The sequence below is a fragment of the Eurytemora carolleeae genome, unplaced genomic scaffold, assembly GCF_000591075.1.
Source record: "Eurytemora carolleeae unplaced genomic scaffold, Eaff_2.0 scaffold379, whole genome shotgun sequence".
In the NCBI taxonomy this organism is placed as follows: Eukaryota; Metazoa; Arthropoda; class Copepoda; order Calanoida; family Temoridae; genus Eurytemora; species Eurytemora carolleeae.
In genome coordinates, this window is record NW_019396286.1 from 206,245 (window position 1) to 278,333 (window position 72,089).

Sequence of the window (72,089 nt, forward strand, 5' to 3'; positions counted from 1 at the left end):
TCACACCGTACACGGTTAGGTCGCCCATTCTTTGTATGCCATCTTCACTTTCTAAAGTCGTGTTATATTTACGCGTTCTACTTTCAAAAATAGGAAAGAACGCAGAATTGGTTTTTTTTTGCAAAAAGATTTAGTGTAGAATTCAATTCCATGCGGAATATCAAATAAAAAGCAAAGTATGCATACAACATAAAAGTTGAAAATAAAATTAAGAAATTATATAACAACTCTAGCACCTCTTAGTGGTTTTATGTACTCTAGCTCCCCAGCAGTATTGAGAAGTGCATGGCAAACTTGATTAGTCGTGAGAAAACATTGCTGGATAGATAGATAGCTTATTAAGTGGATACATAGAGATGTACCCACATGCGTCCCTTTCCAATTTTTATATAAGGGTATAATATGTACGACGTAAGTGAGGGTTATCGACGATATATTCCCTTGTGTATGTATCTGCATGTGATGAAACCTACCCCCCCCCCCCCCCCCCCCCCCCCCCCCCCCCCCCCCCCCCCCCCCCCCCCCCCCCCCGGCCCTCACTCCTCCCTCCCGACTTTAAAGCTGGAGGCAGGCCCTCTTATTTTCAATCCCTATCCCCTTTTCTATTTTTAGTATTGCATATCTTGAACGATTGGTTTCGATATCTAATGTGGACACTTTTAAAATGGCTATGCAATCCCTAAGTTATCCAAGCAGGTCATGCCCGTTGCCCATAACGGGATATCGAAGAGGAAATAAAATATTTCGCAAGTCTGCATGAGATGGAGATCAATGCTTAATCCAGAGAATCCCAAAACAAAGTTCTGACTTAAGTACAAAATGGATCGAGAAAAAAGACAAGGGAAAGAAACCATTAAGAACACCAAATAGATAAAGTGAAATACAAATATAAAAAAACGAAATAAGTAAGAAAAGAAAAAATAAGGCACGCACAAATGCAAAGAACACGAAGAAGGATGAAATCGATTCAAGGAGATTAAAAAATCTATAAATTACATCAACGGAAATAGCCACCATGACAGCTGAAGTCCTAATTAGCCAGAGGATCATCTTGGAGTAAAATTACGGAAATAGTTTGCTAGTGTTTAGGAACTAGAATTAGGGATAATCCGAAATTCAACGAGTGTTCTTCATTCCGAAACAACACTTTTCAATCTATTTTTTATGAAAAAAAGTGTATCAGCATTATACGTTGATTGTTTTTAGCTTGGGGAAAATATTGATTATGAGTATTCATATTCTCTAATATATTACTAAACCCTAGTACACCTAATGATAGCATCCCCCCCGGATATATTCTTACATTATTCAATTCAGTTCACTAATTGTTTTGTTCATACCCCCTTACCGCGCCCCAGTACACGTGCCTTTACCCCCAGAAAGGGGTATAATGTGAAGGGGCGAAATCTTCCACAACCCTTCCCATCCTCAAAACTGAAATCTAGGTGTTGAAATCTTTACTAAGAGAGTTTCCGGTTCCTTGGTTCAGATTCATATCCGGGTTTCCGGTGAGCAATGGACATCTTCACAAATCCAACATGGAGTATTTCAAATGTTAGAGAAACTTCCCCATTCCAGGAGGTTTATGGAGAAACTTCACAATTCCAGAAGGTTTTAGAAGAAACTTTACAATTCGAGGAGGTTATGTAGAAACTTCAAAATTGCAGGAGGTTTATGGACAAACTTCACAATTCCAGGTGGTTTATGGAGAAACTTTACAATTCGAGGAGGTTATGTAGAAACTTCAAAATTTCAGGAGGTTTATGAACAAACTTCACAATTCCAGGAGGTTTATGGAGAAACTATACAATTCCAGGAAGTTTATGGAGAAAACTTCACAATTCCAGGAGGTTTTAGGAGAAACTTTACAATTCCAGGAGGTCTATGGAGAAACTTCACAATTCCAGTAGGTTTATGGAGAAACTTTACAATTCCGGGAGGTTTATGGAGAAACTTACAATTCCAGGAGGTTTAGTAGAAACTTTGCAATTCCAGGAGGTTTATGGAGAAACTTCACAATTGCAGGAGGTTTATGGAGAAACTTCACAATTGCAGAAGGTTTATGGAGAAACTTTACAATTTCAGGAGGTTTATGAAAAACAATTCCAGGAGGTTTTAGGAGAAACTTTACAATTCCAGGAGGTTTACTTTTGGATCCTGTTTTCTGAAATTCTGGTTTCCTATTTTACTGCTTTTTTTCCATCCTGGTTTCCTTGCATCCTGGTTCTCTTGCATCCGGGTTTCCTTGCATCCTGGTTTCTTTGCATCCTTGTTTCCATGCATCCTGGTTTCTTTGCATCGTGTTTACTTTGCATCATGGTTTCCTTGCATCCTGGTTTCCTTGCATCCTGGTTTCCTTGGATCCTGGTTTCTTTGCATACTGGTTTCTTTGCATCCTGGCTTCTTTGCATCCTGGTTTCTTTGCATCCTGGCTTCTTTGCATCCTGGTTTCTTTGCATCCTGGCTTCTTTGCATCCTGGTTTCCTTGCATCCTGGTTTCCTTGTTGCCAGTTTCTAGAGTAGAACTAGAACTAATGTAGGATAGATTAACTCCCAGGGATAAAAACAATTGACTCACCAAGACTAATCTACATAATCATTTTATAATCCTTCTTTCCATACTCATTCTCCTTTCCTAATATTTCTCTCATCCTCCTTTCCCTACTCATCCTTCTTTCTTAATATTTCTCTCATCCTCCTTTCCATACTTCATACTTCATATTTCTCTCATCATCCTTTCTTAATATTTCTCTCATCCTCCTTTCCATACTTCATGACTTCATATTTCTCTCATCCTCCTTTCTTAATATTTCTCTCATCCTCCTTTCCATACTCATCCTCCTTTTTTAATATTACTCTCATATTCGTTTCTTAAAATTTCTCTCATCCTCCTTTCTTAATCTATCTCTCATATTCCTTTCTTAATCTATCTCCTCCTTTCTTTATCTATCTCTCATCCTCCTTTTTTAATCCTCCTTTTTTAATATTACTCTCATATTCGTTTTTTAATATTTCTCTCATCCTCCTTTCTTAATCTATCTCTCATATTCCTTTCTTAATCTATCTCCTCCTTTCTTTATCTATCTCTCATCCTCCTTTTTTAATATTTCTCTCATACTCCTTTCTTTGTCTATCTCCCATCCTCCTTTCGTAATATTTCTCCCATCCTACTTTCTTAATATTTCTTCCATCCTCATTTCTTAATATTTCTCTCATATTCCTTTCTTAATCTATCTCCTCCTTTCTTAATCTATCTCTCATCCTCCTTTTTTAATATTTCTCTCATATTCCTTTCTTAATCTATCTCTCATATTCCTTTCTTAATCTATCTCTCACATTCCTTTCTTAATCTATCTCTCAAATTCCCTTCTTAAAATTTCTTTCAGCCTCATTTTTAAATATTTCTCTCATACTCCTTTCTAAATATTTCTCTCATCCTCCTTTTTTTCTTATTCATCTCATCCTCCTTTTTTTCTTTATTTCTCTCATCCTCCTTTTTTTTTTATTTATCTTATCCTCCTTTTTTTCCTATTTCTCTCATCCTTCATTTTTTCCTTAATTTTTTTTTCTATCCATTTCTTCCTTTGCTTTTCCTTCTTATCCTATTCCTCGCCCTTTTTCCTTTTGATACAATCACAACATTTATATTTTACCACTTTTGAGAATTTCTTTCATATTCTGAATATATTTCGGCAAGAGTTGACCTTCCAGTTCTTTATTTATCAAAGGATTTGAATCTTGGCCGCGCCACAAACTCTGATTTTCTAATCCCTATATCTAAACAACCCAATGTTGTAGACCTTATATATTCAAACTATGAATTTTATTATATCAAAGTTTGAAATGTCAAAGTTTACACAATCAGGTTGAAAAAAGTACAGGCTTTAAAACATATGATTTTTGGACCAAGGCCACTTTATTTATCAACGGAGAAATAAAAAAATTGTCCCGTTTCTAAATGCCATGGAGAAAGCGAGAAATGAAAGAGGAAAAGAAACCCGGCTTGTGTTCCTGTCTTTACTCCTTTAACCCCTATCATGATTGGGGGGTGTCCAATCGGGATAGGGACTGCTGTGTATGAGTTTGTCAACAAGATATTTATATTTATCTGTGTATCTGTCATGGTGTCTGTTTGAATCTGTTCCCAATGTAATTATAATGCCTGGAAACCTGATCCTTATGCCCAGATGCCTGACTGCCTGCGTGGGAAACTGCCTGAAATATTCAGGCAGGAGTCAGGCCAGGAGTTCCATATGCAGTTTCTAAGCCACTCAATCATACAGGCTAACAAGTGTATCATATATTTGTATGCAATCGACTAGAGCAAACTTTAAAAAGTTATGGTTTTAAAAGCTTCTAAAAGCATTTTGAAAAAAGTTTCAGAATTTGAATCATTGGGATGATAATTTTGGGTCGTCCTTTATTTTTTGAGAATGATTAGTTTAAGCTTTGAATTCTTTAATTTTATTTTAATATAATCTTCTGTATGGTATTAGAAATTTAAACAATGTCTTTAAAGTTAAAGTGATTTTCCTATGAATTTCATTGTGGATTAAATACTGCAGTGCATAAAAAATCTTATAAAAGAAAAAATAATTATAAAGTTTGTCTTTTTCCTGGAAAAGTTTTTGTCAAACTTTTTTATTAATATCAATCAAAGCATTGTTCAGTGTACATATTAGGCAAAAGCAATAAATAAATTAGAAAAACTTATAAGGTAATTCAAAACAAGTCGTTCTTTCCACCTTCACATTTTTCCCCCTTCATCACTCCCCCACCCCCCCCTTCATTCTAGGTGTCATATCTCACAAACGCGCGGGAAATTTCCCCTAGTNGGATGTTTGAAAAGTTTGTGTAGAGGAGGTTGACCATATGAGACAGTTCCGTCTTAACATCTCATGTTTATTCTAGTTTCGTGACGTCAGTCGGTTCTCAGAAGAACGATAACATAAGAAAATATATTTTATTTTTTTTCAAATTATCAGAGCTGTAAACTTTAGAACGTTGGATATCAGGATTAATGCTTAATCCTTTCTTTTTTGCTAATCTCGAGACTAACATTACAGGCGCGTACACAGGAATTAAGCCAGGGGGGCAAGATTTGGCGCGAAGCGCGAAAAATTTTTTTGCCCACCCCCTGGCCTTAAAAATGCTGTTATTCTATATTAAGTCTACTACATGTCCCCTAGGTGGCCCATTTAGTATTCAAGGACTATATATTACAATGTATCCCTCTGTTTAGTTCTGTATTACTCTCTGAAGTCCTGACTACTCCCCTTTCTAGTCCACTGTAGTCCTAATTCAAGGACTACATATTACAATGTATCCATTTGTATAGTTCAGTATTGCCCTCTGAAGTCCTGAGTAGTTTCCTGAGACTATTTCCCTTTATAGTCCACTGTAGTCCTAATTCAAGGACTACATATTACAATGTATCCATTTGTATAGTTCAGTATTGCCCTATGAAGTCCTGAGTAGTCCCATGAGACTACTCCCCTTTGTAGTCCTCTGTAGTCCCGATTCAAGGAATATATATATTATAATGTATCCCTCTGTATAGTTCTCTATGAAGTCCTGAGTAGTCCCATGAGACTACTCCCCTTTGTAGTCCTCTGTAGTCCCGATTCAAGGAATATATATATTATAATGTATCCCTCTGTATAGTTCTCTCAATTCCTGAGACTACTTACCTTTGTAGTCCACGGACTATATATTTAAATGTATCCTTCAGTATTTTCGGGAAAACATGCCAAACGCTTGCATAATGCATATAGCTATAGTTGTTTATCAAGTATGCGGGGGGGGGGGGGTGGAGATTTTAGATAAAAGGGAAATACTAAGGTAAAATTTGAAAATAAATGGCGCAAAGTGCCAAGAAAATTTTCAACTATACTTTTTCATGGGAAAACACCCCTTTGATGATGAGGGCAAGCTCTTTTTTACCCAGAACACCTGATTTTTACCTTTGCCCAAAAATCCCAGGGGGGGGCAATAGGACTACTGCCCCCCCTGTGTACGCTACTGTAACATTATCATGTTAGTATTGATATTAATTATTTAGAGCAACAAATTTGATTCTAGGAACGCCTTCACTTAACTTGAAGAGCCTTCACTTAATTTCTCACCCATTTATTTATTAATACATAAGTTAAAAATAGTTGAAAAAGAATCTCTAACGTATTATTACATATTTTTTTCGCCGATTAATTTACAAAAAGGCCGACATCAAATTCTTTATTTGTTAGAAATTGCGGAGGTCTCTCACTGGATACAATTTATTTTCAAGGCTGTCATTGCAGGTCAATAAAATCTATAGATATCCAAAGAGAAAGAAAAAGTGTGTATTATTATAAAGATTTATTCACACACAAAGATATAAATACATATATAAATGGTGTAGTTAAAATTTGTTTAAATAAATTTTTTTTTTTTTTTTTTTGAAAACACAGGTTTCCAAAAGAAAAGAGAAAAAAATATGCAAAATTATGCACAAATAGAAAACAATGATTTTTACTCACTACATAAAATATTTATCATTTCAGTTATTACGTAATCATCGAATCCTTCAACATATAAATTATTCATTCTTGTACTTAAAAGTTCTTGTAAAACCGGAACTTTCCATTCATGTTCCAATGGGACATCAAAATATTTTATTTGTTTCTTAACTAACATTTTACTAAGATTGGAAGGATTTACAGAACAATCATTTGCAATACAAAATAAATTTCTGCCAAGAACTGTGTTGAGGTCATTTTTACATAAATTAGAAAGAAATCTAATGCAAAGCTTAGAACTTGCTTCAATAGTCTCATAGAAAGACACACATCTGCTAGCTAACATAGTTTTCACATGTAAACATTGTGAAATACTTTCAATCAAGTACCTATGCGTATCTCTAGGTACATTAAAAAGAATTCTAATAGCAGTATTCCATGCTGTATACAATTTTGAAACACATTGGGAACTCAAGTCCCAAATACTAGATCCATAAAAACTACAACAGTAAATATTATACAGTTTCAAAATGACATCAGGACTGTTAAAATAAAATTCTTGGTTAAGAGAATGAATTTTTGAAATGAAAATAGCTCGTTTTTTATTGCAATCTATGGTCATTGAATTATCACTTTGAAGAACATTTCCTAAATGTTTTAAGTCGTTAACAAATGGTAAAGGTAATTCATTCAATAAAATTGGGGTTATTTCATTGTAATTAATCCTTTCTTTAGAAAAAATAAGGCATTTAGTTTTACATTTTTCGATTCGAATATTTGTACTAAATTTCAGCTTAGTAGCTTTGGCAAAATTTTCACAAATTTTCACCATTTCCTGAAGACCTGTTCTGCTAGGAGAAAGCAGGATAATATCATCTGCATATACCCAGATGCCCATATAGACAACCTAGATTTGGAATCAAATAGTTGAAAATCGTAATAGCTTGATAATTTTGTCAATGTAAATACAGAATAGCACAGGGGAAGAAACGGACAAAAATTAAACGTTTCCACAGTTGATATTCGGATTAAGCAATCGGGATTAAAGATTATCCATTCTAAAGTTCCCAGCTCTGGTAAGCTTTAGGTGGTTAGCGCTTTTTTCTATTCAAACCAAAAAATGTAACGAAACAAGTGTACACCAATAGAAACGAAAAATGGTTAATATTCTAAAACATTTTATAGATAGTATAAGCATAAAATGGGAATATTGAATATATTATATATAACAAAGTTTAAACAAAATATCGTTTACATCTCATTTTTCGAAGAAAAAAATTTGTTTAAGAAAATATGCTTTAAAAGTTTTATGTTTAAAAAGTTTCCTGCAATGTCCAAATATTGTCCCAAATTGAGCTTTAACCCTTTCCTATCTTCAGAGATTGGCATCAGCGTTGAAAATTGTGTACATATTCTTTTCATAACGCCACAAACCAAGCTAGTTTTTGGTTTAAACGCCAAAAACCGGTTAACTAATTTGGCATATTTTCGCATTAATGTAGCAAACAATTTTCAAGCTAAAGCGTTATTAACTGTTAATTCATTAAAGGGTCCACTTAAACCAAACATTCTATTCTTAAAGGGTGTAAATAAAAATGCAAAGGAACTGAGTTTTTTCCACAAACTCTAATTTTCTAATCCCTATTTCTTTGCAACCTGAGGGTGAAAATCTTTGGTATTTTTAATTTGATCTAACAGAAAAAATCATAGTTTTAAATTTCAAAGATCTACGACGTCGAGTTGCAAATATAGGGAAAAAAATGTTAGAACTTGTGGCAAAAACTCATTTCCTTTAAATTTAATAACCTTAATAACTTTAACCAAACCTAAATGTGTATTGTGTATACTCAAGCAACGTGAAACAAATAACTATATATTTATTTAAAAAGAAATAAATATTAATTAATAACGGATCACTTTGTTTAACGTTGTTCTTTCGCCAAAATTAAAAAAAATACGGAGAAACCTAGTCTACTGCGTATTGATTATTAAATCTCTATATTTGATTTAATAGGACTATGAAACCTGTTTTTATATATTTTGTTGAATCCCTTTTCACCCTTCGTGAATATTTATCAACAAATTTAAAGGGATCTTTTCACTTACACAAGAAAGATGAAGTTAAAGAAAGGTTCTATTTATATTAGGAAATACAACTTTAATTAGAAATTATACAACTTTAATTAATTCGTGTCCAAATATTTAGAAACAAAAATAATTAAAAAGTTTCACATGTATTGTTTTACCATGATCAGTGGCGTACCTAGGGGGGGCAGTAGTCTTCTTGCCCCCCTTGGAGTTCCAGGGGGGCCCTGCCCCCCCTGGAAAATTAAAAGGAAACAAATTTAAAAAGTAACTGACAATGACAAAGATTTGTCTAAATTCACCGTTAATATAAAATTTTAAGATACTTTAAACTAAAACTTTTGCAAAAACGAGACCTCGACATATTAGATGCTTATAAAATGATGGAAGATGTAATAAAGGTATTCTATTTTCTATTTTTCTATTTGTTCTTACTGTCAATTAATAAAGGAATTGAGTCATTGCCACAAACTCAAATATTCAAACCTTTGGAACCTGATGTTGTAAACCTTTGATATTTCAAATTCAGAATATTTGATCTAACAGAATTCATAGTTTGAAATATCTAAGGTCTACAACATTTGGTTACAAAAATATAGTGATTAGAAAATCAGAGTTTGTTGCAAAGACTGAATTCCTTTATTTCCATAAAGAGATATTTAGCGTAATTTCAAGTTCCCCTTTATTCAATGATGACAATAACATCGAATGAAGGAAAGAGAAGTTTTATCCTTCTAAAGAGAATTCTTCATTACACAAGATGTACTATGGTGGAAAGAAGACTTAACGATCTTGCACTTATGGCTCTCTACTGAGAAAATCATTGAAATGTTTGTGAAAGCAAATCCCAGAAAATTGAAGCTTAAAAGAGTTGGTGAATATGTAGATGGAGTAAATTCTATCTAAAAATGTCAGAAGAAATTTCGTTTGTTAGTGAAAATTAATTTTTTAATGATGCTGTAATTATTGATTTAGTTAGATATGATGGAGTTAAGTGATAAATTTATAAAGTTAAAAAGTTAAAGTTAGTTTTTCGAGCAAAGGAATAAATTTTAGACTTTATAAGGTTAGTAACACCCAAAAATTGACTTTTTGAACAAAACAATTCCAGGGAAGGGCAAAAAACAGCCAGGGGGAGGGCAACAAATGTTGCCCCCCCCCCTGGCTAAAATCCTGTGTACGCGCCTGACCATGATGTTCATTTGTATTTAGTTATTCTGTAATCTTTATAGGTTGGAAGAAAAAACTAAGGTTTCCCAAAGGCCCATTACTATTTCTAACTCCAAACTAATCTTCCGTGAATTCTTAATTCTTGTATATACTAAACAATTAAACACATTTGGGCAACAAAACACTAAAAACAAATCTTGATTTAAGAGATCTTCGTCGGGTTTTTATTTTCTTTTTGTTTCTTTTGTTTCTCAATGTTTGCTTATTTATTGCTGTCTGTAATCAACTGTAAATTAAAAGTATCCTTCTTTCCTTTCGCGTCCGACCCTCACCCTCCAAACCCTTCCCCCTTCCCCCCCCCCCAAAAAAAAAAAATACTATAAGTTTCCAATCCCTCTCTTCTTACTTTTACAATTTATTGTTTTAACAAATTATCATGTCTTCTATAATTCTTGAACTAACATTGTATCCATCTTTTTATTTAACTATATTGTTATCTAACTTTTTTATATACCTCCATTCTTCATCTCTCGATTTCTTTATCTGTAAAGGAACTGAGTTTTTACAAACAAAAATTTTCTAACCCCTATATCTCTACAACCTGATGGTATAAACCTTAGATATTTCAAACTTAGGCTATTTGATCTTTCAGAATTCAGAGTATGAAATTTAAAGATCTACGACATCGGGTTGCAAAGATAAATGGGTTAGAAAACCAGAGTTTGTGGTAAGAACTCAGTTCCTCTCTGTATTTACGTTTCTCTCTATCTTTCCATCTATCTCTATCCCTCTATCCCTCTTTATTCCTATCCCTCTATCTCTCTATCCCTCTATCTCTCTATCCCTCTATCTCTCTATCACTCTATCTCTCTATCCCTCTATCTCTCTATCNTTACGTTTCTCTCTATCTTTCCATCTATCTCTATCCCTCTATCCCTCTATCTTCCTATCCCTCTATCTCTCTATCCCTCTATCTCTCTATCCCTCTATCTCTCTATCACTCTATCTCTCTAACCCTCTATCTCTCTATCCCTCTATCTCTCTATCACTCTTTCTCTCTATCCCGCTATCTCTCTATCCCTCTATCTCTCTATTCCTCTTTCTCTCTATCCCTCTATTTTCCTATCCCTCTATCTTCCTATCCCTCTATCTCACTATCCCTCTGTCTCTCTATCCCTCTATCTCTTTATCCCTCTATCTCTCTATCCCTCTTTCTCTCTATCCCTCTATCTCTCTATCCCTCTATCTCTCTATCCCTCTATATTCCTATCCCTCTATCTCTCTATCCCTCTATTTCTCTATCACTCTATCTCTCTATCACTCTAACTCTCTATCCCTCTATCTCTCTATCCCTCTTTCTCTCTATCCCTCTATCTCTCTTTCCCTCTATCTCTCTATCCTCTATCTCTCTATCCCTCTACCTCTCTATCCCTCTATCTCTTTATCCCTCTATCTCTCTATCCCTCTATCTCTCTATCCCTCTATCTCTCTATCCCTCTATCTCTCTATCCCTCTATCTCTCTATCCCTCTATCTCTCTAACCCTCTATCTCTCTATCCCTCTATCTTTCTATCCCCCAATTTTTCTATCCCTTTATCCCTCTATCTCTCTATCACTCTATCTCTCTATCCCTCTATCTCTCTATCCCTCTATCTCTCTATCCCTCTATCTCTCTATCCCTCTATCCTTCTATCCTTCTATCTCTCTATCCCTCTATCTCTTTATCCCTCTATCCCTCTATCTCTCTATCACTCTATCCCTCTATCTCTCTATCCCTCTATTTCTCTATCCCTCTATCCTTCTATCCTTCTATCTCTCTATCCCTCTATCTCTCTATCACTCTATCACTCTATCTCTCTATCCCTCTATCTCTCTATCCTCTATCTCTCTAACCCTCTATCTCTCTATCCTCTATTACTCTATCCCTCTATCTCTCTATCCCTCTATCTCTCTATCCCTCTATCTCTCCATCCCTCTATCTCTTTATCCCTCTATCTGTCTATTTAGCTATGTGAGTTGAAGTATTCCCATATGTTGGTCTGCTCCTGTAGGACGGGAATGTCCCCAGGTTAGTGAAATCCAGGGTTCAGGTTTCCCTGAGAACAAAGTTTCCAGGTCCCTCAACTATACTGGCAAGGTTTCCTTGTCAAAAGAGTCTCCTGGACCTCAAACTTCTAGCAAGGTGTCCCTGTAAATAAATTCTTTAGTTAATCATACCAAGAAGGATGTATGGCAACTATTCTTTATTAACAAAGTAAAAACAAAATTAAATCTATTTTATTTAGTTTGGGGTTACGTGTCGGTTTAGGTTCAATGGATTTTGTTTTATCTAAATCAAATATTAATATGGATAAAACCAAATTTAAAAGATGAATCGTTTTTAAACAAATTCAAACCCTACTCTCTAGCACTAGAATTATATCATTTTCTTCTCAATATATTTCGCCAAAAATTGTTGCATCATCAGGAGTTCGTCCTTACTCTCTTGAAGAGTATTGAATATATGTTTTTATATATCTAAATTATAGAAACAGAATAATAAAGGTCTAACCAGATCAAAGATTTTCTGTCAGCTCTGTGAATTTGTTTATCTATGAAAGTAGACCAACTCTAAGCAAACAAATGAAAAAGAATCTAAAGAATTAGAAGCATTTTATCTCACATTATTCAGAAACTATTTGGCATTAAAGAGAACGACAAGAGGGGGTATTGGCAATTAGAAGCATAGAAAAAGAATAAACTTAGAAGACGGAAATGTTTACTAAATAGATGCCTAAATTCAATACAACCTGAAAATTAAAAATATGTTGTCCTCCATACTCTAGATACTCCATGTACTTCATGTACCTCGTTATGTCTAGGTACTCAATGTACTCAATGTACCCTGTCATGTGTAGGTACTCCATGTACCACGTTTTGTATAGGTATTCATGTACTCCATGTACCTCGTAATGTCTAGGTACTCAATGTACTCAATGTACCCTGTTATGTTTAGGTACTCCATGTACCACGTTTTGTATAGGTATTCATGTACTCCATGTACCTCGTTATGTCTAGATACTCCATGTACTTTATGTACCCCTTTATTTGTCATGTAGGTAGTACCCCCGGATGAAAGGTTTATGTCCAGCTCCGGCTTCCCAGTAATATTATTTCAACTGTAGAACTCATTCCTTGTAGATTTATGAACTATTTATCCAGTGAATAAATATACCAACTTGGGTTTGATATATTGCACCCCCCCCCCCCCCCTACCCCATTACCCCATCCTATCCTATATCCTCGCCCTAGCGCAATATTGTTTCAAACTTTTTGTTCATTTTCATATTCTACACAGCAGGAGGATACTTTTATATCACAGGGAGTTTGGAAACTAATAATATTGTTTTTCGTGTGTTTTGAAACTTTTCGTTTTTAATGATTTTGGAAAGCTAAAAAAAACAGAACATATGAGTTCGGCATTAAACTTTTAAAATAATACAAGTTTTTTAGTTGTTTTAAAGCTAACTTTTATTTCTCTGATCCATAAATTAAATCTCACAATGTTCAATTATTTTTTTTTGTTTCCAAACCGTTTCAAAAAGCAATCTTATTAATAGAGCAAGGAAATTAGTGTAAAAAAGACATTTAAAAATATTTTTTTTTTCTCTACAAAAATATAGATTTAGCATTTTACTTATATTACATATTAATACATTAAGTAAAAGTTCGAATCGTTATCATAATTAATGCTTTTATTTCTTTGAATTTTTCATAATTATAGGACACATTATTATGAATTATGAATCCAATTTATTGCAAGAATTAATTTTGATTATTATAGATAAATAAATCGTGATTTAGGTTATTTTAAAAAGAGCAATAAAATATTATGAAATAAATTTAAAGATTAAGTACAAAATATATAAATTGGACATCAATTTGACAAAAAAAAACTTTTTTCTTGCGCTCCGCACAGACATTCGTAATATAAATTGGAAAAACTGAAGGGGGGGAATTATTGGAAATGTTTTCAAGAAAACGTATCACCCTGTAAAATATACACAACCTCAAGAACATATTATTAAAATGGAAAAAGCAGAATATTCAAACATAATGCAATAAACAATGGTTGGTGTCCAACCACGATGTTTGAGTATGGTTTGGTTTCAGCATATTCCCCTCCTTCAAGCAAAGTTTAACAGTTCTAGTTCCAGTGTTTTCTTCTTCAGTTCATTTTTCTTCATCTTCATTCCTAGCTCATTCTATCTATCTATTTATCTATCTCTCTATCTTTCTTTCTATCTATCTATCTATCTATCTATCTATCTATCTATCTATCTATCTATCTATCTATCTATCTATCTATCTATCTATCTATCTATCTATCTATCTATCTATATATCTATCTATCTATCTATCTATCTATCTATCTATCTATCTATCTATCTATCTATCTATCTATCTATCTATCTATCTATCTATATATCTATCTATCTATCTATCTATCTATCTATCTATCTATATATCTATCTATCTATCTATCTATCTATCTAAATATCCTTTTATCTATCTATCTATCTATCTATCTATCTATCTTTCTATCTATTTATATATCTATCTTTTCATCTTTCTATCTTTATAGTTTGTATTTGGACATTTTATTAAAAAAACAATTCATAGATTTCTTAGATGTAACATTTAATAGACAGGACATTTGAAAAAATGACAATTCCAAAGATGACAGATATAAGGTATAAGGTATAATATTTCTAAACAGATAGATATATAAATAGCTATTAATATAGTTATCTATCATTTACGTATCTATTTTTTTATTTATCTATCTATCTTTCAATCTTCTGTAACTATCTATTTATCCAAAGAAGTATGTCTGCCTGTCCATCTAAACCTATTAGTATGTATTGATAAATCTTTTTTTATTATTCAATTATCTATATCTCCCTCTCTCTATATATATCTAAAGATTAGTTGTTGTCAAATAAGTATTCTTAGTTTGTAGTTAATTTAACAAGAATGTAACATATGTCAAAGGTTTATATTTAAACATGTATTATGCTATGTTATGCACACACACCGTAAATACAAGCACAGTACATAATAAATCAAACATGAAGAGCATGCATACTACCCCATGCTCAACATGAACACTAAATAATGCACACAAACATATAATATCAATATGCAAATATAAATAACAAGCACAATTAATGCACGCCCTATCCAATACCCACACTGCACATTTTTTCCCATAAAAAAAAATTGAACACGATGTTACACATGTCAATCACACATTTTACACACCTCCAACCCCATTCCATCACACCCCATCCCCCCCCCTCTCTTCTTTACCATGTGATTTATAATCTGCTAAACTTACCCAGCAGATATGTTAAAGGGCAATTAGAGAAATTGACTTGTAAAACAGTTTTGAAATCTGGGTTAACTTCGTGACAGGTTTTAAGGGCCAGAGCGCTAAAATATATTAACATTATACAATAAGAAAATATAGGTTTTCATTATGGAGAAGTGGGAAGGGGGGTATTTAGGAATGCCCCCCCCCCCTTCCGAAATGTCCGGCCCCCGTCTTATATCTTCGTTTACACTTTTGAAGGTTTCAGCGGAGACATTAATATGTTAATATATTGATTAGGTTTAAAGATAAGGATTTAGATTGTTTATATTAAGGGGGCTTTCAAATTTACTAAGTTTTCACGGTTCAGGGAAAATATTAAACTTCAATCAATAAAAAAGTGAAAAAGTCTGAAAATAATAAAATGTATAAATAATTAATATTCACATTGACTCATTGACATTTCAGTTTAACTTTTATAGTTGAAGTTTTGCTGGTTTTTTTAAGAGTTGTTCTTTTTGCTAAATGCATGAAATGTAATATTTGGTATAAAAAACACAAATTATTTTCTAGAAAACCTACGTTCCAAATTGAACTGGCATAAAGGAAAAGTTTTAAATCATTCCCACATAAGTTGACAATACCATTAGGTCTTACATAAAATTATTTCTAACTTAAGTAGTTTTTAGTTGAAAATTCGGCATGATTACAAACCGTACTTCTTTTTCTGTTTAGTATATGGACAGAAAAAAAAGCTTTTGAAATTTTGAAAGAAATCAAACAAGTTTCCTCATCTCATTCTTGGTTTTAAACTGAAGTGAAAAATGAAAGAGTCAAGAGGTTGCAAAGCTGTGCCAGTAATTCTTCATAAATTTCACTTTGTTTCTTATGTCTAGATTCGAAATTATTTCTATCTAAAGTATTATTAGTTAATAAAAACATTCTAAATCTAAGATATCTTTCATGTACTGTTTTATGCATGTAACCTTTTAGTTTCACTCCCACAGAAACATTTACAAATTTACATACATTAACTTTCAGAGCAAAGGTATAGAATTATAGCTAGCAATGTTTTCACAAAAGTACTCCCTGTATTTTCTACTCCCTTACATATCCACCTACTCCTTGTGCATTGTTAACCACTTTTTCAACTACTCCCTTTGTTATCAACTCCCTAACTCCTCCCTGTGTTATCTAATCATTGAACTGTTTCTGCTCCATAACCTTATTTGTTGAATCTACCACCCTAGGTAACTAATACCTGTGCAAAGCGCATGCTGTCTACTCTCCATACCTACTCTTTGTCAGATCTAATATACATCTCAACCACTCCAGATACCTCCTGCTTTAAATCAAACCCCCCCTCTATCGCCAACCCCAGTACACACTTGCTCCCTATGTTATCTACTCTATGGCACACCCCAGTACACACTTGTTCCCTATGTTATCTACTCTATGGTACACCCCAGTACACACTTGCTCCCTATGTTATCTACTCTATGCCACACCCCAGTACACACTTGCTCCCTATGTTATCTACTCTATGGCACACCCCAGTACACACTTGCCCCCTATGTTATCTACTCTATGGCACACCCCAGTACACACTTGCTCCCTATGTTATCTACTCTATGGCACACCCCTCCATTCCTACTCTACGCTAGAGTAAGTCCAGGACATAAGAAAGGATTAGTTTCAGATTTTTGTGGAAAATAAAACATAATGGTGGATCAGAGAATATCCTCTACCCTCCCCCCCCACCCCTCCCTCTGTGGGGATCGGAGACATTTATCCCTTTTGACAAACCAACCCTCAATACCTAGCATTCCCCTTTCGGTTCCTTATAAACTCAACCAACTTTATACAACTAAATTGGATTTTTACTATTGTACATTTTCTTATTTTTTTTTTTTTTTTAAGTAAGTAATATTTATTAGAGATAAATCAAGATCATAATACATATTATAATATGATTAACATTCTCATAAGAATATAATTGAATATATCAATTTTCTTATTGGAGTTCACGTAAGCCAGTTTTAATAAATACTCGAGTGTCATTGATAAAAAAGAATTGTATGTTGTTGTCAAACTCTTACTTGAGGATGTATGAAAGGTTTTAGATTTTCCCCACATAATTTAAACTTGTCAACGGTTTAAATTGAGAATCGTATGTATATAAATGCAAGGTATTTGTAGGCTTTAAAATTGAAGCTTTAGATAAAATCCTATATGATGTGAATGACCCTGTATGTACGTGAGGGTTCCCAGTTAAAAATGTTGTATTGTTTTGGCTCTAGATCCAACCGGAGGAACTGTCAAACCTATTTCTCTTTTCAAGTTTCCTTCCAAAAATTTTCAGAAGGAGGCGGGGTATACGAGGGTTGGGGGGGGGGGGTTTAGGGCTTCAAAGCAGTCAGGAGAGAATCACACTGAGATATTTTTCGCTTAATTTTGGATAAAAATCACCAAATTATGATTAAACTTTTAACACAAACTAAAAGCTATGAAATAAAATTATTAATTTAGATTCTTAATTTTCTATTTCTTTAAAACTTTTATTTAAAGAATCAGAATATTTCATGCAGATATAAGGGTAGGGGGTATCATCTTGAACTATCATGGAATATGAGAAATTTAGCAGTTTGATATACCATCCTAGCTGAGATATTTAGCAGCTTACTTATATCTTTACCCATCCTAGATAAGATATTTAGCAGTTTGGTAATATCTTCAGGTATCCTAGATGGGATATTTAGCAGTTTAATTATATCTTTCAGTATCCTAGATGTGATATTTAGCAGTTTGGTAGTATTTATCAGCAGTGCTAGGTACTTTCCCAAAGGCATTTTCCAAAGGGCGATTTTCCGGGTGACAATTTCCTGAGTAGCAACTTTCCCAATGTGCAATTTTCCAAGCGTCAATTTCCCAAAGGTTATGTTAGGCCCTCTGGGCGCCGAGGGCTACAATGGGGGCCGAGCGCTGCGGCTAGGATGACCTAGGGGGCCGAGCACTGCAGCTATAACAGACTTGGTAAGTTGCCACTTGGTAAAAATCCTTTGGTAAAGTACCAAACATCTCTTCAACCATACTAGATGGGATATTTAGTAGTTTGGTAGTATCTTAAACCATCCTACACGAGATATTTAGCAGTTTGATAGTTTCTTTAACCATCCTAAATGAGATATTTTGGAGTTTAGTAGCATTTTTAACCATCCTACACGAGATATTTTTCAGTTTGGTAGTATCTTTAACCATCCTAAATGAGATATTTTGGAGTTTAGTAGCATTTTTAACCATCCTAAATGAGATATTTTTAAGTTTGGTAGTATCTTTAACCATCTTAAATGAGATATTTTGGAGTTTAGTATCATTTTTAACCATCCTAAATGAGATATTTTTCAGTTTGGTAGTATCTTTAACCATCCTGGAAGAGATATTTAGCAGTTTGGTAGTATCCTCAGCTATCCTAGATGAGATATTTTGCAGTTTTGTAATATTTTGAACCATCCTAGATATGATAATTAGCAGTTTGGTAGTTTCCTTAATCATCCTAGATGAGATATTTTGCAGTTTGGTAGATTCTTTAATCATCCTAAATGAGATATTTAGCAGTTTTGTAGTATCTTTAACCATCCTAAATGAGATATTTCGCAGTTTGGTAGATTCTTTAATCATCCTAAATGAGATATTTAGCAGTTTTGTAGTATCTTTAACCATCCTAGATTAGATATTTAGCAGTTTGGTTCCTCAGCTATCCTAGATGAGATATTCTGCAGTTTGGTAGTTTCTTTAATCATCCTAGATGAGATATTCTGCAGTTTGGTAGTTTCTTTAATCATCCTAGATGAGATATTCTGCAGTTTGGTTCCTCAGCTATCCTAGATGAGATATTCTGCAGTTTGGNTGTATCCCTGTATCCCTGTATCCCTGTATCCCTGTATCCCTTTGTCCCTGTATCCCTGTATCCATGTATCCCTGTATCCCTGTATCCCTGTATCCCTGTATCCCTGTATCCCTGTATCCCTGAATCCCTGAATCCCTGTATCCCTGTATCCCTGTATCCCTGTATCCCTGTATCCCTGTATCCCCTAATCCCTGCATCTCTGTATCCCTGTATCCCTGTATCCCTGTATCCCTATATCCCTGTATCCCTATATCCCTGTATCCCTGTATCCATGTATCCCTGTATCCCTGTATCCCTGTATCCCTGTATCCCTGTATCCTTGTCTCACGTATCCTGTTATATCTTGTATTACTTCCACATGTGGTGGATTTTGTCGACGGGATGTCCCGAAAAAAAAACTGCTTTAAAAAAGATGTATTACAAGATTAGATAATAATGATTTTTTTGTCATGCCTTCTTCAAATACACCACATTGAAAGTAATTGACTTCATTGAAAGTAACCAAGTAGTTTTTGGGAAAGTTTGCCGACCATCTAAAGAATGGCTTTAGTTGGAAAGATCTTGTTGGAATAAAATAATTCTGAATACGGAGAAATTTTCTTGACATCCTGTCGAGTATGGGAGTGAGGTATAAACAGGTCGCGCTTCTCAGTAAATTACTCAGGTTTTTGCCACACCCCCGACCTAAAAATCAGTATGCTGGATTCCTATAATAAACAGATCTTGAAAATGTTGGGGTTAAGAGAGCTTTTTAATGTAAACAATTATCAACGTGATCTTTTCAAAGTCTAAAAATGGGAAAATTAATCCATTGAAGACTCGACACAGTTAAAAAAAATCAGAAAAATAAATGAAAATTAACAGAATTTTTCTTAAAAATGTTAAAAAATTGTTTTAAAAGTTTTTTCACATATTTTTTAGCGTCATAACTTTCAAACACAAAATATTTTTTAAAACATTAAGCAGTTTGTTATTCATACATCATGTAGCCCCAAAATTTACTTTCAACTTTACAAGTTAATGATTAATATTCGAATGCATCATGTTTTTATGACGGAAGAGAGTTGTGATTTTGGGTAGTGGACATAGTTTTAATATACTTAAATAAAATAATATATATATATATATATAAATTATAAAAAAGTCATTTTTTGAAACAAAAATCAAGTCAATTTAATTACGATATAATATTGATTAAAAATTATTTTCATACCCCAAAAAACGGCAGTTGAAAACTTGACATTTTTGACCAACAAAAAAGTATCTGAATATTGGCGATATTCACCAGTTCAGAAATCTTTGAATCTAAGTAAGGCATAAATCAGGAATGTTTAATATTGAGAACAATCTAAATGCAAATAAGAATTGTTTTACTACACTCCACCTCCCTTGCTTACCCAATCTCATAGTTTTTAACAATATGGCATTCCCCTAAAAACTATCTTGCTGGACCCCCTTTCGACTGGACCCCCCCCCCTCTGTGTGTTTAACCCGATGGAAATTGTCAGTTGGAAAAATACAAGTACAGCCTTTACTTCGTTTTAATGTTTAAATGTACTTTGTTCCTTATTCTTTAGTAGTATATTTTATTTGATCGTTCACTTAATATTTTTACTTTTTATGTTAACTCAATTTATATCTTTACTTTTCATGTTTACTTCCTTTATATCTTTACTTTTCATGTTCACTTACTTTACTTTATATCTTTACTTTTCATGTTCACTTACTTTATATCTTTACTTTTCTTGATTTTTTTTAACCCTATTCCTGCTGGGGAATAATCAGGTTATTTAAAATTTTGCAAAAATATTTGCATATTTGAAATGGCATGGTTAAGGCTTTTCAAAAATGTATAATTTTTCATTTTTTGGACAAATTTTTTTTGCAAACATTTTTAATATATAACTGGATTTTGCGATAAAAATTCAATTTTTGCAAATTTTTTTGCAGATTCTAAAAGTAGAGCACAAGAGCTTTCTAATGATGTATCATTTGTCATATTTGGACATAAAACATGGGATTTAGAGGAGGAGGGGGGTCAAATTGACCCCCCCCCCCCAGCATATCCTGGTTTTCAAGTACCCCAGCAGGGATAGGGTTAAAAGGTTTGCATTATATGGAGATCATTGCTTGATCCCAAAATTTACAACACATTAGTTCTGACTTCTGGGACGGAATTATAAAAATTGGAGAAAGGTAGCTGAACTACAAATCCTGTATCACCGATTCAAAGTTAAAGATTCATAAGGATTTGAAACGGTGATTCCGGATTTTAACCGGTTGTAGATAGTTCAGGGACCTCTCCATTTCATGGAAATCCGACCCCTGGTGTCTAAACTTGGTCTGTCACTTTATAAATGTCAATTCTTAAAGGGACTGTAGCTGAAAGCTAATCACTTTAGCTCTTGATCGCCTCTCAGGAAAGTTCTATCTGATGTTCCTGTCTCGAGAAGTTGATATAACTGTCTCAAAGGAATTGAGTCTTTGCCACAAATTCAATTTTTTTAATCCTTATATCTTTGCAACCTAATGATATTTCAAACTTACATTATTTGATCTAAAAGCATTCATAGTTTGAAATATTTAAGGTCTAAGACATTGGGTTGCAATGAAATTGAGATTAGAAAATCAGAGTTTGTGGCAAAAACTCAATTCCTTTATACGAAAATTTATATATATACAATTTTGTATAGAAATAGCAGGTTTAAACAGATCATATTCAGCAAAAACGCAAAACGAAGATATCCCAGAGAAATCTAAATTTAATTTACGTTTTCTCCGATTATAATTTTATAATCGGATAATAATTGATAATATTATTTATAAGTCCGTATTTATCAGTTATTCAATTTTACTTCATTAGTTATTCTTTTTTTACTTCATCAGTTATTCCATTTTACTTCATCAGTTATTCTTTTTTACTTCATCAGTTATTCCATTTTTCTTCATTCTTCTTTTAACATATATTCGAAATCACAATTGTAATGTAGTCCTTTTTACAACATAAATGCTACATTACTTCATTCCTTTATTCCAACCATTTACCCAATCTTTTATAATATATGTAAAAGTTACAATCACTGAAAATGCGGGTAAATGTTGGGTAAATGGAAGAAAAAATCATTACGGAAAATTGCTGCACATTCTGCATCGCTGTTGCACAGCTGAAATAGTGATTTGTCAAAAAGATGGTTTCTGGACAATATTAGCTCCCCCACCCCCCTCTCCTACTACCAATATATATATATTCCCTTCCCCATCCTATATTTGTGGTTTATTACTCAAAGTATTTAGAGAATTTATCCTATTTGCAACCATGCGATAGTAAAACAATTGATGGGATTGAACTGTACATAATGGTTAAAAATTCCTCAAATTATTACAAATTTATTTATTTTTATATCTGATTTTTATTCATGCAAATAACTTAAAAATTGTCTATTTCTTGCAGAATCATACAAAACTACAATTATTGATCAATTTTAATTTCTAAAATCCCTATCCATACTTTTATCTCAATCCTATTGTTAATCGGAACTAATCGTAAACTCTAATCGGAACTAACGAACTAGTAGAGCCCACAAATATTACCAATTATGCTCCACAAAATAATTTCGTGCTGTATNCCCGCACATGATTTCCGTTAGATAAGTTCCGGCACGTGTGGGCACTTACACCTACACCCCCCCCTCTTCCATTCCTTCACCTTTTATCCAGTGTCCAATGTCCTGGTATACTCTGCCGGGTGTTGCAAACTAAAATTGTTTTAAAATAAAAAAAATAAACTTATGATTATACACATTGCACAATGTAAATAAATGTGTTTATAATTTTTGATTTTTAAAATTTAACCCCCATTAACCACTCCCGTATATTTTAAGAGACTCCAGGAAATGATTGTTTGAAAATATGAAAAGCGTAAACTTTTAAATAGAGAAATAGACAGATAAATGGGGAGATAAATAGATATATAGATGGGTGGAAAGATAGACAAAATTTAGAATGGTGCAAGATTGTAATTTAGATAGAGATAGATAGAATTGTCAGAGATGGTCTACACAGATAGAAGGGCAATATATATAAAGATTTTATATATATAGATAGGTAAATAGATAGAGAAATAAAATCTATATTAAATCATTTATAGTCTGTCCTGAAAATTATATTCTAAGAAATCACCTAATTAATCACAATAAATTGAAGATATAACTTATCACATAAATATGCCGTACCATAACCTATTCCATCCTTATTTTCCGCCTCTAATACGATTAAATAGATAAATTCAGAAATTAATAAATTTTTACAAAAATAAGTAAGATTTATTACTATAAAAAAAAAGCTTGTGGTTTTGAATGGGGTGAGGAAGGGTGTGGGTTTGAATGGGGTGAGGAAGGGTGTAGTTTTGAATGGGTGAGGAAGGGTGTAATTTTGAATAGGGTGAGGAAATGTGTGGGTTTGAATGGGGAGAGGAAGGGTGTGGGTTTGAATGGGGTGAGGAAATGTGTGGGTTTGAATGGGGTGAGGAAGGGTGTAGTTTTGAATGGGTGAGGAAGGGTGTAATTTTGAATAGGGTGAGGAAATGTGTGGGTTTGAATGGGATGAGGAAGGGTGTGGGTTTGAATGGGGTGAGGAAGGGTGTAGTTTTGAATGGGTAAGGAAATGTGTGGGTTTGAATGGGGTGAGGAAGGTTGTAGTTTTGAATGGGGTGAGGAAGGTTGTTAATAAATTTTTACAAAAATAAGTAAGATTTATTACTATAAAAAAAAAGCTTGTGGTTTTGAATGGGATGAGAAAGGGTGTGGGTTTGAATGGGGTGAGGAAGGGTGTAGTTTTGAATGGGGTGAGAAAGGGTGCGGGTTTGAATGGGGTGAGAAAGGGTGTGGGTTTGAATGGGATTTGGAAGGGTGTGGGTTTGAATGGGGTGAGGAAGGGTGTAGTTTTGAATTGGTGAGGAAGGGTGTAGTTGTATAAGGTGAGGAAGGATCGGGGTTTGAACGGGGTTTTAGAGGATGAGGAAGATTGTGAGGTTTAAACGAGGATGAGGAAGAACGCGCGAAATGTTAAATGAGTTTACCGGGAAAGGTGGAGATTACGTGTCGCAGCAGGGAACCACCTCCACTTCTAGAACTCCCTTCCCTTCCCATAGATCCCCTCCCAAACTGCCGGGGTTAAACACCTGGATAAACATAATTTTAAAGTTGTATCAGAAATGCGCAAAGGGTGTGCTGGGGTCATGCCCCACCCCCTCCCCCAATGTTGTAACCCATCTAGGTTATAGGGGAAATGTCTCCTCTACACCCGACCTATCAGCGCATGTCAACGTATCTAAAGGGTGGAGAGTGTGGGGGGGGGGAGTGGAAACAGGAATATCAATTACAAGGTCCCCTGATAACCCTTGTTTATCCAAGTATCAAATCTTCAAGTTTATATCACACTGTATCTTCTGTATCTTCCGTCTTCTCTAATTCTCCATATCATATATTTTCAATGATTGGACTGAAATATGCAGTATATTGACGACCGTGAGAGTCTGTCACGGGAGAAAAGGTGAAAACTGACATGTAACGGTCAGCTCAGTCAAGATTTTCCCGCGCTTTTCTTCTTCAACAAATTTCGGCATTGTAAAATGATATCTACGAATTATATAAAAATGATTTTAGTTAAAAACGGGATATGCCCTCTGCCTTTCCACCCGTCAAATTAAAACTTCTTTCTAAGGATCTCTGATTTAAAATGGCGATTTAACTTCCTCGCAGAATGATTTATTTTCTATAAGGAAGTTCACATGCAGTGCACGATATACTACAGTGAAACCCTTAATAACGAATACATCGGAAGAATTTATGAAATGTCGTCTTGACAATTTTTCAATGAGTTGTATACTATTTACGTATATTTCAGTATTTGCGAAAATAAATAAATAGCCATGAATACGCGGAAACAGTTATAAAGAGTTCCATATAATCATTTAATTAAAAAACTAAATATTTGCAACATTCCATTATCAGAAAATGAAGAATACGACATTTGATGGATTCTTTCGATGTATTCGTTATTAAGGGTTTCACTGTAGATGAACCTTATTAAATCAGAGATCCTTACTTTTTGACGGGCGGGAAAATAGTGCCTGAGCACAAGCTCCTCCCATTCAAGGATGTAAGGCAAGGAAAGTCATTTCAGAAGTGCATTGTACTGCAGTGTACTGTTTCTGGGCGCTAATGTAAACACAAGACGGATGTCGAAGCCTGACATGGGATCCATCATTCACATAAAAAATCAATGAAATATTCTGGTCATAGGAAATTATTATGTGAATTATCAAAATTATCAAAATTTAATGCTTTTAACCTCCTCGGATACTAGACGAACACTGATGCATCTATTATTGTTTACAAATTCCGCCTAGAGAGAACTGGTTTCAATATGTACACAGCGTATACACAACCGCAATTGACTTTCCTTGCCTTACATTCTTGCTCCCATTTAGCTCCTTTCATTAGCGATTCACCATTTTATTAATGTTCATGCGCCACTTTGCTCTGTGTTTCAGATCTTCATGCATAGAAACCCTCTCGCTAGAAAACTATTTAATTTTTAGATTTCAAAACAAATAAATTCAAATTTAATTTTTAACGTGTACTATTGTTGTGTGGTGAAGACTAAAGGATTTCTAAAAATAAGTTTACATAAACATAAAAAGAGCTTTCTTACACAGCTTTAAAAAAGACGAGAATAGTACATGTTACATATTAGTTATATAAAGATAAAAGACAATTTTTAACTAGACCACAATGATTAAACATATTTTATGTCAAGTCTTGCAAAATTGTAATCTTATATTCTTGAATAAATTTCTTCTCTCAACTTGTTCTTTGACAAGTATTTCCCAAAAAAATCCCCCACATAGCAGCACACGCGCCCCTACCACATCTCGCAAATATAAAAACGCGCGATACATTCAGAAATAAAATCTTTGTAATTTGAGAAATAAAAACATAAATTGTCAAAACTAAAAAATTAATCGCTTTCTAGTGTTCAAGTCATTTTAAGTATGCAAATTGTCACGAGGGCGTGTGGTCGGGGGATAATGAACTGTGAACACTGAACAGTCAATAATTTTACACTTTATTTTTCTATAGAAAAACATCATTAGGTTTAGGTTTGAAGAGACTGTAGAAGCAACTTCTAAACTGGCATGCGCGGTACCCTGTAAGCTATTATTCGAAAATTGTTGAGTACGGGAAATTCTTATCTTTAGGACAAAAAACTAGGGTTTCATTATTCCGGAAAAAAATTCCAATTTGGAAAGGGAATGATCCGTAAATTTGTTGCTTAACCCGGATTTTTTTTCTGGTTTACGAAATGGAAACCGGAAATTTCCGCAACCCTGATCCGGAATTCCAGAACGTTCTAAAAAATAGGTTTTTATTCCGTAATCCGGAAAAATATCCGAGTTTTATTCCGTAAACCGGAAAAAATCCAGTTTCTATTCCGTAAAACAGAATAATTTCCAGGTTCAGTTACTTAAAGTTTAAAAATTTCAGGTTTCCATTATAAACCGGAAAAACTTCCAGGTTTGTAGAAACCAGAATGGGAAGATGAATTTGAGTACGTATTAAACCCGAAAGTTCTTGTTTTTCATAAGACGTAGACTGTATGTATATCCATAGGTTAATAATATCGGAAAATGTCATAACATTGTTTTTATGTCTAACATAGTGTTGAAACGGTTAAAACTGTAGGAGGAGGTGTTTTCATGCAGGGAGGTGCCCCATGCACGATACTGTACCGGTTCATATTTCTTTTAAAAACTTTAAATATTCATTACATTTTCAGGAAATGTCATTTATATTTTTCTTAATTCTGTTATTAAGAAGGATGTATTCACACATATTTTACTATATTTCATCATGACTATTTAACTACAGGTTTTCACTTTCCTCTTAATATTTTTTGAAAAATTAGTTTTTATCTTTCCAGAGGCTCATCGGATAGGCTGCCCCCCCCCCCTACCCCCTTCGTATTTGATCCAGATGGGACTATATGCACGAAATAAATAAGAATTTATAAAAACTAGGCTTTAAATTGGTGAATTAAAAAAAAATAATAAATTTCGACATTGTTTCCCCCACAAATTTTTAATTTTTAAACTCCGACCAGTTTTAAACCTTCCCTTGAGCCATGTGAGTTGCCTCACAAATGTTGGGCTCGATCGGTTCAGATCGTTTAGCTGTTGAAGTTGCAGTGAATAACTTAATGCATTTGTAGTAATGTTTACGGTACACGGTTAGTGTACGTATATAAAGCAAGTTTTCCGGCATTTAAATTAATAATAAATTTTCCGTCATCTATGATAGAAAAACGTTAAGAAGGGTACCGATGTGAATCAGAGCTTCCACACTTCATACACCCTTAATAGAAAACAATCCAATACAGTCCCTTCTCCCTGTTTACGTACTATACTTTGAAAATATTGCTAGGCCATTATTTTGTATTTATCTATTTAAACACAACCTTTAACAAGGCGATAGTCTGTCTTAGCTTTATCCACGTAAATCTTTATATTTTGCTTCGTTAGAAGTAAGATTTAAAATCTATTTTTATTTTTATTGTCATAAAATGTTTTTCATCAGCGCTTCTTGCAACCACCAATATTTAAATATTTTTTTTAAGCCGCTTCATTTAAGAATTGTTTTTTTTAAAAACAATACAATTTATCAAGTTACAAAAATTATTCTTATATTTAGAAAAAAAACTTTTTGACATAGATTTTTTCTGGCTTACAACAAGCGTTTTTAAAGGAGGTTCACCGGATTCGTAGTCCATTGAAGAAAAACAACTCAGAATGTTAAAGAACATGATCTCTGCAAACTGACAAAGATAAAAACTAGAATTCTATATATCACCGAAAGTATTGTATGCATATCATGGAAACCTTGTATAATATTAGTCCTATTCTAAAATATAATAGAATTGAAAATAATTCAAATGAAAACGTTTTTATTGTTTTCATTATGTTGATTGTTCGAGCATTTTGTCAAATTTTACTGGATTTTCACAAATCTATTTGAATATTTAATTCTGTGAAATTTCAATTAAATGTTTCATGAGAATATTTGTTGTGACGCGAACGCTTCTTTTTAAGAACAAATCCTTTTAGACTAATGTTTTGTTTGAATAATACCGCCCCCCCCCCTCTTCTCCCGCGAAATTCTTCAGTTCTATTATTTCCTGGATTTCCTCTTTTGACCTAAATCTAACATGGCGACTGGGAAATTGTTTTTCTGTAAAAGAATAATTATAAATTCTTTTATTGCAATGCCGAGTGTGGGAATTTTCGTAGACTAGATATTGTTTGTAAACATTCAAATATATATCTGTATATGTTATGGCCAATTTAAACTGGGTAACGACTGTTTTTTGTCAAACCCTCTAAAAATAATCGATTTCAATATTTTGAGAAACATTTAACTCTTTTCTCTGAATACTCGCTATTATTCACAATATAGAGTTCCAGAGATATCAATAATTATCTTCGGTATTTACCCCCCCCCCCCTTCCTCATCTTAATACACCGGAATTTAAAAACATTTACAAAAATTTGTGAAACATTTTGAGAACATTTTTATTTTGAGAAGAAACGTAAACAGTTTAAGAAACGAAATAAATTCTGAATATCTATGCACATGCAACTAATGAACACTATGCATGTAATAAATTCATGGGGATTGTGTTAGTTTACTATCTATATTATCTATGTTTTACTTATCTATTATCTATGTTTCATTTTGACCCTGACCGGCCAGTCCGGTCAATCTATATTTACCTGTATCAATAAATTAGTAAAGTATCAATCGTTGTTTTGGACGGACGTATAGAGCCAGGGTTTTGGCTAGAGATTAAGTCGGGAAGACTTATCATTAGAATTAGAGTCAAGTATTAGGAGATTGATCGGGACCTAGATTGTTACTTGCATAATACCATAACAACCTATCGGATAATCGGAACAACATCTTAAGGTTTTGGAAAAACCAACTACCTGAATATCTCACTGTTTTGGAAACCAACTGCCTAAATATCTTACAGTTTTGGAAACCAACTACCTGAATATCTCACATTTTTTTTAACAAACTAACTGAATATCTCACAGTTTGGAAACAAACTGCAAAAACTCCATGTTGTTTTTTAGCAGTTATCGTTGTGAGACTTAAGACATTATTTTTAGTGCAATTCTTAATGAATAAAATTTGAAAACTAAAATATATTAAGGGTGGTTTAAATTGCACTCTGCGACCGACAGGCTTCCCGACGCTCTAGCACCCTCGTCTTACGTGAAGCGATCCGGCTGGCAAGCACATTTTTGGAGCTAGATATATAGATAGACAAAAGTTATCTAATCCTCCTTACTGGCATAAATATCATCTCTCAGAACCCGCCTGTATTCATATTTAAAGCTGGGCAAGAACATCGAGCTAACGATGTTTTCTTTATCCCTTCATATACACTGCACAATTATACCCGCTTACAGCCCTCTACCAGCCCAATTTTATAGAAAACCAGATTTGAAAAAAACACGCCAGACGTTTTAAATAGTGTTTGACGTTGCAAAATAAGTAATGACACTTATTTATTAAGATAAATAGGCAAGAAGTAACAAACGGTCAAATATAAAAATATATATGTTTGGTTTCCCAAACTGTAAGATATTTGATATACAAGCTGGTTTAAAAACTATCAATGTTCAAAAGTTGGTTTCCGAACTGTATATAAGTTTGTTTGTATAAAAACACGGCTGAACCGATCCGGCTCATATTTTTGTGGGACCTCAAATTTGTCAAAATTCTCGAAGAAAATGTTATATAAGAGCAATAACTAAGATTAAACTCTAAGATGGGCACGAAGCGCCTATAAAGCCTAGTATGCAAAGAGAATAGAATATATATTAGAGTGGAATTTAGAAAATCCCTCGGTATGAACTTTGTCAGTTCCTTTCAGTCATAAAGGGAGTTCAAGATGTTCAAATCATGTAAATGTTCTCAAATTATATATACAGTAGAGTACATCAATACAGTATGTTCCCTAGACTATAAATTTCAATTTCGAATTTTTTAAAGCTGTTAAATAAACTTTATGAAATGAATTAGGTGAATAAAAAACATCATTTGATTTATAGTTATAACGGATAATCATCGTTTGTAAAGTGAAAGGCATAGAGTCTCTATGTGAAATAATCATTGGTCAATTATGAAACCAGTCTATTTCAAAATTTGGTTTTCTTTTAATATTAATTTTAGATTTTCTATAAAATTTTATTCCAGGGCCCAAAAGGTTATATAGCACAGATATGTGAAGTACACCTGCAGTCTGGAAACAGTACAACAAAATGGCCATTTTACACTTTTTCCGTAAATTCCACTCTAGTATATATTCTATTCTCTTTGCTATTATGAACAGAGAGGAATCGCCAAAGTTGTAATTATAACTGAGCCTACAGGAGAACATTTTAACCTTCCTGGACATGAACCCTACCATCAATAAATGTGGAACTAACATCTACTTTTTTACTCTACAGAGGTTTGGTCCATCACCATCACCGAGTTTTTAAATGAGTTAGTTGGCATGGTTTTGATAAGGAGGGGGGAGGGAGGTTGAGAGAGGTTTTATAAAGGTGAGGATGAGAGAAGGTCGGAATAATAAGAAAGTGATATGGTGGAGTTTTTTGTTGTTGTTTGAAGGGGGTATAAATGTTAGGAAGGGGAGGGATGGTTTGTGTTATTTTGTGAAGAGAAGGGGATGGTTTGTGTGATTTTATGTCCGGAGTCCAGTCTGTATACGCCTCATTAGCAACCAAATATTATACTTTAAATAAAAATATCATTATCATGCTTAATATAATCCGAACCATGAATAAAAAACTAATATCTGGGTCCTTAGACACAAAAAGAAACACTGATACATAAATACATTCTACAAAGTTTAGCGTTTTTTTGTTAAAAACTAAATTTCTGATGAGTAGACTGTACAGTATTAGATGAGAACTTTACAACTTTGGCTAGAGTCATGGATGAATTATAAACAAGAAAGGACTTGATTCTTTGCCACAAACTCAGATTTTTTAATCCTTAAGTCTGTGCAACCAAATGTCGTAGACCTTAGATATTTCAAACTATGAACTCTGTTAGATAAATTATTCCAAATTTGAAAATATCGAATATCGTTAGATTACAAAGATATAAGGATTAGAAAATTTGAGTTTGGCAAAGACTCAATTCTTTAGTGGTACACAAAATTATGAAAATGGTCCTTAGCATTGTAAAAAAACACACATAAAATTCATCTTTTTTAAGCTTTGATAAAATCTAATTACAAAATGATTCTTTCTCAATAATAGGATATGGAATTCATGTATATTTTGAAATATGACTTAGATATATATTTTAATATATCTTAATGTTTCTTATTCGTATATCTTAAAACTTCTCACAGAAAATGCTAACTATATGTAGAAGGAAAATATGAGAAAAAACACTTTTTATTGCATATTGTTTTCGCTATACTTCACAAAAAAATACTTTAAAAAATAACTTTATGTTGTCTTAAATCTTAGATTGTTCCAAAAAAGCTAAATCTTTTTTTGGAATATTAACTGAAACAGTAGAAAAAAATAATAAATGAAGATATCTTTTCTTCTTGAAGGATTATCATAAGCTAAAGTAAAGTATGAAGGAGGAAATTAGAAAAATTAGGTAGATAAACAAACAAACAAAGAAGCAAACATTCACACACATTAGCTTGGATACCTGATATAGTCAGGTTGAACATGTAAAAAGTGGTTTACTTAGAAAAAATTGTAAAAAAAGAAAACTTCATACAAACTGATTTGCTGAAGCTGCAAGCTAATTTTCTTTAAAAAACTTTTTCCTAAAAGCTTGAGATATACCCTAAACACTAAACAGCTTTCAATTCTAATGTTTTAACCTTCTAAATTAAAATCCAGTGACTATCCGTTCAATGTTGTACATCACCGATTCTCAACATGCCGAGATAGCCTAAACCTAGCCTGGAATTATACATGATTGTCTATTAAAATTGATTGTCTTAAATTGCACTGTTCTTATCAAAAGTGAATTACCAATTGATGTAGCAGAGAGACAAGGTAAGAAATGGCAGAATTAAATTCTTTTTAAGGAAGAAAAACGACAATATCTAAACTTTTGATTAAACTCAGATAAAGGATTAAATAATTTGCGTCAACAGCCTCTTTAAGAATCCTAGATGTAAGTAAATATATCTGTTGTGTGCAGTATGAGGTGTGTGTGTGATCAAGTGTGTAAGATTGAGTGAGAGAGTGTGAGTCTGTGACATCTAAAGCTAGGTGTACATGAGTTTCTACTCCGAAAATTGAAGTAAATCCTGTTTGATTTACCCGCATCCCCCTCCCCCCCCCTTACTTCCCCTCCTCCTCTCAGCAACCTCACTCTGAACTAGGCCTCAATCCCCTTTCAATTCCCCCTACACTACAATTTGTCATTGTCTAACCCCCCCCCCCACATCTACACTTTACACCAATCAATCAATCAGTTAATCTTAGTAAACAAATCGAGTGAATTGATTAGCAGGAAACCACATGACAGATTAATTAAAGATATTCACAGATATTCTTGTTTAACTGTTTCTTGTGAATATTATAATGTTAACATTGTATAAATAAAAAACTTGTATTAGATAATAATAAATGATAATTTTCCTTACATATTCCATTAAGTCATCATTAAGTACGTTAAATGAAGCGTTTCATTTCACAAATAGCGGTTTAAAGTTGCTGAAAAAAAATGATTCAGAAATTCATAAAAGAAATTTTAAAAAAATTCTTTCATTTATTTTGAAAAAAAATGAAAATATGAAATATAAAGTGTTCCTCGAAAAGCTTAGATTCAATTTGTTTTCTTTATGTTCTTCAAATATGATATATTAAATTCCATTTTCACTTTCTTATACCGTGTTTACATTTATAGATACCTGTGCCAAATACTATATTCGGTAAGATTTAAAAGAAATGTTGATTAGATTATTTGATTGAATTAAGAAACTTAATACTTTCAAAAACTGCTGGCAGAATTTAGTTAAAAATTCCAGGTTTAAATGTATAGAGTAAATGGCAGAATTCTTGATAGAAAATAGAAGTTTTATCCCGCCCTATTTATGATATTTTCTCTAGATTAGAAATTTTAACAAACATCATCTGCAATTTCATTTTTATAGTAAAAAAATGTTAAATCAGCAATTTTTTAAGATTATAAAGTTTTCAGTAAAAAATTAGACAATAAACTTTTAAGTAAATAGATTTTTTTATCTAAAAAGTATGTAGATCAAAGGGCACGGATTGACTTTTTAAAGGAACTGAGTTTTAGCCACAATTTCTGATTTTCAAATCGCTATATCTTTGCAACCTGATGGCGTTAACCTTTAAGATTTCAAACTATCATTATTTGATCTAAAATAATTCATAGTTTGAAATATCTAAGGTCTCCGACATTGAACTGCAAGATAAAGGTATAAGAAAACCTGAGTTTGTGACAAAAACTCAATTACTTTCTTGTTATTTATACTCATTGAAAGCATCACATTTCACCTCTCTGTTTTGTTTTCATTACAAATAAGCAACATTATCCGTTATATTTTATTATTTAAGTGCACTTAAAAAACATGAAGACTGAAGAGGATATTTTCTAATTAAGAAGATTTCTCTGTTGCGTAGCCTAGCAGCCATGTTGTGAGTGTGTGGGGGCGGAAATGGAATAATTGGGTCCACTTGCCGCGGTCTGCAGTTTAGACAGGTCAACTTCCGGCCGCCATTTTCTAGTCTTCAAGCAACATTAGGTTTTGGCTAAGAACCATCGAAAATATGCTTTTGTGAAAATTCTTCAAGGAGAAACAATTTAAAGATGAATGATTTAATGAATAAGTGATATAAACTAAAGCTAAATATTAAGCTTGTTGTTCCAGCGAATCTAAAACAAGCTTTTATTTATTGAAATTTCTAAAAACTAGATTTTTTGTTTATGACTTCATGTCAAAAGCAGGAAAACGATTTATACTTTTTTTGGCAGAAAAAATCTATGCAGGAATTTTCTATTGGCTTACAAGCGAATCTCAAGCAACGAATTTTAGAGGGAGATAGTTTCCCCCTAAAATGTTCAAACAGAAATATCCTGTGTGGTCCCCACTTAAACCCCCATAAAATGCTTCCACCTATCACCGCCCCCCATACCCCTTTCCTTTCCCCTAGACAGGATATTTGAGATAAATTTTCCAATCACACTTTTTAAACTTTTTAACAAATAATTTCATCTGCCAAACATTGAAATAGTTGTAGCAATGTGTAGACGTGTTCTTTCACCCGTTCATTTTCCTAATTTCAACGGAACTGAAATTGTCAGCCAAACAATATTTTTAGTCAATACATTTTATTGTTTTAAAAGACAAATTTACATAGTTAAATCGTTAATTCTATTAATTGTTAGATATAAAAAAAGCTTTTATAACTGTGCTTTGACTGTTGGTATATTGTAATTCAAACTAACTAAAATTAATTTATTTAGCCACTTCAAATATTCTTAAATCTTAAATTTGACCAACCGCCATCACTTCAAACATTCTTTGTTCACATTAAAATAAAATGAAATACAGAAATCTTATACAATTTCAATCATAGCTCATCTTGTTTTGAATTTCTAATATGTAACCGATTAAGTTTTTTTTGTGCGTAAAATCTAAACTAGAGGAGCTGCGAGGTAGCAAAGTCATACCGGTGATATTGCAGAAGTTTACCTTCTCCTCTGTCTAGTTTGCAGTGTGGTTATAGTCATTTAAAAATATTAAATCAACTCGAGGTTTTGAGAAAAGGGGCCTTAAACCCAAGTTTATAGAGGACGTGAGGTCGATCTCAAATGAAACGCATAAAGTAACTTCCAGTTTTTATATATTTCTTATAACTTTTACTAGAGGGTTCAGAAATGTGTTAATATCAAGATCACACGCGTTAGACGGAAAAGTACAATGCCCCGTATCCGTTCTATCTCATTCCGGTGAATCTTGTGGAACTTGTTTTAGGCGGCCAGGTATCGTCTTCCACAAGATTACAGTTAGTACGCTACGTACAGGGTGTCCTACGAAACATGACAGTTGGTGAATAGTTTAGAATGTCTTTTTCCATAATTGGTTAAGTTGTTTGATAACAAAGATCAATAAAAATATTATATGGGAGCCATGCTATATTAAAATTACTTTCAAAGTAAAAGATAATGAAAAAAAAGATGTGTTTAACTAAAAATAACGATTTTTTAAATGTAATGTTTCGTGGGACACCCTGTATGTAAATTTTACTATTGTTTCTACACAATCTCGACAATTATTACTTGCACAATTGTCGCAATTGGCGCATTATTTGTCTAATGCGCCAATATTTTGATAATTACTTGACAAGTTTCATAATTGTTAGCCGAAATATGTATTATGTAGTATGTATTAGGTTTAGTATTCAAAAAGTTCCCAAACTTAAATATGATGCTGGGAGTGTTTAAGAAAAGCTTATTTTTTTATCGTAGTATTTATAAGCTTTAGATTCATACTTTATATCTTAAAAAAAGATTTCCAAAAAAATCTGTATTTCTTCCAAATAAAATTTCCGAGATTTATATATTTATAGTTTGATATTTCAAACTTAAACTATTTGATCTGATCGAATCAATTCATGGTTCGAAAAATCAAAGCTTCTTTTGTATTTATTAAATTTGTTTACCGGAAAATGAGCTATGCATTTATTTCCAAAGAAAGATTTAGGGATTTTTATATTTTGATTTCAATACAATTTTACGCATATATGTAAGTATTTATATATTTTCTGGGAATAGGTATTGAGATTACAGATTTATGACTATGTGTATGAAAAGTCCAATTGATCTCTAACCTTTCCATAACTTCTCAAAACAGATGTCATACAAATCTGTACATTTTCACTAGCTTAACTTTACATCACTTGTATATAATTTTGCAAAAACGCTTATATTTACTAACAAATGTTATACATTTATACTAAAGATTTTCCCGATGTAGATTTTGATCAAAAATTGCATTCCATAACGAGATGAATGTAAAAACAAGTGTATAAGTGTACAAGTGTGAATTTTTTTTTTTTTTTTCTTCACTGAAAAAGTAAATATTTTTCTCCTTAAATGCATTTTTTATAATGCATCAAAAAGTACAAAAAATCCTCCTAAAGCCAAGTTATAAAATGAGATAAAGTCGTATTTAATCATGATGCGCCATTTTAAAATGCTAATACTGTAATAGATCCTTTCTACAACTGAGAAATTGAATAAAAGGCTTAAACTTATCATTATGTATTATCTTTTTTTACTGTATACTTTTGGTGTTTTTGCGAATAATTAAGTGACGCAATGCTTATGACTGTATGACGCTAGACTAGAGCTAAGAACCTGTCCAATGTACAATTGGTTCGACAATAACTTAGACAAAACGTGATCATTCATTCAAAATTTGGCAAAATCCATCTGTAATAGGGAAACTGGTCGTTTTAAGTAGAGGAACTGCTAAGAACTAGTTTTATTAAAACAATTACAAAAATCGTAAACTGCAGAGAACAAGTTTCATGCCAAACCAGTAAATCAGTTTCTTAACGGGAGTGTTCGCGAAAAGTGAAAGGGGGTATAGGCTTACGGCGAAAAATAAGCGTGTTTGATCACTACAAATCTTACTTCTATCTGTTGCATCCATAAGGAGAAAATAGATAAAAACGACTCATACCCCGCGAAGAACATAGCATAGCGTCCATACAAATTCAAAAAGTTGCAATATACAACTGATATCGTAAAATAATCAATTTAATTTCAAACAAATCATTAAGATATTACAACCTAAAGTCATTGATTGTTTTTCGACGCATTAGTATATAGTTAATACTTCAAAATATTTGTAATTTGTTTTATATACAATGCACTTAAAACAACTCGGTTTTAACAATTTTCTCCTTATTGATGTAACAGATAGAAGTAAGATTAGTGACGATCAAAAGCGATTATTTTTTTCCAAAAGCCTATAACCCCCTTTTATTTTTCGCAAACACTCCCTTTAAGTTTTTTTACATTTTCTAATTAATTAAGAACAGATAAAAAATAAAATTTTAATTTGCGATAAATCAAAGAATCTAAGTTAACCTAAGAAGATGTTTCGCGACCAGCGAATACATGTGCCTAGTGATATTCTGCGATGGTTTGTCTCTCTATCCTTTGTACTCATTTTGATCGTCAAATAAAGAACTCAGGATTTATTCAGATCAGCATGTTCAACTATAAAATAACATAAATAGAGTTCTTATATTTTTACTACAGAAAAAGCCCATAAAAAAATTTTATCAAATTTCATTCAGAGAAAAATTTCATAATTTCAGGAGTTTGTCTTTCAGGAGTTTGTCTCGTCAGGAAACCTTAGGAGTTGATCGAGACCCATAAGAGTTCTATCTGATGTTCCTATCACAAGAAATTGATATAAAACTAAGAGAAACTGAGAAACTAAGAACTACCCTTTGAAGTAGGATCTAGAGAGTATATATTTTAGCAGACATCAAATTAAGGTTTTTTAAGCTTGTAATCCACTTCAGTTTCTATTTTATTTTTTTTTGAAGTAACATAATTAGATAAAACTCATTTACAAAACCGTGACCAAGTAAGAATGTAGTGCATAGTGCAATGTCCTCATTACCGTACCGTCACTGTATGTACTCCAACTCTCAGAGATATGCTTTCTGAAAAGTTTGTACTCCCAACTACGATATTTGTTATCTTTAAGTCAGTATATATACTCCCACCTCCTAAGGTCAGCGTACTCCAAGTCCTTGATTTCTATTCTTAAACACAGAGTGCATTTAGCTTCTTCTATAGCTTATAAAAAAGGGAACTCCCACCTCCCGATTGTTGTCCTTGCAGGCTGCAGCTAATGTACTCCCCCTCCCAGGTTTTTATCCTTGAAGCAAATGTACTCCCATCTCTCAGGTTTGTTATCCGTGAAACAAATGTACTTCCACTTCAAAGGTTTGTAATCCTTAAATCAAATGTACCCCCACCTTTCATGTTTGTTATCCTTGAAGCAAACGTACTTCCACCTCCCAGTTTTGTTATCCTTGAAACAAATGCACTCCCATCTCCCAGGTTTGTTATCCTTGAAGCAAATGTACTCCAACCTCTCAAGTTTGTTATCCTTGAACGAATGCACTCCCATCTCCCAGGTTTTTATCCTTAAAACAAACGAACTCCCGCCTCCCAGGTTTGTTTTCCTTGAAGCAAATGTACTCCCACCTCCCAGGTTTGTTTTCCTTGAAGCAAATGTACTCCCACCTCCCAGGTTTGTTTTATAAAATTTTGTTCATAGTTTTTTTTACTATTTAAAAACATATGGAAAACATTTGATTATGTTAGAATTATGATTTCATGTTTTTAATCTTTTTGATTCATATTCAGTAATCTAATATGGAGAAATTTTATAATATTTTAATGAATGTAACTTCATGATGAATGATACTTAAAAGGCATGAACATATATTTTAACACATTAACTTAGAGTTAACCAAAATAAGATGATGATTTTTAACCTGTGAAAGTTGTACAATGTACACTTATAATTTCAATATTACTTTTTGAGAAAATCCTTTAATTTTTAATTTTAAATATAAACCTTATTTCTACTTGACTTTTAGCCCCCCCCCCCCCGTCTTTTTTAAATCGTGACACTAATTTTGGGTTCTGCTTCAAGAATCTACAGACATTTTTTTGGAAAAATTTAGTTTTATAGCAAAAAAATAAGTTAAATTACAAATAGATTTGGCCGTGCAATTTTTTATACATGTGCATTTCTGTTGGTATTTTGGTAATCCAGTAACTACAGGTTTACCCAAAAAGAATGAGACTGTAGAGACGACCTTAAACTCTTAAAATATGATGATTCCAAAGTTGAATTAATAAGTTGAAAATAGTCTTTTAATGAATAGTTTTCACTTGTTTGGAAAAGATTGCATCAAGTTTCCAGCGGCAGGAAATCCTAAATATAAGGAAACAGACAGTATAAAATCAGTAGAGTAGTCTCTGAAGTCTCATCCTTTGTGGGTTACCCTGTAGCATATAATCGAAATCGATTGTGCCAGAAAACTTTGTGGGGCCTCACATGGCCCCAAAGGTTGTTTTTAGCTATTCAGATAAAAAAATATATTATTCTTGTAATTTCCAACAATACACCCATACAAGTAGGCAAATCTACGAAATGTTTTATTGTCATTATTATTATCATTATCTACCTAATTAACCTAAAAAATTATAAAGAGAATAAAAAAACAATATTTTTTAAAAAGGGATTTTAATAGACCAAAAAGTCATGTCAAAAATCTTTAGCTTTGGCGGAACTCAAATTTTTCAAAAAGTTTTCACGTGAAAGCCATATATTTAAATATTCTTAATTTTAAGATGCTTCAATAATTAAATATGTTTTTCATTAAAACGAGAATAATATGAAAATAATAAATCCATTGCAAATATGTCCTCATCATTAGATTATTAATCTCGTTTATTTGTAATTCATGCTGACTTCGACTTATATTAAAAACTGAACTCTGAATATTGAAGGCTGACGTCTGGTTTACCCAAAATAGTCTGGAGGGGTCCCAGGGACCCCCTCTATTTCCTTATTGTGATACAAATCTATAACATTTGATTCATTTTTGAAAAGCCCTTGGGCTCTACTTTAATAATCTGCAAAAAATTGCAAATTTGCAAAATTTCAAATATTCATTGCAATCTTAAGTTATTAAGCAAAAAATGTGCAAAAACTAAAATTGCGCGAAATATCATAAATTATACTTTTTTTAAAAGCAAATTCAAATATGCAAAATTATTTGCAAAATTTTCAAAAACTAAATTTGTATTCAAGGAAAACTAAAAACTGCAAATTCTCTTTAAAAGCATCAGTGCAAAAATCTATGTAACATTTCTTCGCAAAATATCTTCTGTGCAATCTGCATCCTTTTGTTCAAGGCTTTTCAAAGAGCTATAAAAAGCCGAAATCCAATGATCGGAAGTAGGTCTAAATAAAGGTTTAGTCGGGCAAATGTAAAATAAGGCATTCAGGCAGTATGCATGAAGAATTAGACAGTAAGTATAAAAGCCCCGTGTTGAGCCTTAAGAGAAGAGCGAAGAGAATGTGTTAGTTATAAAAGTCAAAAAATTTGAACATCCTCAGACCAACACTTTTTGAGTATCTCCAAAGAACGGAAGAGGGGGGGGTCCCTGCCGAAGGTTTAAAGATTATTCGTACTTTAGGGAAAAAATCAAATATTACATAGAAAGAGTTTAGATAAAATCTCAGTACTGTCCAAACCTACGATATAATTTCATGTTGTTAAAAAGGTTATCGGTAAGATAAAATCTCAGCCCTGTCCAAACCTACGATATAATTTCATGTTGTCAAAAAGGGTATCGGTAAGATAAAATCTCAGCCCTGTCCAAACCTACGATATAATTTCATGTTGTTAAAAAGGATTATCGGTAAGATAAAATCTCAGCCCTGTCCAAACCTACGATATAATTTCATGATGTTAAAAAGGTTATCGGTAAGATAAAATCTCAGTACTGTCCAAACCTACGATATAATTTCATGTTGTTAAAAGGGGTATCGGTAAGATAAAATCTCAGTACTGTCCAAACCTACGATATAATTTCATGTTGTTAAAAAGGTTTATCGGTAAGATAAAATCTCAGTACTGTCCAAACCTACGATAGAATTTCATGTTGTTAAAAAGGGTATCGGTAAGATAAAATCTCAGTACTGTCCAAACCTACGATATAATTTCATGTTGTTAAAAAGGTTTATCGGTAAGATAAAATCTCAGTACTGTCCAAACCTACGATATAATTTCATGTTGTTAAAAAGGTTTATCGGTAAGATAACATCTCAGTACTGTCCAAACCTACGATATAATTTCATGTTGTTAAAAAGGTTATCGGTAAGATAAAATCTCAGCACTGTCCAAACCTACGATATAATTTCATGTTGTTAAAAAGGTTATCGGACTTTTCCACCTCTTATAGGGAATGTTAGATGCCTTATTCACAATTTGTTTACTAATTGTGGGGGTAGAAATAAATGGCGTGGGTTTTTTACAACTGCAAATTCAGATGTACGTCAGAGCATAATAATTTGATGATTAATTTTCGAAAGAAGCTATTTAGATCCCTGGATTATGGTACTTAAAAGAGACACCAAAATAGAAATAACAAATATTAAAAACATCCAAAACTTTCCATCAATGTTAAACATTTTTTGTCCAAGGTTTTTCCCATTGAAGACAAAAACAATTTTATCAATCGATATACTTTGCATTTTTAAATCTTTCTAATTCTTGTTTTTTTTATGAAGGGGGGGTGTATCTTAATAGGGGAAATGTGTGTTGAGAGAATTATGTGTCGACGGGGATGGGGCTGTGGGCGGGGGGGTCTTAAGTGTATCATGTATCAAATGTTTTTATGAATTGTCAACATATGTGTATATAAGCTGTGATTGTATGAATATTTTATCGTTTATCGAAAATTTTCATTATCTAATAATTCTAAAATTTTAGACTCTGTCTAGGTCTTTGTGTATTTGCCCATATTGCTCAGTAATGGATACTCACCAACTTAACACAGCTTGAACTTAAAGAATGAACATAGATTCAATAAATGTTTTTGAACAATGTTTAAAAGTAACACAGATGTCTAGACGCGAGCACTGTGAATTGTGACCCCTCGAAAACAAGAGATTATAATCTTAATTTTAAGAGATAAGGGAACTGGGTCTTTGCCACAAATTCAAATTTGTCAACACCTTTATTTTTGCAACCTTTTTGCAAACTTTTTAACTTGACACTGAGATTTTTGATCCAACAGAATTCTAAGTTTGATTTATCTAAGGTCTACGAAATTGGGTTGTAAAGATATGGGGATTATGAAATTAGAGTTTGTGACAAAGACTCAATTCCGTTCTCAACAAAATTACTAAGGTATTTCAACAGAATTTAATTTAACAAAAATATCTTTTATGAAAAAAAGATAAGAAAGAGGATTTAAGCTTTAAAAAGCATTTGATGGAATCATTTTTAAATGAAAATTTATTTTCTTTAATATCAAGAAAAACGGTTTGACAAGAAAAAACAGCTAGCTTAATAATCGATATAGTTCAATATTAAAATGGGCTGAACTCGTAGAATGAATTTAAATCACGTCTTAAATCCCCCAAAAACCCATATTAATTGAGCGCCAGCTTAAATCTTGAAAAATTTAAGACACATTAAAGTGGAACCAACCATATTTGAGCCGCGGCTTAAATCTAAACCGTAGCTCAAATTCTTTAAATTCGGCCTCGGATATACTATATGGATTCATATTCTCTAGTTGACCGAGAAGTGGTTCATCTAGCCGTTTAATTAGGTTTGAAAAGTCATCAAAATTCATCAAATCCGATCTAGCTATATAGAGTACTTACTGTATAGTCTATACACAAGTTATCGAATAAAACAATGAAATTGCTTCTTAAACTAGCGAACCCATACATAAAGGTGTATGACCGAGGATTAAAAAATTCAAATAAGAACTATAAAGTTGACTCATTTTGCAAATCAAAATGGTTCTTTGTCGCAGCTTGCCATCCACACCTGTACCATTTACAATTTGTTTGACTCTGTACTATTCATAAAAAATATTCATCAACACCGCTCTCGTCGTAGCCAAAATACCTTCCCTAATTCGGTTTCAACATTTTTTAAGCCCCTCTCCCTCCCATTCTTATCTTCAGAAAACACACTTGTTTCCTTATCTAAGCCATGTTTTTCCCATCCCTATATATTGCACCCCCCCTCCCCCGCAAAAAGTCCCCTTCCGCAAAAAAGGGTAAATATGAAAGATGTGTTCGTGTCACAGTCCATTGATTCTAAATTATGTTATTCTTTCTCATTCTCACAGTTTACTAAACAACCCCCTCACACACACATTTACCCTCATCATTTTCTTTAATAATAAAAAATCAAATATAACTAATCCCCCCCCCTTCCCCCGTTCACCATCACGTGATATTTGATATTCAAGATTTCCCTCAAATTATTCTCGCAAATCCATCAAGGATGCGGGACAACCATTGTCCTCATATTTTTATACTAAAAATTGTGGTGAATCTAAACATAATTGATTCTTTCTCAAATCCCTCCCCCCCACACCCTGATCCCGATATCCCTGAATTGCTCTTCAATTTTGGATAAAAATAACAATATATTTAAATCGATCAAAAAAACATTAAATAAAAATACATTCAAACCATTCTAATTTACAATGTGTCTTTCTTAAAATGAATTTAGAAGGAATCATGTTTTTTTTCAAACCAAATATTCAGGAGTTGGTATTTCTTTCATAGTTTTTGAAGTTTTAACTCCAAATACGCAATTTTTTTATTTTTATTTTTTGATTTAACAGAACTCATAGTTTGAGATATCTGGTCGCAAAGATGAAGTAATTATAAAATCAGAGTTCTTGACAGAGACTCAATTTCTTTCGAAGCAAATTGGTAATTTAACCGCTTTAACTTTACTCTTGGTTATTTAGTTTTGGTTGAAACAGTTTTAATGACTTAGGTCATGTTTGTTTTAAAAGTTTTTTTTTGAAGCGAAAAATCATTGTATGTAAACTGACCACAGACTAGACAACTAAATAAATGAATTAATTGATGACTTAGAAGTTATGTCCTATTTGATGTTGTCTACGTCCAAGAAACCATTTGGGATAAATCCATACGTTCCATTCTGCTCCGGACTTTTCAGCTGGCGAAATGTAATCGTACACAAGGTAATAAGACAAGGAAAAATAATTGCTGTTTCGTAATCTCTGCGTACATACTGAAACCAGTTCTCTCTGGGCGGTGTTTGTAAACAAGACTAGATGCATCAGTGTTCTTTTAGTATCCGAGGAGGATAAAATTTAATTTTGATAATTTTGATAATTCACATAATAGTTTCCTATGACCAGAATATTTCATTGATTTTTTATGTGAAAATGGATCCCATGTCAGGCTGTGACATCCGTCTTGTGTTTACTTTACCGCCCAGAGACAGTACACTGCAGTATTAAAAATGCGTACACCTATGAAATAACTATCTATACATTATAATTCTTTGATCGTTCATTAGTAACGTGTGTTGAATATTTTATAACCGCTGTTGACTGTAGGACTGTAGAAAACTAAAGTGTTTGTACTGTACTTTATATATACACTGTTTACCGCAGTACATGTTGATTGTGTACTTTGTAATCCAGGTTTTTTGTGTACTTTTTAACAACAGATCACAGCAAGAGCAGTACATTTTGTTTGTGTTATCTATAAACGATTTTAACCACAGAGTATGTTGTTTCATGTGAAGTAAATAACCATGCTGTTCACCGCAGTACATTTTGATTGAGAACTTTTTAACCGCTGTTCACCGCAATATGTGTTGTCTTGTAGGAATCCCCTAACAATACCCAGCAGCACTAATTATACAAAAGAATTCTTCAGTATACCAAATATAGAAATATACAAGACAGTTATATACAACAGACGACCAATGGAAAGGGGGGGGGGAGAAATATTAGATAATTACATTACAGTGGACACTTAAATATAGAGCTGGAGATAGATAGATAGAATGATATTTATAATTATACCGTACTAATGACCCAAATATTGTAAGTTGAAAAATGTTCATTATACATTACATGTATTTTAACATATGTCAAGCAATGCGAGGGGTTGGTAGTGTGTGGGGGGGAGGAGGTAATATTTGGATTGTTTATTATGAAAAATAAATTCCGTATTTAAACAAGTGAAGATTAATAACAAGAACGAACAGAATATTTTATACTATGAGCCTTGAAAAAATGTTTCAACAACTTCAACTCAAAACTTCATAAAAAAAAATTGCTTTACACTCTAGACTACTTGTATTTACATAAATATACTTTTTTAATTAACTTTTGAGTAATTTTGTTAAAATATTTCCAAAAGAATTTTAGAAATTTGATATTTGCAGTTAATCCCCATGATAGCCATTTAAAACCTAGACTTGTAACTTTCTGCATTTAATCCATAAACTCATTTTATTACAGTTGATATTTAAGTCTCATAGAATTAAACTAAAAGGGACTAGACACGGATGAAATCGATGGTAATAGTGAAATGTGGCCTATTAGGGATGTGTAAATAAAACATACAGTTAAAGAAGTCAGAAATTAATAATAATTAGGATATCACATATATACATTTAAAGCCACTAAGTCTAAAATAATGCCATTACTAATCAGAGTGCCAGGGTTCAAAGCATTTGTGTGAAATAACGCTATTCCACATTGCTTTATATCCACTGTGACAAGCTTTACATTTAATGGATAAATGCTTGATCTAACACTTTTAACTATTCCTTCCCTGGGGTACAACCACGGGATACCCAAGAAGTATATTAGGTAAGAATAACTGCTTGATCCTGGGATTCACTACAAACTCAAATTGTCTTATCGTTATATCTTTTCAACCCAAGGTCGAAGACCTTTGATATTTCAAACTATAAAATCTGTCAGATCAAATAATCTAAGTTTCAAATAGCTATGGTTTAAACCATCCGGTTGCAGAGATATAGCGATTAGAAAATTGCAGTTTGTGGCAAAAACTCAATTCCTTTGTAAAATATGTATTTTGGGCGTTAGATCATGTTCACTGTATAACAAAGGAAATTATTACTAAACAATTCATAACCAGAAATTAAAATATAAAATCGTGAGGTTTTTAATTAGTGTTAGGATCATTATAAGCATTTTATGTAAAAGACATTTTACATATTACAATTTTATTCTTGTTATTCAAACTTCGATGAAAAATAATATTTCAATTGAAATATTGTTAACATGTTAACATCATCACATAAAACTACATTTAGCTTAGTTTTCTAACTAAATTCGTAAATACATTTCAGTTTAAGAAAGTTTTATAACTTTTAATAAATAGCTAAATGATAACATTATAGAGTGATGCCAGTCCTTAGGACAAATCTACTATAAGGCTTGTGTCTTAAGGGTGATTTTTTAAAAAATTCTAAAATTCTTTATCCTTTCTTTATCTAAATATTTAAATCTTGTGCTACACTGGAAAACTTCGTTATCGCAGCTTAGTTTTAAATGCTACGTCATATTTCTATTTTCTTATTATTTTAACCTGTTTCATTCATGAAGTTTTCTGAATCATTCATCATCTTGTTGCCACTTACTTAAATATAAAATATATTCTCATTGAATCGAGAAAGTGACTTTATTTAAAAATTTTTCTTTTTACAAATCTTTTTCGTTCATGGGCAAACTATGAGATACTATTTTACCGACAAAAAAAGTATTATTAAAAATCCGTAATATATCTTCATGTTCAATAGAAGATTCTAAACGCTAAACTTGTCAAGTTTTGATTGAATGTGCTTTACGTATAATATACCAGCATCCTGGAGTCAAAAATAACAATTTTTCATTTAGTGGTTATTCATTATTATCGTTACTGCCACCATGGTTTCATTTTTTATTAGGTTTTTTCTCTGTATTATTTCATTTCAGATAAATTTTACACTTTAAAAAACCTTGATTATTCTATGTAAAATTTAAAAAAATATTTGCAAATTTTCAAAAGTTGGTGCATATTTTCATTTTTCCCTTCACATTTTTTTTTTAACAAAGAAATCAATTATACATTATGTTTTATGCTTTATATATATATATATAAATATATGTATATGTAGATAAGTACAGATGTAACTCCCTGGAAAAAACATGCTTTTTATCAAATCAATCAAATCAACCATATTTATTATTTATTCATTATTATATTAACAGATACACATCTTGTGGAATAAATAATTCTCTCCGTGTAAACATGAAAACAGGAAACAAACAAACAACATAAAACATATTATTTATTAAAATGATTCATGTCACCTAATTATTTTCTACAATTTTTAAACCAGCCAAAGTTATACTTTATATTTTGTTGTTGCTTGTTTTAATCCTCATTTACTTGTTATACATCAAATCCTTTAAATCTCTATATCTTTGCAACCCAATGTCATAGACCTTAGACATTTTAAACGATGAATTCTGCAAGATCAAATAACTTGAGTTAGAAATATCAAAGCTTTCGCTATCACGTTAAAAAGATTTAGGGATATGAAAAGTTGTTAGTTCATCGTCGAAAAATACTAAAAATCCACCACTATAGTTTATATCAAATATAATGTAAGCAATAAATACGTAACTTTCCTTTTCCTTTCCTTTCCTTTGCCTTTTCTTTTATTTCTATTTTTAATTTTTTTTAGAATTTGCGGGAAATATTCCCACAACCTCTATTTTTGGAGGTTTTGAAATATTTTCTACTGAAACACTTAATTTGTATGTTTTTGTTCTTTTTTATAAACAAATGATTACTTACTTACTTACGTACTTAAAATCAGAGTTTGTGGCAAAGACTCAATTCCTTTCGTTTAAATACTTGATCAAACTAACTAAATTTTATGGGGTTTTTCCTTCGTTTTTAATCTGAAAAACTTGTCTTTATTTGTCTTTTCCCGGTATAATTTAGTAAAATTTATTTATCCTGAAGTGCCCCCCCCCTCTCTCAATCCACAATCCAGTACCAATCACTTAACATATATAATATTATTTCACTAGAGCTGTATAAAGAATATATAAAGCGGATGGGATGATAGAATGAATTGTATAAAATATAAATACAGCTAAATTCTATAGATGCCTCGGAACATGTAATAATTAAAATAGATTTCTGTTTGTAGTGCTGCAATTTTTGCTTGCGCATAAACTAATAATTACAGTAATTACAGATTATCTGGTTAAAACCTCTTATAACAACATGATGTAACTAATATTTTCTTTGGCGCGGTGGTTCAATAAGGAAAAAACTTTAATTGATTATTCAGATGGGTGTGAAAAAAGAAAATAAAACAGATACAAAATATTTGGCAGTAAATTGAATTCCTTTGTAAAGTATCTTTAAAACCATGATTTTTTAAAAATTCATTTTTTTCTTGTGTTCCAGAGCTCGATATTTTTTATATCTTCCTTTTTCATTCTGTGCGAGTATCTCTCCACCATATTGAATAATGGCCAGTGCTCCAGGATTGTGAGTTTGATGGAATTGAACGGATCAAAGATTTTTTATGGTTGATATACAAGCTAAACCCCATGCTACCAAGGAAGGGAGTGGGCGGGGAATTGTATAACAGGGTTCGGGGTAGGGGGGGGGGAATCAAAGCTTCGGCTATTTTCTATTTATAATATGAGAGTTTGAAAAAGAAATGGTTCTATTTCAACAATTTTTATGTTGAGAAGAGTCCAGGATTGAAACATCATGCAATCTGAGGCCACGATTTAAAGGCTAGCTGCAGCTCCCAAACCCAAAGAAAAAAACCTCAACCTTAAACTTACAAAGTAAGGGGAATGCACAAACGCCCTCTTTTTAATTACGGCCCTCCATTTAACCCACCGTCCGGGACCCCACACTCAAGCACAAAGCTTATTGGCTTTGTACCTGCAGTCTTGTTTGGGCTGGAATCCAGTTTTTATCAAGGAAAAACGAGTAAAATAGTTTTCTCTGAGCTAAGCTGTTAATATTTGATTACTGAAGCTGTGTAGTGAATACACTTGGACTATTCACAACTGTAATAACGTCATTTATTCTTTCTTTTAAAATATTTGTTAAATGTGGAATTCTTAATAACATTTTCTGTTACAAATAATTCTCAAAGCAAATAACAAGAAACAAATGCAGCAGAATAAGACCAGAGATCGGAACTTTTGTGTGGATATTGTTAATCTTGAACGTTTGATTTGATATCCAATGTGAGCACTTTTAAATTTGAGGATCAATGCTAAATCCCTTAAGTTAGCCCAGCACGGCATGACCATCAGGGAATCCTTATTATATTAATCCTTATATCAGCAGAAGATGGAAATCAATGCTCAATACTCAAATATTAGGTCTTTTAGATTTATCAAATTGTACAAAATTTTGATGATTTAATGTTTTTCCTTGACCAATTATTGATTAATTCACATTGAGAACGAAATCTAATGTGTACATCCAAGAAAAATAAATACAAGAGCAAAAATTGGCTTTAGGTTATTTAGCTCTAAAGAAATATATGCAAAAAGCAAATTTAAGTTTCTCCCATGGTCAGATTTAGAGATAGTTTTCAAAACATCTAAAAATTATCTAACAATCATGATAAACAGATTTGGTAATTCGTTTAGTAAATAGTGCTGTTGGGTATTTACTATTTTTTACAAAATCGACTTATAATTGTTAAGATTATGGTCTTTTCAGGCTAAAAATAGGAAAAATAATTTTTATCTTTGCTTCTCATTCAAAAACACATAAAGATATATGCTGATCAAAATGATGAATTTGTTTATCATGGCTTTAAGATAATTTACAAACATTTTAAAAGTTCTAGCACTAAAGCTGATCGCGGGAGAAGCTGAAATTACTTTTTGAACATATTTCTATTTGCGCATAAACCTAAATAACCTACAAACTTGATCGACTGGGAGATTACCAAAACCAAAGTTCTAATTTCAGATCGCATATATCTTAAGATAAAAAAGTTGTTTTGATTTACAAACTTTATTAGCAAGTTAGATCTAAAACTCATTTATTTTCGTAAAATTCTATATTTATTTAGCTTTTACATTTTTTGCGGGGTGTGTGTGGTCAGGGTGCAGTTGTTTATGCAGGGAGGAGGGAGGGGAGGGGAAGAGGTATAATTGGTCAATATAAATGCAAATACTTGTTAGTTTATAGTTGTAGACAAAAGTAGACAATAGAAGACAATAGTAGACAGTAGTAGACTGTATTAGTCCCAGGAGAGATATCTAGGATACAGGATACACCGTGGTTTAGTTAGATAATGGTGGACAGGCGAGTCCAGGACAAACTTTATATTCATATCAAGTACAGTTTTACAAGTAAATTTCTCTTAACAAATATTATTCACACATTTATCTCTAACTTTTCATCTTTTAAACGTTTATTTGAAGTTGCCGTATCGTTTAAAATAATATATAAGATAATTTCTTAAAGGCAATTCTGCCCATTCTAGTATATGTAGGAACTATTACGCAATATTAAGAGATACTTCTATTAAAGTGTACCAAAAACTATAAAAAATATTGCCGGTCCAGTGATCCGTTATCAGAAAAATGATCTAGAAATTGTAAAATGTGAAAAATAATCCATAAATGTAAAACCTTAAATAAATTTTAAAAGAAATTAAACGATTTTCTGAAATTGCCACCGTGGTACTTATCAAGTAAAAATGATCCTTGAATTGGCCAAAATTTGTTTCATTCTCAACCAAGGTTTAAATACATGGCTTAACTGTTTATGAAAAATGTCTTGTACGGTAGTACCACTCACAAAAAAAACAGTTTGTTCAAAGGAAACAGTTAAAATCGAAGACTTACTTTTAGATTGATTCCAGGGATTTAAATAATAATTTTTAGTAACTAAAGATAACACTTAATGTGTTAAGTAATTACAAACGTTTTAGGTTTTTTTCTCCTATTAATAAATTATGAATAAAAAATGATCAGAACATCAAACTATGAATGTTGTCACAGATTAATAAACATGCAGAGTCTGAAGCTCGTTTTATTATGTTTTTTTGCAAAAAATAAACTGTTAACATTCCATCTAAAACCTAGACGTCTCTCCAATGGTCGGTAAATTAAATATAAACAATGTGAACTCCAAAGCAAGCCATAGACACTTATATTTCTATGTCTATGTATTAGGTATCCATGAATGCGGTACATACGTCAGTGTCACAATTAAGAAGATACTACTACCTCCAATTATATTATTTCTAATCAAAAATAAATCATAAATAATGTATTTAATAATTGTCTGACGGAATCATTCTACAATGGATTATTTGATTTAGTATTTTTATCTTTTAAAAGTAAAAATCGTTTTCATAAAAAAGCCCGCAGTCATAAACTATCCATTTTCCCTTTTTAAACAAAATATTATATGATAATATTTGCACCAGTAAATTTGCAAATGAGCTCAAAAACAAAATAAAAAATGTGACTCTTTTTAAATCATATTCCTTTATTTTGATGTAAATATAACAGCCCTTAAATAGCGTGTCACTAAACGACTAAAGTAAAGGGAGGGGACGGTAGAAGAAGAAAGGATAAGGGCGTTTGATTTTTCAAAATTTTTGAGTAAAGCATATTTAGAAATGAATTCAATTTTTTTAGCAAAGTTTCTATCAGAAAAATTAAATTTTGATAATATTAAAATTATTATTCCGAAATGAAAAAGTAATGTTTGGAGAGGTACTTCATAGGTTCAAAGAAGATAAGAGGATCAAAGAATGTACTTTCAGAATTTGAAATAGGATAATTAAAGATTTAACAATCTAAAGAAAAGAGAAGGTATCACTTAGGTGAATAATACTAGATTACAATGCAGTAGATACTGTATAAGGATGTTTAAGCATGAATATATTATAAAGAAAAGAGAAGGTATTTAATTAAGGTGAAGAAAAGAGGAGAGATGACATGATAGAAAAAAAAGAAGAAAAAAAAACGAATGTGGAGTGTGGACAACATAATAGAAAAGGAAGATAAAGAACAAAGGACATGAAAGAGGATGGAAGAGTACATTATAGGTGAAGAAGATGAAAGAGGAAACAAGCGGACATGGTAGATAAAGGGGATACAAGAGGACATGATAGATAAAGAGGATGAAGGAGGACATGATAGAAAAAGAGGATGAAGGAGGACATGATAGAAGATTATGGAAGAGGACATGATATATACAGAGGATGTAAGAGAACATGATATATTTAGAGGATGGAAGAGGACTTGATAGATAAAGAGGATTGAAGAAGACATGACAGATAAAGAGGATGAAAGAGAACATGATAGATAAAGAGGATTGAAGAAGACGTGATAGATAAAGAGGATGGAAGAGAACTTTATAGATAAAGAGGATGAAGGAGGATATGAGAGTAGAGAGAAGGTATATAAGGTTGGTTTACGCCTCCCTGGTTCTCATAGCTTGTCATGAACTGTAAAAGAATCCTCTCTCTAATCCTTCTCCTCGTCTCATCAGTTCTATCCAACTACAATCCTAGAGGTATATACAGACAGATACTAGACATACACAGACAGATACTAGACATACACAGACAGATACTATAAATACACATACAGATACTAGATATACACAGACAGATACTAGATATACACAGATAGATACTAGATATATACAGACAGATACTAGACATACACAGACAGATACTAGACATACACAGACAGATACTAGACATACACAGACAGAAATTAGATATACACATACAGATACTAGATATACACAGATAGATACTAGACATACACAGACAGATACTAGACATACACATACAGATACTAGACATACACTGACAGATCCTAAATATACAGAGACAGATACTAGATATACACTGACAGATTCTATACATACACAGACAGATACTAGAAATACACAGACATATACTAGATATACACAGACAGATACTAGATATACACAGACAGATACTAGATATACACAGACAGATACTTAACATACATAGACAGATACTAGACATGAACAGACAGATACTATAAATACACAGACAGATACTGGATATACAAAGACAGATACTTAACATACACAAACAGATAATAGACATGCACAAACAGATACTAGACATACACAGACAAATACTAGACATACACAGACAGATTCTATGCATACACAAACAGATACTAGACATATAATAGACATACTCACAGATAATAGACAGATACAGACAGATACAGAAAAATACTGACAGATGCAGACAGATACAACAGATACTAGACATGTAGAGACAGATGCTAGACATACACAGACAGATACAGGGTCTTTTAATTATATAACATGCACAGAAAAACTAAAAATACCAATCAACTTAACATTTTTGTTTTTGATGAAACCACGACAATTACAACGTTCTTACTTGTTACTTTATGGTCTGCATTTACATAATACAATATTACCCACGTAGGATGCGAATTTAATAGAAATAAAAGTCTGAAGGTCGAATATTGTCTTCAAGTATTTATTCCAAAAATGTATATATAATTGTCCTGGACGTCAGTATATATAGAGTTAAATGTGAAAAGCTTAATAAAGATAAAATAACGTAGATATATAAACATAGCACACTGATTTATATATTTCATCCAGTTTGGCAATAAATAATTTTAGAGAAATTAATACTGTTTTTCTGAAACTCCTAAAAGCGATTTTGATAAACCTTTTTAAAATGACGTAGATAAAAATTTACAATAGAAAGTTTGAGGTAAAAAATTATATCAATAAAGAGTTAATAAGTTGATTCAGCTGATTCTTCTTGATTACTTCTTTATAGTCTTTAAACCTTTTAAAATTCTTTGTTCTATTTTTATTCAATTTCTTTGGATAAAATAAATGGATGATTAGTAGTTTGGGATCCTAGGGGGTACTATTTTTCTTCAAATCAAATAAAGATTGCCAAAAGAAACCCTAAATTTTGGCAATTCGATCATTTCTTAAATGTTTTTACAATACAAGCAACATATAAAGCTGATTTAAACATTTTACAAGAAAGCAATTTTGAAAGGCTTTATAAAAAAGTAAAAGTCTGTACCGATTTTTTTCACTCACATTTTCAGTCACATTATCAGTCATATTTTCCGTCATGAATTAAACAAAAAATTATAAAATATCAAATAAAAAACCTTCACTTAAGGGATGAAAATTATTTCCACTGACTTATTAACCAGGATATTTCCACTGACTTATTAACCAGGATATTTCCACTGACTGATTAACCAGGATATTTCCACTGACTTATTAACCAGGATATTTCCACGGACTTATAAACCAGGACCCAGAATTTACCGAGGCCATCACAATAAACATCTTTATTTGCTGAAAACGAGACATTTATTTAAATTAAAGTGATGCGGGACACACAGTATCTTTAACTAAAGAATATACTATTTTCCAAGACCATGTTAAAGAAGGTTTAGGATTAATTATAAAGGTGTTGAGTCTTTGCCACAAACTCTGCATTTATAATCCCTATATCTTAGCAGCCCAGTGTCGTAGACCTTAGATATTTTCAAACTACGAATTCTGTTGGATCGAATAGTCTAAGTTTAAAATCAGGTTGCTACGATACAGGGATTAGAAAATTTGAGTTTGTGGCAAAGACTCAATTACTTTTGTGTTTAGGTCGTGTCGAACATCCCTATATTAGGGTGAGCTACCAGGGGTATTCAGACAATCAAAACAGGTATTCATACTTCACCAGGAATATACCTAAAAATTTGTAAAAAATATTTCAAGTTTTGTTTGTTTGTCCTACAATTTCTTAGTTTTTCCTTACAATATCTTACCATGACGCTATACACAGTTCCTTCGAGCCTTTTATGTATTATATGCTACGGGGTGTTTGTATTCATGTATTCTATTTTGTCATAATATTTTAATATATTAACATTTTAAATTCTGTAATTTCTGAAAACTTAAAATTTTCCAAATATTTTCGTTCTTTAAATTCTTATTTGTGTAAGATTTAAAATAGCCGTTTTAATCTTCTTTAAACTAAATTTAAGATTCAAAATGAAAATATTGTTGTAGACAGTGTACATTTCACATTAAAATATTGTTGTAGACAGTGTACATTTCACATTAAAATTGTAGAATTCTTGATCAATTCACTGATTTTATTTCTTGTCGTATTAAAAGCTAATTAAAGATAATATTATAATTTTCTTTTTTAGACCCGACGGGCTCATCATGCTAAATGAGATGCCCAGCATGTACTCAGGATATGGAGGTAAAATTGAAAAAATAAAATGTCAAACAATTCATTTTTTTATTTTTTTAGAGAAATCGAAAAATCTTTTACTAAGAGTAATTTTCTTAGACTTCAAAAAGGTTTAAATGTCACCAAATATACCAAATTAAAATCGAGCCAGACAATTTTTAGCAATTTTTTTCGACTTATATTATTGTTAAAAGTTTAAAAAAATTCGTAGGAAACAATTATCCTTGTTTTATTTATTCTTTCTTAAGAATCCTAATTTAAAACTTCTTAGATTTGTTTTAAGAACCAAAAATGAGAAGGGTTAAAAAGTTTAACAAAGGTGACTTTTAAAAAACTTGTAAAGCTTTGTCTTCCTAGGGTTTTAAATAATTGCAGATGCCATTTTTTTAGAACACAGTTTTATTCCTAGTTCATATATCCACATGACATAGAATTTATTATTAAATCTACATATTAATGAATCTTACTTTCCAAATTTCCATTTTCAACTCAAACACATTATTTCTTCTAGAAAAGCAAATTGTAAAAATTAAATGGATTTTTTATAGTTTTCTATTTTTTGTTTTATTTTTTTCATATCATATAACATATAAACTTTTATTATTTTCAAATAGGTCAAATAGTTAAATAGTAAAAGTATTGGGATTAAGATATTTGAGAAATCAGCTCCTCTGAGAAAAAAACTATATGTATATATACATATATATATAAAATATCTAAAATTTGAGACTTTTTAAAAATTCTTTATGTTTTCAGGAATAGAGCAACCGTTCCTAAGAGAATTGAATAACAGAAAATAATCTTGAATACACCTCCTAATCATCTTAAAATCTTTCATTTATGAATCCTTCTCCTAACCGAGAACTTCCTTTTCCATTAGTTATCCTTAGCAATCCTTTCCTTGACAAACTTTTACCCCCCTTATTTCGATTCTTACAGAACTCATTCTATATCCTTAATTTTCATTAAGAATTAATTCTCTCCAATTTCATCCCCACTCTCTCCCATTATTACTTTATCATTTTTCGAAACCTACGAAAATCAACACATCTACAAACATGAAGAATTGACAAGATATCAAAACAAATCCAACAACAATAAACTTTTCCCTGTAAGAAGAAAAGAAGAAGAAAAACAAATCATCTGAAGAAACAAGAAATCGATTTGACAGAATATACGTCTCGAGCTAAACTGGGGAGCTGGAAAACTTAATCAACCATTTAAAGTCACATTCATTTCAATTCACCGTTTTTACAACTTCAATTCCACCATTATTTGACTTTTCTAGTTCTTAAGTAGACTGACANCCAAAGGGGGTTTAAGACATACTTTAATAAATGAAATCAGAACAGTAAACTATTTCTTTTTTTTCAAGATATACTTGATAAATAATTAGATATCGATTAATGATTCAAATTTTTAAACTTAATAAATTTTACAAAATCATTGTTTTAAATCTTTATTAAAACTTGTCCACATTTCAATTATATACACATAAATTACTGAGGTTCCTACCTCCTGATCTGTAAAATATAAACTGTAGATACAGGAATCAAGTATTTGTAACAATTTCAGTTTAATTTTACAGCCCATGTAGGTTCTATGAATATTAAATAAACATAATTTCTCTAATATAATAGAAAATGGAAGGTAACAAACATGAATTCCGATATGGATCCATCAAATATTTAGATATTTCAATATTTTGTAAATACCACAGATTTTGAATATTTGGTGTTGATCCTTCATTTATTTCATTTTAACTAACGAATAAAAGCAGAATATTTCCTCGTTTTCATAATCCAATGTAAATTGTAAAATTTTAAAACATGGATACATATTTATGAGGTGTGATCAATAAGTTTCGCTAAAAAAATTAGGGTTACCCGTAGAAGTCCTGTATTTTTTTTTTAAAGTTTACTATATCTATATTAATGGATTATTTTTAAGATCAGTTGATGTCAATCAGATCTTTATTGCAATGTAAGAAGTGTTCTCCCGAAAGTACAGCAACTATGTTTGTCACAGCAAGAATATTTTCACAATGGTCTCAAACTGAATCCATCAGAGTCTGTTTTAGACTCTTTAAGAGTGATCAAAATAAAATAGAGATTGAGTATTGAATATATGAAGGACTTTTAGGCATTTTTCTTGTTTTGATTTACATTTGAGATCCATAATCAATGTCATCCCTTTAGTCATATATCTGAAACTTTGGGACACATTTCCCCCAGATCTTTGTAATTTTAAAATCTTGTTTTACAACTTTGTTTACAATGTAAAAGTATACATCAAGCTGTCTGGCAGGCACATTTCTTGAACCCTTATTCATGGTTTAATCAATTATCAATATTTTCGATAATTTTTGGGGTCTTGATGGTCTTTTCCCGCCCGGACATAATCCTTCAAATATCCTTCTTAACCCCTCTAAACCATCATTAAAGTTTAAAAAATCGTTTTAAAATGCGTTCAAGATCATGTTTCAGCCCGCTTGGTTTTTGCATCATCTAAAAAAAATTGTTGGGTAACCGCGCCTCCCAAGTATCAACTTTCACTTGTCAATATTCTATATGTTCCTATGCTGTGACAACGAAGCTAATCCACCTCAAGGATGTAATACAAGGAAAGTTATTTCATAAGTGTACGCATCTTTTGTACTGCAGTGTACTGTCTCTGGGCGGTAATGTAAACACAAGATGGATGGTACAGCCTGACATGGGATCCATCTTTTACATAAAAAAATCAATGAAATATTCTGGTCATAGGAAACTATTATGTGATTATCAAAATTATCAATTTAATGCTTTAAACCTCCTCGGATACTAAACGAACACTGATGCATCTATTCTTGTGTACAAATTCCGCCCAAAGAGAACTGGTTTCAATATGTACGCAGATTTTAGCGAAACTTATTGATCACACCTCGTACACGGTTACCCACAAAGAATAAGACTATAAAGAAGACTTTTATAGATGTACTAATTGATTTGGCAAAGAATGATGTAGAAAGTATAAAGTTACAGCCACAGGGAAGAACGAATGTAGAAAAAAGAGGAATACATTCGTAACGTCCTCTCTGAAGTCTCATCCTTTGTGGGTAACTCTGCATATATATATATATTATATATCGATCCCTGATTCTTTAAATCGTTGTATTAATCTATTGAGCTTTTTTTTTGCTCACTCTCTTTCATTCTTTTTCTTAATTTCATTTCTTTCTTTCTCTCTGTTTTCTTTTTAAATTCTGAGTGTTTTCTGCTTTGTATTACGCCTTGATTTCTTTCTTTCTATTCTTTCATTCTTTCGTTCTTCCCCTTTTTTCTTTCTTTCTTTCTTTGTTCCTGTTTTTTTCTTCCTTTCTGTCTACCTATCTATCTATCTATCTATCTATCTATCTATCTATCTATCTATCTATCTATCTATCTATTTATCTATCTATCTATCTATCTATCTATCTATCTATCTATCTATTTATCTATCTATCTATCTATCTATCTATCTATCTATCTAAGTACTATAAAGCATGGATCATATCAAATTGTCCCTGGGTAACATCAAGTCTCTGTCATTTATCAAAATTGTACCCAGCAAGTAACATTTGTACCGATATGGATATTGAAGGGGGGGGAGGTACCAATGACATTGGTACTGATCAGTAATTAGTACTATGGGAAGATAAATTAACTAAAAAATCAAAAGAATGACATTATGCTAACGTACAAATATGGTTTATTAGATTTAAATGCATAATTTATACCCCATTCCCCTTTTCTACTTTGTCCCTCTTGCAGCTAGTTTAACCCTAGTAAGAAGGACACACTCACCCCGAGATTGACAAATTATCGAATCTTGAATCATATGTTTATTATAAATTGTAATTAATATTATTCCATGAATTCATCTTCGTGAGCATCCGTATAACGTAAACATGGCTCTCTGGAAAGGAGGAATTTCAGGGCAACAGTTCCGTTAACTTCTCATATTTTTCCGGAAACTCCTGAAAGCAGTTTAAAAAAATTAATAACGAAGACCAAAACTACGCGGAGGCCGGATGAAGTTTTATTGAAGAACGAAAAGAACTTTTATGCTAAACTGAACTTTATAGATATTAGTTTGAAACGAACATATCATAATAGGAATATCTGTTTCGTTGATTTATTTACGGCGTTAACGAACCGATAGAGGAAAAAAATCTCTTTACAACATGCCCAGTCCTAAATTCAGAACTGATTATAAGAATAACCTGAAAATCTGTTTTTATATTTTGGATAAAAATAATCTGAGTTTTTTAAGATAAACATTGGCGGTTTTCATTTCAAATTGAAAAATTGTTTGATATTAAAATTGAATGATATTAAAATGCTAACTTTCTAATACTTATCTACAGTACTTAAACATATAATAAAGTTTAAAAATGTTTATTTTCGTTTGGGCCGGGAGCAATATTTCAAACATAAAGTTTGAGAATGCATGAATGTCCTTTGTTTTTGAACTTACATTTTTTCTTTGATAAAAACTATCAAAAGATAGAAAGATAAACAACACAAAGAAAGTAAGAATCTTTTAATGTTAAAATCCAATTGTGTGTTTTATAAACCTGAATTTTAACGTTAACAAAAGAATTTGAAAAAAGAGTTTACACAATGTGACCCATTAAACATATGCTTTATAAAGTTCAAGATTATATAAAAAAAGGAATTGAGTCTTTGCCATAGACGCTAATTTGATAGAACTCCCATACATTATTGCCACCTAATGTAGTAAACTTTAGATATTTCAAACAATATAACATTTTATTAATAAAATAATCTAATTTTAAAATATCAAAGGCTTACACAATCAGGATAAACAATAAACAATAAATTTAAAAGATAAAATATGTGTCAGACTTTGTTTCTAGTTAGGATAGGAACTTAAATTAGAACCATTTTATACTAAGCAACACAAATAGGAAAATCTATGGGGCTTAGCGCTGAGGCTAGTTTATGTTTCTTTGGGTTTCTTTGCCTTAGCTAAAAAAAGTCCTCCCAAAATGAGTAAATTGTAATTGATTATCTAAAATCAAGCTTTAAAAAGAAAGTACGAGTATTTTTAAAAAATCTTTAGCTATTGTAGCTAGTGTGTGTTGAAAGATTGAACATATTTTTAAAAATTCTGTTTGAACAAATAGGGTCAATCACTTAGTAATTATAAATTTCCATTTTTTTGTCTGAAGAAGTACATCCTCCTAGTTCTACTTTGGCTTTTCTGTAAAGGGACTCTCTCTGATGTTGTTTTCTGCAGGTTCTACGAAAAGACAAATCAAATTCTCTATACTGTAATTTTAAATTTTAGATTAATTAAAAAGATAAATATAATTTCAAATTTCAAATTTTAAATTTTCAATTTTCGAGTAAATTAAATTTCACTGAAGGTGTGCACAGTTTGATGATTTGGAAGTGAATTTCTGGCCAGGTTAACTAAAATTCTATTTTGCGCAGGCCCGTAGCCAGGGGGGTGCAGGGGGACAAATGCACCTTCCTTTCTTCTGAAAGGGGGGTGCAATGACGAATTTGCACCCCCCCCCCTTGTCCCACATTTAAAAGAAATTGTTTCTCATAATTTTCTAAAATCTAATTATCAATTATGTATACCCGTGTAAGAAAGGAATTGATTCCCTTCCCAAACCAAATTATAATCTATTTGATTAAACATAACACAACATCTTAATTTACTCATAGTCACTCATTAAATAGTTGTTTAAGCCTAATTAAAACAGTATGTTTTATTAATTATATGCATAGAGTCCCATGGAAATGAAATGATAATCTCCTGTATGCTTTCTGATTTTTGCCCCCCCCCCCACTTGACCCTTGAAAATTTTGTTTTTAAATGAATAAGAAATGTGAATATATCATTATCAATTATCATATTGCAAGGTCAAAGTAATAAATGATAACTTGATTCTGTTGGTTAAGCTTTAACCAACAGATCCTGGCTACGGGCCTGATTTGCGAGTTTTGAAAAATATCATATTGCTAAGGATTTACATGTGGTTAAAATCAAATAAAAGTTTAAGCTTAAAAAGATTGAAAGTTTAGATTTTCAGATTAAAAGTTGCACTGCAAAAATGAAATATAAAGTTTTTCTTTACAATATGACCTTCATTAAAACATTGAAAAATTTAGAATATATCAATTGGTCTAAAAATGTTCTATGTCTATAGTTCTCAGAGTTCTAATACCTCCTGTGTTAGAACTGAATATGAGAATGGTGTTCCCCAGGGTACTGTTCTAACTCCAGGTCTCTGGGAAATATGATGGGAACGGTCAGACGTAAAGTTGTGACAGGTTAAACTATTTCAATACTTCAATATTTCATTTTTAAATTTTCGTATTGTATAATACTCAAATATTACAAGAAGGGAAGTATAAGGTGTGAGATTTTCCCAGTTTATGAAATCAATATAATATTCATAGTTTTTTAAGTTTCTTATTAAGCAAGTTTAGTTTCTTTGAAAGGAATTGACCTGGAACATTATTACATATTATAAATCATAAAGGTCTTTTATTAATCAAATTCCCACAGAGACATTTGTCCGACAATTTACAGTAAGCTTTTTAAATTGGGGACAATTTTCCGACAAATACGACGTCATCATAGCAAAAGGGGACAATTGTTCGAAGTTTGTCCAAATCTGATAAACCTGAATAATTGTTCACAAAATACTGTAAAAAGTACACTTCCGTTTCAGTTCGTGACAAATGTCTATGCGGAATCAAATAGATATTTACGTATTTATAGAATAAATGTCTAACAGCCAAAAATGTCTATTTTTTTATCAAAAGAAAGTTAAAGTAATAATAATAATGATAAAAAGTTGTGAAAATATAAAAAATTAAACACTTAATAACCTAACTTTCCTAAGATAAAATTTAGTTGTGCTTGTGGTTTTCTGGATAAAAGAATTGTCACATATGTTTACATGTTAAGTAGGACTAACTGTGTACTATCTATCTGGTAAAGTGTCTGAATGTAAAGTCTCAGCTCAATTCTCTAGAATCAAAATTAATCTAATCTAAGAAATAGTTTTATTTTGCATCATTTTGCATAATTTGTAAAATTTGAATTCAATTTGAATTTTTAACTCGGCACACACAAACTATAATGTTCTCTTTTAAACAAATTCAGTGGTCCACGAGCACTACATAAATAGGCAGTGAAACAACACGAATAATAATTTCAACAGCAAAAATTATAATTTAGACAACACAAACTGTGATTTAGACGATACAAACAGTGTATTAGACAACGCAAACAATAATTTAGACAACACAAACAGTAATTTAGACAACACAACAATAGTTTAGACAATACAAACAGTAATTTGGTCAACAAAAACAGTAGTTTTGACAACACAAAAATATATTTTAGAAAACAAAAACAGTAGTTTAGACAACATAAACAGTAATTTGGTCAACGCAAAACGTAGTTTAGACAACAAAAGTAGTAATCTAGACAACACAAACAGTAATTTGGTCAGCACAATCAGTAGTTTAGACAACACAAGCAGTAATCTAGACAACACAAACAGTAATTTGGTCAACGCAAAACGTAGTTTAGACAACAAAAGTAGTAATCTAGACAACGCAAACAGTAATTTGGTCAGCACAATCAGTAGTTTAGACAACACAAGCAGTAATCTAGACAACACAAACAGTAATTTGGTCAGCACAATCAGTAGTTTAGACAACGCAAGCAGTAATCTAGACAACACAAACAGTAGTTCAGACAACACACACAGTACTTAGAAAACACAAGCAGTAATCTAGACAACAAAACAGTAGTTTAGACAACTGCAACAGTAATCTAGACAAGAAAGAATAAAAGAGGTAATAATCTGAAAATTCAAAAATTCTTAATTAAGAAAAATATAAAAAGCTAAAATAACTATTTAAAATTTTAAAAAATATTCATACTTCTTCATTATCATTTTTTTCAATACATATTATATAGTATATACAAATGTTACAAATATGGAACAAAATCTATTTTTGTTTAAATAAAAATAGTTCTATATAAGAATGTCCTATCATAAACGAATAAACTGTGTTTATACAAAAATGCCAAGAAAATAAAAGGTTAGTCAAATTGTTTTTATTTTTATTGTCTAGACCTTGATACTAAGATTAATTAAGCAGATCAAATACCAATTATAAACGTCACTAAGAATACGATAATAACACTACACAATAATTAATTAAGACTTGATCAAACAAGTAAAAGCAGGGATTACACAAATGTATGTATTTATCTGAAGAAATGCTTCAAAATAAAAGTTTTTAACTTTCTTGTTTCAAATTCAAAATTTGAAATCACAGAGTATACAGTGTAAACTGTAAAGGCTGAATTATCCAATTTATCCAATTGAACCAATAAAAGTCACCTCTATACAACACAAAGCCACTCAGCAGCCAGCACACATACACACACATCACATCTTAACAACACTCACACGAGGGGAGAAAGGCAGCCACATTATTTCTGCGTTAGAACCGCAATTTCACAGTTTATCTACATCCACACCACTCTCTTCACCCTTAAATCATAGTCATGGAGCCTCTAACAGAGTTTAATAATTTAAAATAAGCGCTGGACGAGAATTTAAAAAAAATGAGAGAGATGTGGCTCGGACGCAATGACAATAAACGATTTGGTAGACCTTTCTCCCTTCCGTAATCTTAAAGTAATTCTATCAACCTTTTGTCGAAATAATGACAATTTGCAACTGTCGCATTGTGCAAGTTCATAACGGGTTACAGGAGGGAAGGAAAACTATGCAGTCACGTCTTTTCTGGATTCGAACCACTGCTTCTCATTTTCTCATTAGAACTCATAATTCGTTTTCCAAAGTATTAAAGTCTTCAGTGTTCGAAATCTTCTAAAGAAGACAAAATCTGATATTTTATCTTTGGAATTGAGTCTTTGTAACAAACTCTGATTTTCTAATACCCATATTTTTTCCACCTGATGGTGTAAACCTTTGATATTTCAAACTTAGATTCTTTCATCTAACAGAATTCATAGTTTGAAATAACTAAGGTCTACGGCATTGGATTACAAAGATATAGAGATTAGAAAATCATAGTTTGTGACAAAGACTCAATTCCTTTTCGTTAAAAACACAGTGAGTTTAAATGAATTTTGTCCAAATAAGTAACTTACATAACATAAATTTCACTATTTAAATAAAAACAATTTCAAACATTTAGAAGGATCGTAATTCGTAGTACCAAGACAGTTTTGTGAGCATCAAATGTTAGCTGAGCAACTCAGTTTAAAAGGTTTAATTAAAGTTCTTTCCAGTTAACCATCCTAATTTGAAGTATCTCTGCGAAGGCCTCAGTTGAGAACATGTGAAATTTTCTTCCCCGTAGAATCTTCAAGTGCTAACCCACGTAGAGTCATTTTAGCCCAGTAGAGTCTACCAACAAAATTCGCAGAATTTCAGTTCAGAGGTTGCGTGACTTTATCTGAAAAGAGAATTCATAACCAAAGATAATATATATATAGATATGCAGGCAGGTATAAATTTAGAGGTCTTGAGAAAATGTGCAAACAGCACCATCTCTGTCGTACGCATGGCATTTTATCCTCTGGATTGTTGCTAATTTATCACTTTGTTTATGCGTGATAACACTAAATGCGTACTATAGTATCAACAATGTATACTGCATATTGTACTTAATGAAAAAAATCAATCAATGCAAATAAAACTGAGGTAGGAATTTGACTAGACAAAGTTTAAATGTGCAAGTTGTACTGAATGGCATACGTAAATTAACGCAATTTAAATAAAAATTATGACTATAAAAGTACATCGAGTCTAGGACAAATTACAACTGATCTGATCATAACATAAGCAAAACGAGTACTGTGTCTGTATGTTTGTGTTACCTTGAAATTTAATTTTATTGGTCAAACAGGTCCAGATAGCAACACTTGAACTATACAGGATGCAATACGCGTACTGTATGTTTATATAACACAAATGCGTATTTCCTACAGATAGCAGCAAGGGGAGAAAGGAATATAGAAAGTAATCAATTTGCTATAGATGTCTCTCCTTGCACATTTTCTCAGAGGTTCAAAAATTAGTTGGCTGCTACAAGCAATTTAGGAAGGAGGTTTCTACCTGCCTGCATATCTATATATATTATCTTTGTTCATAACAAACGAGCCGAGTTTTTGCCACAAACTTAAACTTTTTAGTCCATATTTCTTTGTAAACTGATAGTGTAAACCTTTTCAATTTCAAATTTAAATTGCTTGATCTAACAGAATTCATAGTTTGAAATATCATAGGAATATATTACCCCGGACTAACCAGAGTTGGAGGCATTCGGTTTCTTCTATTTGAAATCATATGCGTTTTGGTTTATATAATTAAACAACCTTTAAACTTACGGATTTGGTTGCTTTATACTTTTTATTCAAAATGTATATGCCGACATAAAAGTATTTAAGAAAAAAGGCTAAAAAATTATGTTTAGCTCGTATTATTGGATCGAGTATTTATGTTTCTTGAACAACCCTTGCTGTTTTACTCCAGAAGATTGACAAATTGTGATCGAAAGTCACAGTTTTCTGGAATATTGACAGAACCGTTAAATCCACGTGATATACGACATGCATTGGGTTTCTAAGATTATAGGGATCAGAAAATTTGAGTTTGTAATAAAAACTCAATTCCTTTAAAGAAAATGGGAAGTTCATTGCTATTATACTTTATGTTAAAAATCATGTTTTTTCACTTATATTTCTAGACAATTAATTAACAAACGAATTTTTTTTGACCCCTTCGTGTGGTTTTCACTAATCTTAAATACAATTTGATTTTACTATGGAAGATTTGGATAAAGCAAAGGGAAGGAGTGTGGTTGTTGTTGGGGTGTATTCTCCCTGCAGTTGGAGTAATTAAAACATTTCCAGTACATTGGTTCTTAGTAGGCTTCTGGAGTAAAACAGCAAGGGTTGTTCAAGAAACATAAATACTCGATCCAATAATACGAGCTTAACCCCTCCTTACAAGATTTCTTAATTTTTTACCTATACTTAAGAAACTGACAAAATACTTGGATAGCCAATATATTTTTATTGATACTTATTGTTACTTTTTTTTAAATAATTGTAATCACATTCTTTGCTGTATGTATGTAATTTTGGGGGGTTCAATGGATGAATCGTATTAAAAAAGAAGCTAAGAAAAATAATTTTCATAGATTTGATGTCGTGAATAGCATATGGTTTCTGAATTAAAGGGAGAGACCGGCTATGTAACATATTTGAGCTGAAAGTGAAATATTTAAGAGAAAACCTTTCGGATTCGTTTGATACTCATGAGACATTTTTACGGTGTACAATTTTTTCAATATGAGCGTTTATATACATGCAGCTAGTTTATAGAATAGTATGTGTTACATCATTACATATTTCGTTCATATTATTAAGAATTGTAAAAAAAAAACTTTTCTTCTGCGAGCTGAGACAACTGGTAACATATTACAAACGACGTTACGCTCTTACTTAAGAATTGTACACCATAAAAACGTCTCTTTGAATCTTAACGTTTTTCTCTTATCCAATACTGCATTCTCAGTTCAAATATGTTACAAAGCCGATGTCTCTCCGTAAAACGAAATGAATTGTAAAGAAGATGTATTAAAAAAGAAATCTCGAATTTTTTAAATGAATTTTCATAATTGCAAATGTACCTCAATTAGATTTTACTACTGGGTTTTTGCCTTCTAAGGTTAGGTAATTTAAACAAAAAATTCATCTAAAGTTCTTTAAAGTCAATAAGTTTTAATATGACATTTTCAAAATTAAGTGCAATATGAAAAAAAACTAAAAGAAGGAAAAAACGGGAAATATATTTCTTATCGATACAAGTTCCTGTTTAATGTTGCTTCAGGGTTTACTGAAATATTCTTCAGGTTATAGTTTACATTTTGTATGAACAGGATTTGTATTTATGTTTAGTTATAAATCTTGACTCTTTATCTACCCGGATACAAATTACAATCTGGCTCAGTCAACCGAACTCAACCAGAACCAAGAAATCAAACCAAACCAGATCCAAGAAATCAAACCCAACCAGATCCAAGAAATCAAACCCAACCAGATCCAAGAATCAAACCCAACCAGATCCAAGAAATCAAACCCAACCAGATCCAAAAAATCAAACCCAACCAAATTAAAAAAATCAAACCCAACCAGACCAAGAAATCAAACCCATCTACATCCAAGAAATCAAACCCAGCCAGAACCAAGAAATCAAACCCAACCAGAACCAAGAAAATAAAACCCAACCAGAACCAAGAAATCAAACCCAACCAGAACCAAGAAATCAAACCGAACCATATCAAAGAAATCAAACCCAACCAGATCCAAGAAATCAAACCCAACCAGATCAAGAAATCAAACCCAACTACATCCAAGAAATTAAACCCAGCCAGAACCAAAAAATCAAACCCAACCTGAACCAAGAAAATAAAACCCAACCAGAACCAAAAAATCAAACCCAACCAGAACCAAGAAATCAAACCGAACCATATCCAAGAAATCAAACCCAACCAGATCCAAGAAATCAAACCCAACCAGATCAAGAAATCAAACCCAACTACATCCAAGAAATCAAACCCAGCCAGAACCAAAAAATAAATCCAAACCAGAACCAAGAATTCAAATTAAACCTGAAATCAAACAAACCTATAGACCTTGGAAATCTAGTGCAACTTTAACCCAAGTACTTTAACCCAACACAACCAACTAAAACATTGTCAAAAAATCAATCCAGAACTAGAACAGTCAAACCAGAACCAAGAAGTTAACCAAAACCTGTAACAAGATATCAAACCAGACCAGAACCAAGACGTCAACTATAACCTGTAACAAGATATCAAACCAGACCAGAACTAAGAAGTTAAAGGCAACCAACCCAAGAACAAAGAGATTAAATAAAACCTAACCCAAGAAGAAAATCCCCACCAAAACCAATAAATCAAACCCTAGGTAACCTAAGAAATCAAAGATATTGGACAGAACTAGAGCCTGAAAATCAAACCCAAAAGAACCAAGAAATGAAATGCAAGCAAAATCAATCAACCCCAACCTAACTCAAAAGGTTAAACCTAATCAAAAATCAAATAAGAAATAAAACCAATCTTGAACCAATAAGTCAAAAATAACTAATATCCCAAACCGCAAATCAAAGACAACCAGAACCAAGAAATCACACCCAACCAAAATCAAGAAATTAATCACGACCTAATCCAAGAATTAAAGAAAAAAATCAGACAAACTCAGAATCTGAAAATCAAGCACAAATTTAACCAAGAAATGAAACATACCAAAACGTAAAAAAAGAAAGTACCAAACCAGATCTAGAAATTAAACAATTTAACAGCTATATTAAAGAAATCCGATCAAAAGATTACCAAACCGTACCTGAACCAAATCAGAACCTAGTAATCCAACCAAACAAGACTGCAACCATAGAAATCAACCAAACTCAGCCCTAGAAATTCAACCAGAACAATAAACGAAGCAAAAAAGTACAAAAGTTTCAAAATTAAAAACTAATATTTTATAATTTTATTTTCCGTTACAAATATGTTTTTATCCTTTTCTTTCAATAGGATCCCACTTCATCTTTAATATTAAAATATATATATAAAGGTTTCGAAAAGAAACATAGTGCCCTGAGGCGCCAATAATAAAAGTTGAGACTCTAGTACAATACCTTCAATATATAATNCCCTTGGATAAGCGGAAGCTATTTATATAAGTTCTCAGATTAAAAAAATTAAAACCCCTTAAAAAAACGTGTTAAAGCGCAAAGCCAACCCGGACGTTTTAGTCTTCGACATAATTGTGTTAATAACGTATTTGCTTCATAAAATTATTTTCGATATAACTATCTATTTATTTTCATTCTATCATGGCTTGTTCAACAATATAAAAATAACATATTTTCCATTTCCCTTTTCCCTTATCTTATTTTTACCGCTTAAAAAGTTCTCCGGGGGCCAGAATAGTCTAATGATACCTTACAGTTTCTCTAAATGTGCGTGTTTGCCAAAAAAAGTTTCCTGCTATATTGGATCCATTGTTCATTCATTCATTCATATTTGTATTCAACTACAAAGCATGAGATATTGCAAATAAGCAATCACAATTTACTATGCAGTTAAATACGTTTTTTAATTCAAATTTTTGATTGTACAGGAATTGATTTTTTATTAATTTCAGTTTACATAATGACATTTCATTGAAAAGGGTGGCATAAACGATTCACAATGGTACCTTTTTATCCAATGTTTGAGCGAAAACAATAAATAAATCCTCGTTTTTCTATCTAAAAATTGTTATTTACACAACAGAAAAAAAACGCAGTTTACAGAATTCAATTCTGTTACTAACTTAATCACGTTGTTTTTACCAATTTCTTCCCCATTGTTGATCGAACAAAAGTACTGTTAAAGGAAGAGTTATTTGAAATTACGTCTCTAGTCCCCACAATACTGCAATATGACAAATTTATGTTTCCCTGTCGCTCTTTTTCTATAGTTTTCTCCCTGCCCCCCCCCCCCCAGATATGCTAGATACAGAATGCTAATATATATATACGTTTAGTACACTCTCTATGTGTCTTCATTCCTGGACCCATGCAAAAATATTAAAACATCTTTCTCTCTCTATCTCTCTCTCTCTCACACACACTTTTTATAGCTTTTTGTTATGTTAACACATATTCTGATGTCTATTTATTTTTGCCAGTTTAGAACTAATTCGTCTTCGAATATAATTTTTCTTCCAGCAGACAATAAATGTTTGAGTATATATATAATACTATTTTAGAACAGATCCTATTTTGAGTATAGTTTTACTATTTTAGAACAGATCCTATTTTGAGTATAGTTTTACTATTTTAGAACAGATCCTATTTTGAGTATAGTTTTACTATTTTAGAACAGATCCTATTTTGTGTATATTATACTGTTTTAGAACAGATCCTATTTTGAGTATATTATACTGTTTTAGAACAGATCCTATTTTGAGTATATTATACTGTTTTAGAACGGATCCTGTCGCGTGTATAATTTGCTTCCTGCGGAGACAATAAAGGTTTGAAAGATATGCTCTGCACCAGATTTTAATACAGGGTGCAGAATGTATAAATTAACATCAAAGAAAGGAAAACCCAGGAATATATTTGTCCGCATAAAAAATTGAAAAGTGTACTGCACTGCAGTTTTTGGAAGGAATTACAAATTATAATACTTCAGTTTCACTTCTTTAAATTTAGAACTAGAAATTATAAATCAGAAACCTACGGATTAATTTAATCCCTTTCCTCTTCAATACCACGTGATGGTCAACACTGCTGGGCACTTTATTTAATGTATTAAGTATTGATACTCAAATTTTACTTCTTATTTCGAAGTTTTTGGGTTTCTAGTTTCTTTTCACGCTGGGCATTGCTCATCCTTTTACAGACAACTGTGTTAAAGGTCGTCTTAAATATGTCCTAGATTACAATTGTATTATTAAACTAAATTATTAAAATTAAACTTTCATAGATAATGTGATGTGGAATTGGTACTAAGGCCGCATTGTCATGGTTTGTTGGAGGTAATTAGCTCTCCATTTTAGTTTTACTCCTTCTAGTTCCCAAGAACCCAGTTCCCAAGATCCTAGTTTCTAAGACACCAGTTCCCAAGATTCCAGTTCCCAAGATACCAGTTCCCAAGGCACTTTTAAAAAAGGAAGATAATAACAATCAATATAAAGAGTAATGGAAATTTCTTTTCGTTTTGTATAAAAGCGTGAAAACAATGGTTTATCTTGCTAGTTTCAGCCCTATCCCTGGCATTTTGTCGGCTGATGGCAGATCGATAATCTTCAAATTTCTCTTTCCTTCTTGTAACAATTTAAATCGTGTACTGTTTAATTGTATTTTTTCTTGTGTTCGAATAAGAATGTATGTTTGAAAATTAAAAAATATGTATTTTTATTTTTTATTTCATCTGAGGGTAGATTTTAAGGTTTTAAGTTAAAATAAAATTTTTTTAGATAATTAAGTGAAATCTTGTTAATAAGTCAGCGATAGTTGAATATTTAATTGTTAATGATTTTTTCAGTGACAATTTCTTTAAGGCAATGAAGAAATATCTGTGCCAAAATTTTGCTTATCTTTAGATTACAGATTTAAGATTTGTTGTTAGAAGTACAACTATATAGCTGTAAAACATTGATTATTTACCAAAACTTATTATTTCAAATTCGAAACAAGCCTTAACATGTCGGAAGTTTCTAAAATAAATTACATTTTTTGAAAATTGAAGAAGTTTCAAAGCTGATTTTTTTTAACAGCAAATTAGAATTGGGGGGGGGGGGGCAGCCTCCAAAATTTCTTTTAAACAATAAATAAAATTAAAATTACCAAAATCATGCTTACCAATTCAAAGTTTATGTACATTGTCCACTGTCTTCCAAGTTTTATTTTTAAAAATTTTCCCACATAAATAAGTGTGATGTAATCATTATGCCTTTTAACTTTAAAAAGTCAGTGCTTTTACTATTGCAAGAAAAAATTTTTTTTTGTAAATTTATATTTTATTCTTAAATTTTACTTCTTACAGAGTAAACTCATCCTTGTTTTGCTGAATATTAAGAAAAATATTTCTTTGCTCCGGCACAACAAATTATAATGAAATGGTAGATTATTTCTACAAAACTGAGCATAGAACAACCAAGACAGAGTCCCAGTAAACCACCTGATAAATGAAATGTAAGTATGTTTTTAAAAATGTTATTTATTATACCTATATTTGATATAATGTCGAGAGGTCCGTACATTTCTCCTCGAGTAAACTCAAGAAAATTATGATTCCTAAATATTAAGTGGTTTAACCAATGAGAGAACAGAGAAATTACATAAATATAAGTGCCTATTGTGGATATCGAGATGGAGCG